The sequence below is a fragment of the Nicotiana sylvestris genome, chromosome 6, assembly GCF_000393655.2.
Source record: "Nicotiana sylvestris chromosome 6, ASM39365v2, whole genome shotgun sequence".
Taxonomy (NCBI): Eukaryota; Viridiplantae; Streptophyta; class Magnoliopsida; order Solanales; family Solanaceae; genus Nicotiana; species Nicotiana sylvestris.
This window is the reverse complement of record NC_091062.1, coordinates 153,332,559-153,404,647: the sequence shown is the minus strand read 5'-3', so window position 1 is coordinate 153,404,647 and position 72,089 is coordinate 153,332,559. Positions and strand designations below refer to the sequence as shown.

General features: G+C 37.5%; 1 protein-coding gene across 1 annotated transcript; it reads right to left on the bottom strand.

The window, feature by feature from the left end:
* Window positions 1-21,269: 21,269 nt before the first annotated feature.
* Window positions 21,270-30,506, bottom strand: LOC104220640 (auxilin-related protein 1). The gene is made up of 8 exons (XM_009771539.2): window positions 29,820-30,506; window positions 28,283-28,640; window positions 28,061-28,178; window positions 27,815-27,915; window positions 25,631-25,696; window positions 25,302-25,391; window positions 24,331-24,507; window positions 21,270-21,788 (listed from the first exon to the last, which is right to left on the bottom strand). The coding sequence occupies exons 1-8, from the start codon at window positions 30,329-30,331 to the stop codon at window positions 21,750-21,752; spliced, it is 1,461 nt and encodes a 486-aa protein (XP_009769841.1). The 5' UTR covers window positions 30,332-30,506; the 3' UTR covers window positions 21,270-21,749.
* Window positions 30,507-72,089: the final 41,583 nt, after the last annotated feature.

Here is a 72,089-nt window from a genome sequence, read left to right as displayed (position 1 = left end):
AAATAATAATTTAAATTATAATAAAAATACATAATTATATATATATATATATATATATATATATATATATATATATATATAATTTGTACAATTAAGTTATTAAAAAATATGAATTTAAATTATAATAAAAACACATAATTATTAATGATAGTTTACAGTTGACGACATGGACGCGACTATACATCCCGTTATTATAAAATATGAATTTAAATTATAATAAAAACACATTATATATATATATATATATATATATATATATATATATATAATTTGTACAATTAAGTTATTAAAAAATATGAATTTAAATTATAATAAAAAACACATAATTATTAATGATAGTTTACAGTTGACGACATGGACGCGACTATATATCCCGGCCCCCGGACGTTGGATCTATTAGCCCTACAGCCCCAGCATAGATCCGAGTATATATGGGACGGACAATTGCTTACGCAGACTTTCCGGGCTAGGAGAGTGGATCTATTGTGGGAGTTTTTGAGTCCTCCCCGCGTTCTACATCCCCGCGTGGTCCATTACTTGGAGGAGATGGGATTTTATAGGATTATTAAGATTGGCCGGATACAGCTCGAATATGCTTTGATCACGGCCTTGATTGAGCGGTGGCGATCGGAGACGCACACTTTCCATTTGCCCATCGGCGAGACCACCATCACACTCCAGGACGCTGAGATTTTATATGGCCTGTCCGCTGATGGCATGTCAGTTTTACTGCCTACGACCATGAGATATTATTCGCGGCAGACATATTGGGATATGCTGCACATGCTCACGGGTTTCATGCCGGAGGACGAGGCGGTAGCATCTGGGTCCAGTCGTATACAGTTGGTCCCCATTAGAGACCACCTGGTGCAGATCCACCATACTATCACCGATGAGTCTGCGGAGGTGGATGTATAGCGATATACGAGGCTGCTTTTGCTCCTTCTATTTGGGGGGTCTTTTTCCCGAACACTTCGGGGAACCTAGTGAGCCTCCGTTTTCTGCATCATATTGCCCGGTTCGAGGATACATCTTTGTACAGCTGGGGTGGTGCTGTCATCTCATATCTGTACAGGCAGATATGTCGGGCTTGCATCGGCACACAGAGAGACGTTGGTGGCTTTCTGCCGCTTCTACAGGTGACAACATATTCAAATAATATGTCCATTAGTTACAATTCTACCAAGTTATAGTTAATCTTATACTTTACGTCAACTTTGTATGTTGGGTTTGGGTATGGGAGCGATTTCTGCAGTTTCAGCCACCTCTACCGGCTAATGTAGAAATTCCGCAACTCCCTCTAGTCTGTAGGTGGGTTATGCGTCGTACTCTTGCACGAGAGTATGATGCCCATCATAATCTCCCCCTCTGCAAGGATGTGTTGGATCTGCTGGAAGACGCACAGGTGAATATCTAACTAAACTTACCCGTTATAGATTAACTTAGTGATGCGCATACTAACGATTTGTGTTCTTATTTGATAGTTCATCTGGACACCGTACACCGATGAGGTGATAGGTACCTTGCCAGCGTATTGCACATTTGGCCGACATATTTGGAGGGCTTCTGTCCCGCTCATATGCCTCGATATTGTCGAGCATCATGCCTCCGAGCGGGTATTTCGTCAGTTTGGCCTTCCGCAGCCTATACCGACTCCGCCTGCATGGCATGCTTTACATTATGAGAGGGATGATCGGTCCAGGGCAGACGACACATTTATGGCATGGTTTATCGAGCAGTTGGGTACCTGGGACAGGCGAGGGGACTTGGCCCCACCTCCGCAGCACTTTCCTATTCCACATTATATGGCATGGTACCGCACTGTTTCCTGACTTTTTATCGGGAACCCAGTTCATCAGGCACACGGTCGGTACGTCCCATACGCCAGGAGACACGAGGCCCTAGTATATTTTCTATTATTATTAGTTATATAGCTATAATTTAGTGCCAAATATGTAGTTTATATTATTTACTTTGTGCAGGCGATTGGATTGCATACCGTCTATCATATGGGGCAGCAGATGCAGAGTTATGTCCACAATCATGTGGCCATGCAGGAGTATAGTCGTCAATTCATGGATGTGGCTGCGCAGACACTGCAGCGAGCCCGATCGGATCAGCGTTTGGCACACGAGGTTGATTATATGGACCCAACCACGTACCAGCGAGGCCGTGGTATCCCACGAGCTGGTGGTGCCCGACGAGCTGGTGGTGCCGAACGACGTGGTCATGGGCGGAGAGGAGGTGGTCCCCAGCAAGGGGGCATTGAGGCCCCTGTTGATGATGTTGTTGCTGATATGGCAGGCGGCATGCATGAGACAGACATACCGTCTTACAGCCTTGGAATTTATTGCACTCCAGTGCCATCGCAGGTGACCCCATCGGGTCAGTTATTGATCACGGGCTTGGATATTCAAGGAGTGGATTGGGGTAGATACTTCCCAGGCCCGTCTACCACTGTTGAGGATCGACCGACCCGAGATTTTATAGTGGGCGCCGACTGAGTTATGGCTCCACATCACATGCACAGGTATGAGTTTATTAGTATTGAATTTGAATTTGTGTTAACTGTAACTTATTTATTTTCTTTAACTTTATTAATTTCCTTTTTAAGGCTTCATGCGATGCAGCGACAGATGACTACATTCAGGATCTAGAGACGATGATGGTAAGACAATATAAATTATTGTGAACTGTTATGTAGTTTTCTATACTAAGTATCATATTATTATGTAGCCTTCTACTGGAGCTGACAGCACCACCGATACATGTCATCCTGCGCCGCATCCGGCTATAAGGAGACAACTTGATGATGATGATCCTGATAGCGTACCCGGGCGGGAGGGGATGCGCCTCAGGCCAGCGGCTGCATTGAGACACACCGGATGCGGGACACATTGACATGGTGTAAATAATATTTTTGTATACATTAACAATATTATTTAATCGAATATGCGCATTACTTTTTTTAGTTCTCCATTCGTTTGATAGTTTCATAAAATAAAATTTAGTACAACACAAGCACTTAAACTTAACTTCTACTTCAATTAAAATAAAATTTAGTACAACACACAAGGAAAACATTACTACAGTACAAACACAATCACAAACACAAATATAGCAGGCCAACATAATAAAAATACATGAAATATGAAAAATACACTAAACACATACATGCCAATGTTTAGCCCCGGTTGCTATTTATTCTCCGCTCCAACCACTTAAATCGTTCTTCTAGTTGTTCTTTTTCTTCTTCTACCTCTTTCAGTTTCGCCTTCACCTCCGCAAGTTCCAGTTTATATTTTTTTTCCGATCCTTTTGTGCTTCACAATTCCATTGTGTTTTCCATTTTTTTCTCCCACCTCCTTCAGGTTCGCCCTCAAGTCTGCAATAATTCTATTGCTTTATTTTTCATATTCCTGTTGTCTTAAACACATATTATGAAGAAACTGGAGTTGTTCTCTGTAACATTCCTGATAACATGGTTCATCAACCCATTCTTGAAAATCACAAATAGGTTCGTCGGGAACCTTGTAAAACTGGTTCATACAGTGCCAGTAGCGGCGTCCAACTTCACCACCTTCCCAACAATTTTGCATCAAGCATGCTTTTCCACAGTTGCACTTTGGTGGACGAAGAGGTTGGGCCATTTGTGTAATATTTGCTTTTAGTAAAAAAACCTTACCTTTAATAAAATATTTGCTTTTAGTAAATTTTGAGCACACAACATAACTACAATGAGCCCGTTATTTATAGGCGAAACAACACCCACATAACGTACTATCTAATGGCGCTATACTTTGCGTGTTAAATATCATGATATTGACAAGACAACTTTATGTCAGCTGGTCAGTTTTTTCAGTTCGACAAGACAACACACACATAACGGACTTTCTAATGGCGCTATACTTTGCGTGTTAAATATCATGATGTTGACAAGACAACTTTATGTCAACTGGTCAGCTTTTTCAGTTCGACAAGACAACACACACATAACGGACTATCTAATGGCGCTATACTTTGCGTGTTAAATATCATGATATTGACAAGACAACTTTATGTCAGCTGGTCAGCTTTTTCAGTTCGACAAGACAACACACACATAATAAATATACAGATAATTTTATTAAATTATTATTTAAATAGGTAAAATGGGAAAGTACAAATAATAGTTAACAAGCATAATTTTATTTCATAAATCTTGCAACATAGATATAACAACTAATTATTACAACATCAACTCATGGGTAGTTAGGTACACTAGAAGAACACCCACCACGAGCTTGATTAGTTTTGCCACCCAAACCAGCTGAAGGACATTTACGACGGCCGTGTCCTGTTTGCGACCATATACCACATTTGTGCGCATAAACGGTGTCACTAACATCCATTTGGTTATGTATACGTGTTCTCTTCTGCACCTGTCTTTTACGCAAATAGGACTTGTTACACACCATTTTAAATGGTTCTGGAGGCCAATAATGCTCAGCACCCACTGGCTGCAACTGACCACTATATGTGTTTAGGTACTTGGAAACACTATATTGTTGATCAACATAGTTGGTCTCCGCATAACCAACACGTTGAAAACACTTGATGGCATGTGAGCAAGGCATGTGGTAGATGGAACATTTCCCACAGGAGCATAACCTTACAGATTCACACTATGTACATTATTACCCCGATTATTATGGATAGCGGTGCGAACTTCAAAAACACCTCTTTCGTTATCATACTGCAAAAATGAATGCTAATGTGCTCGCCGTCTGTATTTCTCAAATCTCTTCATAGGCACTGGCATAAATTCAACACCCTCTCCATCAATTCTGTTGCAGCTGCAGACCGTTGAACAAACCTCTCCGCCATCTGCTTGAATGACATCCGCACCATGGTTGTGACGGGCAATCCTCTTGCCGACTTCAATAACCCGTTGAAGGACTCTGACATGTTTGTAGTAAGAATTCCCCATTGTCTGCCACCATCCCCATGCAACGTCCACTTTTTAGGGTCATGTCGCATTAACCAACGATAGGCTGCCTCGTCTTCTTGCCTGATAGAATCCATATGCCTCCGGAATTTATGCTGTTGGTGGTCTATTGCTACCATCCACATCAAATCATGTAGATCCTTGTTGGGATGTGTCTTCTGGAAATTGGCCTTAAAGTGCCTCACACAGTAACGATGGTATGCATAAGGTTCTTGCCATGTAGGCAAGTTCTCCACAGAACTTAATATACCACTGTGCCGATCAGATATTAGACAAATACCTTAACGATGTTTGACAACGTGCTCTTTCATGTGGTTCAAAAACAGCGTCCACGTCTCTGTGCTTTCATTGGCACAAACAGCAAAAGCTAGAGGAAATATCTGTCTATTAGCATCAACTGCCACAGCTATCAATAGCTTAATATCGTACTTTCCATAGACATGAGTTCCGTCTATGGATATTACTGGTTAGCAATGCGAAAATCAATTGCTGGCTTAAACGCCCAGAACACGTAATTGAATATGTATTCTGGTGTTCCCGGACTCTGCTCAAGCTTCCATTCAACAACTGTCCTGGGGTTAAAGTGTTGCAGTGTGGCCATGTACTTTGGCAGAGATGCAAATGACTTATCCCAATTACCGTAGACAATTTCAAACGCTCGTTTGCGCCCGAGAAATGCCTTTCTTTTCGTAATGGTATGGTCATATTCCTGGTGGACCGATGTAATGCACTTTTTGATTGTATACCTTATGGACACTTCGATATGCAGAATAAGTACAAGAGAAATCAAGTCAATATCCAAGTTGAAGTGATTCCCATTGAATGTTTTCATTTCGCATGTGTGGGTGGGAATGCATTTACCCACTTTCCACATACCTGTCTTCTTCTTGGTCGCACGCAACATCCAATTACATGGCCAAAACTACCTACGGCAAACAACCTTGTATACCATCAGACTTGACTCCAATACCTGCATCTCACGACACTCTTTTACGTTGTGCATTTTACAAGCCCTGCTTAAGCGCGTTTTATCAGGAAAAAGCATCCCCTTTGCAAGCACCGTTGGTCTAGACTCATCCCACATTGCTGTCCGGATTTCATCAAAATCCCTTGTTAGAGCTTCCACATCCGGCACAGTTGGCAAGTTATCAATGTAAGGAATCTCCCTTGAATGAAACGACACTTCGGACTCATACACTCTTCGTCTAGGGGGGTCTCTCTTCAAATCAGGTCCTTCCTCCTCATCCTGCTCATCACCATCTTCACAAAAAAGGGTGTCTCGTCTCCGGATTCATCGGCATTGTTATCGTAATCACTGTTCTGTTCCTCACTCTATGCATCTGCCAGATCCCGATGTAATACGTCATTTTCGGTAAATTGAGTGAGTACGGGTGGTTCAACTTGCTCGTTTTCACTGCACAACCAACAAAAATATAAGCTACTGAATTAATAAATGATTTCCATATGGCTATATCACTTCACTTACAAGTCGTAATGTGATGAAATTTCATGATAGGCGTTTTCAATTAAGTGATGACTATCGGATGGGCCACTTGTAAAATTCATATCCGGCCGGTACCCCCTATTAAATATATGAGCGTTAATACAAATTCAATACGCCAAAAATATACATAATTAACACAAATGAAAATTGAAGTTTACCACTCGTCTTGTGAATTATGGAAAGCAGGGTATAAATTATTTTCTCGCTGCTCATTCGCCGGCGGTGATAAGTTTAAATCAAGGAAAACTCTTTCATCCGAAACCTGTCCGGCAAAAACTGCTCAAGTATATATATGTATAGTGCCACTATACCTGGCGCTATACATTAATGATGTATATATAGCGCCAGGTATTGTGGCGCTATACCTGGCCATGTCAGCTTTTACAGTATAGCGCCACACAATACCTGGCGCTATACATTAACGGTTCCGTTACTGTTAGTATATAGCGCCAGGTATTATGGCTCTATATATAAAAAGGTCATTTTTTTACCACCTATTTGTGTAGTTTGAGTCCAAAAGAACCACATTTTGGTTCCGGACTCTTATTAAATGAGTCCGAAACATAAATAATGGTATTTTGGACTCAAAATACATTTATACAGTTAAAAAAGAAGAAGTTATATTTCTAACTAAAACGCAGTATTATACTGCGTTTTAGTTTAACGAAAAGTTAGCCGTTAAAGGAAAATGTAATATAATACTGCGTTTTAATTAATAAATAATTTTTTAATATAAAACTTTGTATTATACAATGTTTTACTAATTCTAAGCAGCTTTGTCTGCATTTGCAGTTTTGCACCAGGCTTGCTCTTAATTCCAACCTTTTATACATGGGTCCCACAATTTCCCCCAGAATTTGGTGCATAACTTACTTAAACACAAAGGAGTTTTAACAGTAAAATAAATGTTGATTGACCATATATAATTAATATTGAAAATATATTTAAAAAGTAATACCCTAATTTATTTTGGTATTACTATTACTTTGTGGGCGTTTGGACATAAGAATTGTAAAATTCCAAAAAAAAAGTCTAAATTTTTTTAAGTGAAAATAGTATTTGAAAATTAGAGTTGTGTTTGAACATGAGTATAATTTTTTGGGTTATTTTGAAAGTTTTGTGGGTGATTTAAATGAATTTTGAAAAATAATTTTTTGGAGTTTTTCAAATTTTTGAAAAATTCCAAAATTCATCTTCAAGTGAAAATTAAAAATTTTATGGCCAAATACTGATTTCGAAAAAAAAAGTGAAAAACGATTACATTTAAAAAGTGGAGTCCGAAACCTAAATGCGTTTGATAAAAGGTGTGCTAATTACTTAAATAGTCATCCAATAAGGTATAAGAACAAAACAATAAAAATACTGTCGTATTTTTTGTAACAATATAATCAATAATATGATACCCATTATTCTAGAAAATAACTCTAGCGTGAGACTACCTAATTATGCTTTGTTTGATAGTATTGTGCATTCTTAGTCTTATGTCCAAACACCCACTAAAACGCAGTATTATACTATGTTTTTTTTTAATGGCTAATTTTCCGTTAAACTAAAACGCAGTATAATACTGCATTTTAGTTAGAAATATAACTTCTTCTTTTTTTAACTGTATAAAGATATTTTGAGTCCAAAATACCATTATTTAGGTTTCGAACTCCTTATAAAATCTTCAAAAAAGATTTGATACTCGAATGATAATTGCTTTGTTATTATTCCTCCATATGAGGTTGTCCTTTAAAACGTGGAGGAACCAATAGAATTTAAAGACAACTTTGTCTCGACAAAAACTTTGGAGCAACGGTAGAATTGTCTTTGTGTGACCTAAAGGTCAGAAGTTAGTGTCGTGGAAGCAATCACTAATATTTGCATTAGAATATAGGTTGTCTATATCATACCCTTAAGGTACAAGCGGCAATTCCCCAGACCCTGTATGAATACGAGATACTTTATGCACCGAACTGTCTTTTTTTTTGGACACTAGTATTAAAACATATTTTGTGTCTAATAACTTAGGTAATATCCCTAACACTAGGTATACTCTGAAGCGGAGATAGAGTTCTAGCTGCGAATTTGACAGAAGCAAATATTTTTTGGCCAAAATTTAATATTTGTGTTAAGAAATTCAATTATATGTATAAATAATTTATTTAGATCAGTAAACATTCTTTTCTAGAATTTATAACGCTTAAACTCAAAATTTTGGATTCGCCCCTGGTATGCCAAAAGGCTTAGCATTGACGAAACAAGATGCAACACACACTTGGAGCTAAGCTGTTGGTCATATTATAAGTGGAAGTTGATAAGTGGTTATGTAATAGCAACTTCAACTTATAAAGACTAGTACTATTAGGTTTACTTTGTTAATTCCATGTAATGTAATCTAAAAAATTGTAAGGGTCGGCCGCAGCCGCAGCCGCAGCTTTGGTGGAGGCGTGGAGCCAAAGGAAAGCACGTGACCGTCCAATGTGTTGTGTGCACTTAATAATTATTATGTATTTCCTTCTAATTTCTTTTTAAAATGTAATATTACGAGACTATGAGTGGGTTGGTAATGAGATTGTAAACTTCAACTTTGGTTACTTTATTTAGCTTTGATTTGGCCCATAAAGGTCTCCAATTTATTAATTTAGAATTAATTTGTATTGCATATTAAGAAGAATCTCCAAGATTCAAGGGGAAGTAAAATACTCCTTTTTTTATGTAAAAGTTTATAAAGGTGTTCTGATGTAAGGTAATGCTCATAAGTTTTTCGAATAAATAAATGTGGCACTTGAGTGGGACATATTTGAGTCAACCTATAGATTATTATTATGATAATTAATGAGAAAATGAATAACTCAACTTTGTGTAATCATTTGGTCTGCAGTTTTAATGTCAAATACTTCATGTAGTTGTAAATTAAACGTCACTGAATTCTTTAGCCACTTCTGAATTTTTGCATCTTAATTTAGTGTTAGATATACAAAATGTTGCTAGAAAAGGGGAAAATAGGAGAGATTTACAATATAGTATATGATATTTTTATCCTTTACTGATTTACTTTTTTACGTTTAGGCCGAAGTAGATATATTTCAAACCTATTACATTTATTGGTGTTTTATTGATTTATTTATTGATTTTTCTTCTTTTTACTCCAAGATATTGTCGTGTTGTTTTCATTGTGTTGATATATTTGCTTTTAGAGAATATTTGTCTTGATATATCCTTTATCTTGAGTACATGAAATTTTTCTCACTAATTGTTATGATCCAATTACTTAAGTGCATCATAATCAAATAAATGTTAGCGCATACAAATAAAGTAAGAATTTCTTAATATAAATACACTATTTGAACAAAAGTTATTAGGTCAGTCTAACCCGTATCCAGGCTCCTAGCTCTGTTCCTGAATAAGACCCAAAGTTGATGGAATTTTTACATTCCTATACGCTATATGAAACTATATTATCCTCCCTACTCAAGTTTAACTTTAATTACATTTTATATACCTAATTACAAAAATATACATTTTAAGGGATTTAGTGGTATTAATTACTGTCCTAATATAACTGTATCGTATATTCTCACTCCCCCACGTTTCTCTCTCCACATCACACTCCCTCACCCACCCACGTATCTTCACCCACGATTTTCGCTTCAAAATTCTCATAATACTCCATTAACCCCCTTTTCATCTCTTTTTCCCAAAACCAGACGAAATTCCTTCTCTTATTCAAAATCCCTACCTCCATTAACGTATTTCATTACCTTGATTTTCAATGAAGAAGAAGATATCTTCAAAGAACAGCCCTACAAAAGACAAAGCAGAAGATGTTCCTTCATTTGATTTGGGTGTTTTCTCAGCAAATTCACCCCAAAAGGCTTCAAAATCAGCTCATGCAAAAGAAGAGAACAAGCCCAAGCTTTCCCCCCGTGAAGCTAGGGTTGAAGCTCGAACAAAGCAAAAGCACGATATTGATGCTGGTGAATCTTCCATACCTGTCAAATCTGCGAAAAGGAAAGGCAAAGAGATTGATTTCGATGATGATTTCATCGAAGAAAAAGCTGCCATTAAAGTTGCAAAAAAAGTTAGAGTGTCTCCTAATGTAGAAGGTTCAAAAAAGAAGAAAGTTCAAAAATCTATTAGAACTTTTCCCCAACAGTCAGTGATGAAGGTAAGAATTTATTAGTTTCAAAAATAAATTTTGATAAAAGCTAAAAAAAATTGTTCTCATTCTTATGAAACTATATAATGTTTGATTTTGTAGTTTGTAGAAATTTTGTCTACACTATGTAGATTTGTTGTAGATCTATAATTCATGATTGTAGATACATTTTTATATAAATGTTTGCCTTTTTTGACTCTGTTTAAAGATTGTAGAAATTTTGTAATAATATTGTAGTTAAGTTGTTATCTGTTTTTGACTCAGTTATGCAATTGTATAGGAATATTGTATTAAAAATATAGATAGTTTATTTTTTTTTTGGTTTGAGCCTTGTTTTAATAAAGAATTTTTCCTTTTGCTGCAGAGTGGACCTTTTTTTGCACCTCATAATGTTGATTATGGTCGTTAGGTTTCAGACATTATCCGACCCCAATATTCCTGGCCAAATCAAGGATTTATTGTCTGCAAATAGTTTAAAGCTTTTCAAGAAGACATGTTTTGGTTATTTGCTATCATTTCCCAGAATATGCATGCACAATCAGATAATTCATCTTCTGATGAAGTATGAATTGAACGCATTTGGTTCTGACTATTTTTCAACTGAGATAAAGTGTTAGAGGCTGAATTTTGGCTTGCGAGAGTTTGCATTGATAACTGGTCTAAAATATTTTACGGAAGTGACAGACTTTGGTTACACACCTAAATATGACGGTAAAATAATGAGAAGCTATTTTCCAAACAAGGAAAAGTTGAGAAGTCATACTTAAAACAAATTGTAACCATCAAAAAATGGTTAAATGATGATGATGCAGTCAAGTTGTGTATTCTATATCTTATAGAATTCTTCCTTTGTCCTTCAGACAAAGACAATGTAGGGTTGGTAGACCATTTTAGGTTTTATTTGGTTGACTCAGGACAATATGCGAACTACACATGGGGTATTGATTCTTAGAAACAGTTGCTTCAGTCTGTTAGGCACAAGCTCAATCCTTCTGTTCATTCTTATCTCATTCGAGGATGTACACTAGCTATGCAAATATGATTGTATGAGTGTTGCTCTACCGTCAACACTGATATAGCTACAAGGGTTGCCATTCTATCCCTCGCATACTTGCTGGTCAGCTAGTAAGGACAAGATATGGTTATCTACAATTGAAGAGAATGATTAATCCAACATGGATCAAGGTAAATGGTTTTTACTTATGATCAGACCGTTTTATACATTTTTTCTACATCTTTTCTACATATTATGTCTAAGTCAAACTAATTTCCTTTTTTCACTCAGTTCACCAACATAATTGAAGCACCCGAAGAGCTTTCTAGAATGTCTTTGCCTAATAAAGTTGAATACATACTTGAAGAAGTTGAAACCAAGTCTGAGGCTCCGAAAGATGATGCATCTCCACCGGGACACACAAAGTCAATTGGAATAGAGGATAAGATAGATATTCTGATAGAAATTAAAAAATTAAGAAAAGATGTTGACAAGGTAACACATATACAAATCTTGGATATTCTTTAATTTATGTTAAGCCAATATTTTCGTTAACCCTCTATATTTCAATATGTAGGTTGATTTAGATCTTGGATCTTTCAAGATAGATGTTTTTGAAGCACTAGGTAGCTTTCGACTGCTACTCAATGACTCAATCAAGGCAGTTTTGCAGGCGATAAACAGTCAAAAGGATAACATTGATGCCACGGTAATATTTAAAATATATTCATTTAACAGAATAATTTATATCACCTTTAAGTTTATATTATCGTCCATAATATATATATATCCTAACAAATTTAAAGCCTACAATTTGCTGGGAGTTCTACAAAAATTGTTGAGCAAACAAAAGAAAAGATCAATCAACATTTTCCGTGCAGTAGTGATATACCAGCGCATGCCAACAGTAGTAAAAAAAGTATGTACAAAATATCTACAATATGTCTATAATATGTGGAGACATATCTACATTATGCCTACAGTATATCTACACAGATTTACATATCTATGTATATGTCTACAATGTACCTATATATTGCCTAAAATATGTATCAACTAATGTGCATTATAATTCAAATGGGTTTCTTAGATACAGGACATGTGAATGACATAGAAATTAATGAGAGTGATCCTGTACGTATTGCTTTAGATTCTCATTTTGAAGAGGCAATTGATGAAAAGAATACAAGTATGAGTTAGTACATGTTATCATCACATCAACATTATAAAATTAGTTGTTATCATATGCATGACATCATTTCAACACAATTACTACATTTAATATAGATATTGGATTCTGAAATGTTAGTGTTTAGTACAAATTTCCTACAAAATAATTAAGTTAAACATACTTACTATAACAGTGAAGGAAGCTATGCCTACAGACTCTACTATACATGAAGATATAATAATCATTCAAGGAGAACAGAAGAATGAGGAGAAGGGGAAAAAAATTCAATCTCCCATTGAAGAAGAGAATGTTATAAAAGAAGGAGACGATTTCCGTGAAGAAGAAGCACAAAAGAATGAGGAGAAGGGGAAAAAATTCAATCTCCCATTGAAGATGAGAATGTTATAAAAGAAGGAGATGATTGCTGTGAAGAAGGAGGTGAACCAGCCGAGTACGTTAATGTAGGTGATTCGAACGAATCCAGATGTGATAAAAGGGAAGTAATACTTGATGATTTTGAGTTTCCAGATAACTTCTCCTAGATTGTTAAGTTCGGCGAGCTTAACCAAGATGAAACAACCACTGTGCATCAAGGAAGAACAAGGCAGCCTGGAAAGCATGTCCGGTCACCCTTTCTCCCTATTTTCAATTCTGGTGGCAGCACTTCTGTTGGGTCTCCAATTTTTCAAATCAAGCATCCGTTTACTGGGATTATAGGTCAAAAATGTTGATCATGAGTTGTTGGACGAATTCAACAACTGGTTATACCTTGGTACCGATAAATCTTCAAGGAGGTTAGTTTATACAATTTGTTCATATTTCTGAGTGCATTCCTTTTTTTGATATCCACTTCAATCTACATATTAATTGTAATTGCTATGTGTTTAAATAGGAGGAAGGCGCCTTATTCTATAAAAGATAACTAGCTAAAGCCATGATATGATCTTGGAGTGGAGAAAGTTGATAAAAAAGAGTGGTTTTACACTTTAGCACATCCCGGACAAGTCTTCAACAACACTGTAAGCACATACCCTAGCAGAATAAGATGATTGGATGATATTGTAGTTAATTTGTTTTAAGCATTAACAAATAATGAACTCTGTTTTTTTTCCTTTGCAACACATTGATGTTATTTTATACTATTTGCGAAAGAGAGGAAAATATGGTCCTGTGAACCAAACACGTTTTACAACCACTGACTTTATTTTCAAGATTAGAATTGAAAAAATTTATAAAAAATATATTAATTCTCCTGACGATAAGAAGCTAGTTGTTGTCAAATCCCAAGACGTCGTAGCAGAATACATATTGGGGTACATGCTACTTGCAAATATTGCATGGGATCAGGTTGATTTTGTGATTATGCCCATAAATATTGTGAAAAAATTTCATTGGTTGTTGGCTATTTTTGATATTCCCGAAAGGGCTCTATATGTTTATGATTCTATGGTCTCTTTACACAATCACATCATTGTTGAATCTGTTGTCACCAAATTTGCAACAATGATCCCCCTATACTTGTCATCCATTGGATTCTATGGCAAGCGTCCAGACATCAACTACAAGAACACAAAGGCATACATTGAAAAAGCTGTTACTGACCCTCTTGACACTCAGTGGTTGATCGGTGAGATATCCAGCAAAAAGAGGATTCACTGTATGAAAAAACTATTTTTTCCTTCAATTTATTTAACAGATTTTATTCAATCGCTGAATGCTAAATCTCTTTCCCCTAATTTCTATTTTGCAGTGACTATGGTGTATACGTTGCTGCATTTACTGAATATGTCAGCATTGGAGAGATATCGATTTCAAAGGAAGACCTTTCTGATATTGATCAACATTGTAGACGCTGTGGAGCTCTACTTTGGGATTATGCTAGAAAAAAGCGATACATTGGTACAATTAGTGAGAGTGAGATGACTGGCGATTAGCAAGAAGAAAAGGTCCACCAGCTGCAAATGAGAGAACAGAACTCCGGAAGAAGAAGAAGAATTAGTTTTCCTGTTCTGTAGTAAAATTGTAGTTAAAATATATAGGTGTCGTGGATTTGTAGTAAAGTTGTAGACAATATGTTACCTTAAAACAAGTTAGTTAAAGCATATTTGTAGCAGATTTGTGCTACAATTGTTTTACCTTTAGTTTTGTTATTTTTGTCCATGAAATTACTAGTTCAAATCAAAAACACTATGGAGATCCTTTTTTGGTTCAAAATTGTTAGTATTTTATTCTACTGCTTTTGTTTTTTGTTGTTACCCTTTGTTTTCATAATTTATTTTTACCAGTTGTGAACGAGATAACACAAGTATGGAAGAAGATGAATTTGTTGTCATTTTCTGTAGGGAAAATGTATTTAATTTGTTTAGTTGCAGTTAATTTTGTAGAAACGTTGTAGATAAATTGGTACTTATGAGCAAGTTTCATAACTCATTAATGTTAGCATAAAACTCCTTTAGAACTTAAATATTATGTAGTTATTCTGTCAAACACTAGCTTATGTAGTTTTTTTTGTAGATTTTTTGTAGATAACTTGTAAGAATCATTTGTTCACTAATGATTTTGTGATATAGATAATTAAGTAATTGTGTGCTATTGATATAAATCAATCATAATCCAATCAAGTTATGAAAGTATGAACTCAATACACTCAGTAATTAAACAAAATAAATTCAAACCAACTACATTAAGAGTTGAAATTATTTTATTATGGGAAACAATCTTTACTCAATATATCAACACAATTACACCTCAATTATAATTCTCCTGAACACTTCAACAATTTTTATCAAAAAATCTGTTGACTATATCAAATTTTATTTCTTCTTGGGAGCATTCTTTGCAAGATGATCTTTTGTTATGCCCTTCTATTCCACAGTTTCCACATGAAACTTTGTACTTCTTTGCATTTACTTCATCATGTGTTTTGTATCTTTGTTTTTGAAGTCTTCCTGGCTGTCTTTTCCCGGTAGGTGGATTTACAACTTCTTCAGCTATATGTTGTGGCACATGTCATTTGCTTTCATCAGGCAGCGGGTCTACTAGTATTTTATAAGTATGCAAGAGGCTCTCCCTCGTGTAATAAGGAGAACAATATTGCTCATAAGACTCATCCCTGTGTCTTAGAGCAGCCAAAACATGTGGACAAGGAAGCTCATCAAGCTGAAATTGTCCACAGCTACATCTCTTATTTTCAAGACAAACAATATAGCGGCTCACACCATCTGGTACTGTATGGATGTAATCTGTTGAAGCCCTCACCCACAATTACATTATAAACACACAACAAATTATCAGCAACATATACAAAATATCTACAATTATACAACAATTTATCTATAATATCTGTTCATATTTTAATTTGGTGCAATAATTGATCAGATGTTATTGGATAAAGCTTACTTTAAGCTTCTGAGATAATATTTTGTTGTCATCCAACTCTTTGTTGAATTTAAATCCAAGGTATGTGAATGTACCCTTTGATTTCAATAACTTTTCATTAGTCTATCGTTCAAGAAGAGTCCTCATGTACTCTAATAGTTCTACAATCGGTAGCTCTCTTGCATCTTTTGTTACCGCATTCAATGACTCTGCAATGTTTGATGTCATAGTCCAAGTTCTGTTCACCGTAGCATGTACTCAAGACCATCTGTGATAGTCAATATCGTATAAGTATGCTTTAACACACGGGTCAATCTTTTCAATCTTTGACATTTTTTCATTAAATTCATCAAGCGTGTATGATCGTGTTGTGGCAAAGTACGATTCGCTTAACTTTATATGACTTTTCTTGAACTTTGACCTTATATTTGTCCAAATATGTCACATGCAAGAATATTGTGGCATGCCGGTATAAACAGTAGAAGTTGCCTTCAAGATACTCTCATTCCGATCAGAAACAACACACATATTTGGTCTTTCACCATATGCATATTTGAATTGCTCAAAAACCACTTCCATGATGCCTCATTTTCTGAATCAACAACAGCATATGCCAGTGTTAATATGCTACCTATTATATGTGACAAAAAGGAATTCAATTTCCATCACAAAATTGTAGATAAAGGAAAATACATACAAACAACAAAATTTCTACAATATATCTATAATAAATCTACAATACCTGCTGCATCCATTGTGCTAGCTGTTAGCATTATTCCTCTGTATGCTGACTTCAAGAAGGTCCCATCAACTACTACAACCGGGCTATAATATTTTCAACCATTGATTGACGTACTCATCGCGACAAATGTATACAAGAAACAATTATCGTCGGTCTTCTTCAATTTAACTACAGACCCCAGATAAGTCTTCTCCAGAATATACAAATAACTAGGCAATCGACTGTAGAAGTCAGTAGGATGACCTCTCAAAAATTCCAATGCCTTTTTCTTTGCTCTCCAAGCTTGCATGTATGTTAAGTTCACGCCGTGTACAGACAACATATCAGTTTGAATGTCTTTTGGTGTGTAAACTGTCTTAGGATCAGCATATTTTGGTATAACCATGCTACCCACTATCATGGAAGTAGGTTTGTGTTGTATGGAGGTATTGTTCATCAAAGAGCATGTGTGCAAGCTGTTGAATTTTCGAACCTTGAACATTGCTGAATCATTTATGCTGGTGGACTTGAAGTGCCATGTACAATCTTCCCCAACACATACCAGGCAGTAGCTACAGAACAAAAATAATTTAAACAATGAAAATATTATATTTAACAATTTGTATACAAAAACACTACAAATTATCTACAAAAATACAAATAAACTACAAAATACACAAAGACATGATCTTTGACCATTGAACTATTCATACCTTCTAGCACTAGGCCTTTTCACCCTAAATTGGAACTTGTTCATGACAGAATAGTGCTTCATTGCACTAGCAATTATTTTCTTATCTTTGTATACCTGGCCTACTTCAATAACAGTTGGTGTATTTTCTGTTATAATTATACTTTCATATTCCACTATCTTAGGAGATGTTGGCATATCAATCAACTTCAGTGTTTCAGATGAACCTGCAATCAATTAAAGCTAAATACCGTTATGAAATATAATGTAGATATTTTGTAGAAAAATTATAAACCAATAAAATCCAGGACTTACATATTCATAACAATTGATATACACATGTTATGTAGTTTTTATTTAGAAATATTGTAGAAAATTTGTAGAACAAATAAAATTAATACATATTTTGATTTACACTTGCTATGTAATTTTTTTTGTAGAAATATTGTAGAAACATTGTAGCACGCATGAGAGAAAAAATAGATTTCACCGCTGGAATAACATATCAAACCTGCAATTTCGTTCGAAATAGACATACTACATTCCAAATCAAAATCCCGCACTGTTATACATAGCGGATGCGTTCCTAAGCTCATGTTTTCCTTTTTTGTCTCCATGTAGACTAGAACTCCCATATCGTTCCTAATTTTCATTGGCGGACAATTTTCGTTGATAATGTACTTGATTTCGATTATTTTTTCTGATATATCAATCATTCTATGCTCTGCGATTGTAAAAATCAATTGGCTATAAGTTGCATCTTCCGTGATTACAATCCCGTCGACATGAAAATCCCTATATCTCCCAAAGCTATCCCAAGTACCATCTAGCTAAAGCATAATAGCTATTTTCGACATTATTGCGCGTGATTCAATACAATTATAGATAATTAATTCGATTTTGCTTGTGAAACCAGAATATACAGTGAAAAACAGAGTATTAGCAAAAACAAAGTGTCGAAATTGTGAGAGAAACGGAATAATTTCAGGCCTAATTAATGGCGAGTAATGCGTTTCAGAAAATCTCGGTAGAATCCTTTACAATCTCAATTCTCGCTCCTAAAAAAGGAATGTTACAACAGAAAGAATTCCTTTTTAAACGATTTGTATAGATTCTGTAGGTAAAATGTGTCCAGGTCGGGTAATATTTAAAACAGAAATATTTTTTGTAATAATGTTTCATCTAGTGTATAAGAATAAAAAAATCTCAAAGTTGATCGGCTAAGTAGCAATAGTGGGCATAACAGAACTACCTATAGTGACCTACTTTTTCTACTTATGTGATAGCTAAATACATATTTGCATGCAAAATGACCATCCATATCTCTACTATTTAAATGGAAGTGGAGCAGGCCTAGTCTATGCTGGCGGCTGCTTCTAATAGTGGAATTTTTGGCTCCTCAAAATCACTTAATAAATTGATTTCTCTCCGTTCTTGCTCTTCCTTTTTTATTCCCCCGTGTTCTTCAGACATACCCACCGTAATTGTTTAATACATTTATTTATAATTTAAGAAGTGAGGAAAAACCCAAAATTAATGGGCATGTGTGGGTTGATTGTTGGAAATTCTTCTTCCACTTTAATAGTTTGCTTTACCCCACAAAGTGCATCAATTGGCACCGAAAAATAGTCTCTGGATCCTCATGTATATAGAGATTAATTTGTGTAGTGCACATTAAAGAATAACATTCCAGGTAGACGTGTTAGACAAGAGGGGTTGCTCTGATGGTAAGCAACTTCCACTTCCAACCGAGAGGTTGTGAGTTCGAGTCTCCCAAGAGCAAGGTGGGAAGTTCTTGGAGGGAAGGATGCCGGGGGTCTATTTGGAAACAGTCTCTCTACCTTAGGGTACGGGTAAGGTCTGCGTACACACTACCCTCCCCAGACCCCACTTAGTGGGATTATACTGGGTTGTTGTTGTTGTTGTATTCCAGGTAGACGTGAAAGGTAAATTATCGTTTTATTACAAGGACTGAAAGTGTAAAATTACGGGGAACAGCTTTCATAGGAAATCATAAATATATATTAGTGAATATTTTCTTAAAATAAGAATGATTCTTTGAAAAAGTGGTTTAATTTTGAGTCATCATCTTCAATTATGCGGCCAAGAAAAGAAAGAGATAAAGTCAATTTGGAAAAATTCTTCACTGACTTCAGGACTTTTGAACCTGACATTTGGTAAAGCACCAATCATCATTGTAAATAAATGACTAATCTTAAAATCGTAAAAATAGCACGGTATAGCCAGTTTTATGATTGGTCATTCAAAAATAGCCAGCGTTTACGAAGTCAATGAAAAATAGCCACTATTTTTCTGCAACAGAGGCCGATCCAGCATAATATACTGGAGTTCGGTGCACATATGTATGGACTCCAGCATATTATGCTGGACCGGTATACTTTGCTGACTCCAGTATAATATACTGGAGACTGGAGCACCGGTGCTCCAAACTCCAGTATATTATACTGGATAATTATACTTGCTGGAACTCCAGTATATTATGCTGGAGTTCTAGTGTACTTATGCTGGAACTCCATCATATTATGCTGGAGTTCCAGCATATTTATCCTGGAACTCCAGTATAATATGCTGGAGTTCAAACATACTTATGCCGGAACTCCAGTATAATATACTGGCGTATTTTTCGGATTTTGAACAGTATTTTCGCTCAGATTTATCTTTACATGAAAAGTGACTAAATTTCGATTACTTTTGAAACTGGGCTATTTTTGAACGACCAATTATAAATCTGGCTATTTTTGAATTTCTCCCCCCAATGAGGCATAGTCCAAATAGTTGCACTGAAATGTCATAACCATAACAAAAAATAGTGCAGTTCAATTCCGGCAACGTATTATGTATAGGTTTTCTCTGATTATATATTGGTATTTGCCTCATTATTGGTTTATTACTGATTCTGTCCTATCCTAAATATAAGTAATTGTTCTTGACAAACTGAATCTGAACTTAGAATTGTTTATGATACATATCTATCGATATTCTCCCCACTACCCCCCCCCCCCCCCCAAAAAAAAAAAAAATTGACAGAAATGATCAGGAAAAGCAGACAAACTAGAGAAACGAGGTCAGTACACTTGATTAAAAGCGGACAAATATTTCAGGTGCAAAAAATTAGAGACAGCATTTGAGGAGAGTTATGTTGTCTGTTCGAAGAAATGATTTAACTTATACACCACTAATGCACAAATTTTTACACTAGTAGCGTATTAGTTGTCAAAAAGTTACTTTAATTTTCTCTTATCGGCCTTTCAAGTACTTCAATAGATTCAACCCAAAATATCTTCAGCTGCCAAATCATAAGCTAGATGCAAAATTAAGGCAAACAAAGAACAGTTCTCAACTCGCTGTTAGTTTCCTACTCCTATCAATCAAACTGTAACTGTGTTAACGTCCAATCTTGCTCCAAATAAATTAATCTAGCCCTCAAGTTAGAAGGATTAAGTTGTTCACAGACTTGACAACTCGCTGTAATATTCTAGAAGAATCGAAAAGAGCAATGTGCTATGCAAATGTTTTAGTTCGAACAATAAACAGCTATACAGTGACACCAACCATAAGGGGAACAATGAGGTGATTCCCCCAAATCAAACAAGGCCTTTCAATAAATAATTCTATGGAGATTATTGGCAACACCCAACCTCAGTTTTAAACACAATCCTAGAAATCTAACATGGGATCAAAAATCATATTCATGCATAAGAAAAAGACCAAATTATCATGAATTCAAGGATAGATGATCAATGACAATATCATATGCAACATGCCAACCACCATGGTGTTTCGCCTAAATCAACATATTATGCACAAAAACCTACTGCTATGATATTTCAGAGCAAGTGGGAATCGCTGATGAAGATTTCCATCTGTATGTGACAACTGCTAAACAAAAAAAATGACACAACAAAAAATTGCGGGGTTCTTAACACACTGACGGAGATCGTAAACATGCAGATTCGTGAATGTCACTAATTCCCTGTGAAGCAACTCAGTATATCAGTATCATGTCGGTCCACCAAAGAATAAAGTCGAGCCAACTTGCACAGCTATTTGAGCACTCGTACATCGTCGCTTCACTTCCAAGCAAAGGCAGGTCATCATCTGCTTTCTCAACAAAAGGGAACCTTATAATAGCTCAAACTCATCTTAGCTCCTCTGTATTGAATTTATTCCACGCTTCCTGCAGTCAAATTCAGGATCTAAATTCAGAAAAGTGTAGCTGATGGTTCCTATGCGTATTATAGGATATGACGGATAGCAGTACTCACTCCCGCTAGAGAAACACAATCCCCAACTGAGTCACAGACTAACGATTGGCACATTTGAAATGTAGTACTAGATATTGTCACGTACTCTGTGGTGACTGGGTGTATACATTACATAGAGTGAATTTCACTGAGTGACAAAAAGGAAAGGATGTAGTATTTCCTTCCCAGCAGAGATGGAAATATACTATAAAGATGTAGTAGTTATTTCCCAAGAGAGACAAAAGCACGTCAGAAGTAACCAGTAATATTTTTCTTTATATTTCTCCCCCTAATCTACTGCCTTCATATTTCATTATTTGCATCATCCTTATGGAATGTGTATGGATCCATACAATTAATACAGCCAGAAGCTCTTGCAGTGGAATGGTTTCAACTTTGGTGTCCAAATTGAGCAGCTAACTGTTATTTCTCTACTCTCCCCCTCCCTGACCAGACACTCTGCCTACATTTCCCAGAAGACAGCAAAACCTTTTAGCCTTGTTTGATGTTTCCCATTAAATTCTATTGCTTTTGCTTTGTCGCATTTAGAAGTTTCCGAAAATATGAGTTGAATTTTTGTACAAATCAAGCTTCTACTGCTGTTATTCAGTACGAAGATTATTCAAATTCATATTGTTTGACAAATAGCAAACTTTAAATTCTACATTTTCAAATCCTTTACATTACAGTTCTTCAGAAACAAAATATTCTCTTAAATGCAAGCAAGAAAATGATCCTGAGTTGCAATATCTAAACTCAAACATTAACTCTGAAATTGAAATTTGCTCTTTATATTCTAATTTCTTAACTATTTCAGGCCCCTTCAACCAACAATGCTTCAATGCAGTCATTATTTGCAAGTAAGCAAAAATCATAATTACACACCGGAAAAAGACTATATTGCGTTAGCAGCAGCATTTATGATATGGATCAGTAGTGGTCCATTAATTATCAGGTTTGTTTGAGTTAAACTTATAACGCATCGTTAATGCACCTAGTATATTAAGTGAATTTTCTTCCCCAGTATCATATTTGAATCATATCAAACCCTAACTAATCGATAGAATAAGAACTTTTAACAAAACCACAGCTATAGCAACATAATCAAATTTTCATACAAAAAGGTGAAGTCTTGAACATTGAGTTGGTTGAAGTTATGCATTTTCTCAGAGAAAATGACAAACGGTTCACTCTAAGGACAGTAAAACTTTTTAGGGGTCATTTGGTTCACGGGATAAAGGATATAATCCTGTGGATGAAATGTGGGATTCTTTAATCCCGTGTTTGGTTGAATTTTTATTTCTCATATAAGCAATCCCGATCTCAGCTAGACCACGATTTTGTTATTATCTTTAGACCATATTCATGTGGGATAACAATCCGGGGAAAAAAAACGACAAAAGTGCCCTTCTCCAAAATCCTTTAAAAACGCCAAGGTTTAAACAAAGTTTATCCAAGTTTATCTATTATAAAACCAAACACATGTATTATATAATACCCATATATCCCATTTTTAAGTCACTGAACCAAACATCTACCATAAACAATGTATCCACTAAATAATTTCGTTATTGTTTAATGATGTAGATTCGTTTCCATGGTTTGATCCCCGCATAATAATCGCAGTATAACTTGTTTGCAAACCAAACGAACCCTTACAAACCTTATTACTATTTGCCCTAAAGGGGCTGGCCATACCATGTACCTAATATACCCACATATTTTACTCCAGTTAAAGGGCCATTTGGTTGGCCGCATTAATAAGAAAATCCCTGCATAGCATAAGTAATAGTATAATATTTGGTTGGCCACATAAGAAGAGATAATCTCTCAAAAATTAATGCATTGTTTCGTCGACCGTGTACGGATAAATCCGTGCATATGCAATGTTTGGTTGGTGGTATTCAGTGGTGAAGCTAGGAATTTTCCCTAGGGTGTTCAAACTTGAAATAAGTAAAAAAGAATTTCGACAAAGGGTGTTCAATATATGTTATATACCTCTAAAATCTAATATTTTACCCATATACGCAGTGTAATTTTCCGACGAACCCTTACCATAGAGTAGCTTCGCCCATAGTGGTATTGAACTTAATACCAACATACCTAACGAGGGAATCTATGTATTATTTTATGCACGAAAGAGTTTGGAATAAACTATATGTATCCACAAAATGTGGATAACACTATCTAAAGACATAAATGCCTTCAAAGTAGAAATTTTTGCACCACATTTTATGTTTTTACCATTCCCACATAATAATCCCTACATTACAATCCATAAATAACTAGTACGCAAACCAAACAGCCCTTACTTCTGCAGCTCCTTGTAGCTTCCCATATGCATATATGATGTATGCATCGCAGCCTTGCGGTTGCTTAAAATATAATGATGAAGCGTACTTGTTGAACATATAAACGACAGGAATGAAGATTAAAGAATGTGAGCTTAACAACTTATTAAACATATGCAGTTACCTTCAGAAGATCAAAAACCTTCTCAGCAATATACTTTTGCGGAACTGTGGCCCCTTTTTGTTGAACTTTGTCTGGGTGGACACATAAGGTTGCCCTGTGATAAACTTTTTTGACAGATGTGGAAGTGATCAAATCGGTCAAAGAAACTGGCTGCCAACCGCATTCAGGCCACAATACCTGCACGGCATTTAAGTTGCGAAGAACTACTTCATGACACTGGATGCCACATTTCAAAATTGTAAATACTATGGTCATAACTAAGTGAACTTTGTAAAAGCCCATACTTACTGGCTATATTATAAGATATAGTTGTGCATTCAATAGTTGCAATTAACTACTTCCTTCATGACACTAGATGCCATATTCTATTGCAAATACAATGGTCATAGCTAAGTGAAATGTGCAAAAGCCCATAACTACTAGAAATATAATAAGAAGCTACCAACAGAAGAAACATGTATGAAATATCATCCCCTTCTAACGTTTGCATTGCTGCTTTGTGTATGAGGATCCATAAAACACTGGATTTGATGGAAGGGCATCAATTTCTCACAGCAATAGATTAGAAATAACAGATTCAACCAGACCACATGGCATCGAAGATAAACGACAGGTAATCTAATGAATACTGATATGATGCAAAGCTAGAGAAACCATTAAACTGGCAAACAAGGTAGAAAGATGATGCACAAAATATTACATTAGTGTTGGGGAGCTACCCCTATCTACAATTGTAAGAAGCAAATCTAGCGCAGTTTTGCCTCCTTAGATATAGCGAAATTTAAGGACTTCTAAGGATCAAGCTTGATTCCCTTTTTACCCAACAGAAATTAAGCGTTGATTTATGGATTGGATCAAACTAATTTCAGAAAATATCTAAACTGGCTTGAGAGATAGTAGATTAAATCTAATTATGTCTTGAAAGATTCTTAATAGATCTAAGCGGACTTCAAGATTTGCTGATTACATACATGTTGCAGTGATGACAGCAACGCGCGGAGGTTGCCTTCTTTCCCAGTAGCCCAACGTTTTATATCATAGTCCAGCATCTCAGCAAGCCTCTGCAACAAGCAGTTTGTTCCAAAATCAAAGGAAATAAGCTATACAGAATGTTTGAGCAGGCTGAATGCATAATGTGAATTTCAATTAAAAGATAAAGCAAACAGGAGAGAGATTTTTCTTTCTTTTGGGGTTTTTTTTTTGGGGGGGGGGGGGGGCAGCAAAAGGCAAATGGGGGAGGATATTTTCCTTCCCATGAAAATCAGTTATTGACAGCTCTAAGCAATCATCAGAAACTTACATGCTTCTCTTCCTGCTCATTCTGAGACTGAAGATCGCGCTGAGTCTTCTCAGCCAAAGCCTTAGCCTGATCACATAAAGCAGAAGAATCAGATACCGTAAAACTCGCCCAATGAGACACACATTTAGTTCGCAGGGGAATTTTTTTAAATGCAACTTCACAACAAAATAACACCTTGGAGTAGCATTCCTGTTATTTCATATATGCACCCATGCACAAGCATTCGACCGTGCAAAATAACAACCAGACTAGAAGGCAGGCTTGTCATAAACTAAACTTTAGGATTTGGGATACGAGTAAAATTAGGTTACAGACTTACGGGTGCTAAGATACGGCTGTGTTCAATTCCTAAAAAATAGAGCTGTTCAAAATGTAGCATCAGATATTGAGAAGACTTTGTACCGACATACTCCACTTGATTTTTCTAATTGATTTTTTTTTTTTGCTTGTCTATTTCTGGTGATTTTCTATTATCCTTAATTCAAAATGCAGATACTGGATTTTTTTCCAGAATACAGATAATGGATTTCGTTGATCTTGGTAGCTTCTAAAGTCTAAACCAAATAAGATACATCAAAACCTGCAAGATTATATCAGGGGCAATGGGATTACTTTGGCGGAAGAAACATTTTTAACTAAAACCACATCCAACACCAACTCCAAAAGCCGGGACAACTACCCCAATTCTTGATGTTCTGATCTGTAGCCTCCACAGAAAACATTTCTTTTCTTATACTTCCATTCATCTCCATCACTCCTCTTTCTCCAGCAAGGTTTAGCGATTCTGCGGTTTCAGAATCAAAATAGTTTTTACAGAATTCCTTTCTTCTTTCTCATTAATCTTCAACCCTCATGCTGACTAAAGCATCTTCTTTATTTTTTTGTGTGCTTCTTATGTCACTTGGAAAGAAATCAACAACCATGATAGAGGAAGATCTAGAGGTTTTGACTTAGCTATCTTCAAGGTCAAGCAAGCCACGAGGGAAGTGATTGAGGGGATGAATGACCAAACAGATGGCGGCTATGGACCGTGTTTGTACTTCTTGTTCCCTCTTTTTGATAAATGATAATTTAGATTAAGGATCAGCACTAAGCAAGTGCAAAACGTAAAATTACAAATTGTGCAGTTCCCAATCATGTCTAACATAGCATCAAAATCCTGTACAACGGACAGCTTGCACTACTTCTTGTTCCATCTTGTCTTCATCTTATTCTCTGTCCGCTCATTCTTCCTATTTCAACTTATGTGCCAGTCAAAGATCCTCCAGATATTGACTGGATCTTGTACGAATCCTGCTCCAGCACGGGTGTAATCTTGGATGGACACCGGTTCAGTGAGAGAAAACTAAGGATCCATGTAGCATAGCAAACAACTCAAGCGTAAGCAAGAAAAACTAGACATCACATTGGCGAAAGCGCTAAATGGGAATCCAATTGCTAGTTACCACTTCTATAGTGCACTCAGTGGTAATGCTAATCTAAAAGCTGTACAAAAACACAGGAAAGCAATCTCCGGAATTTATCTCATTCTACCAGAGAGTTGTTTGCATTTTTTTAAGAATGATTACTTGTAAACTACACATTATACTTTGAAATGCTTTAAAACTTCTCTTAATTTGCCAACCAACTTTAAAAAATGCTTTAAAAATTTCTTTTGTACTCTAAATTTCCAAAGGAGGACACAATCACTAGGGCATCAAGTAGTCAATGTGTAGTACTTGATAAAAGCTGCTATATCTCTATAACTCATGTGTAGATCCATGAGTTAGTGAGACATATAAACCTCAGCATCTAGTGGGAAAAGTTAAGGAAACACCACATCACAGGCCAAACTTATCCCCCAGAACAACCTTCAAACAGCCTTTTCTAGTTCACTTGAAGAAAAGACCTCATATTAACGAGAAGCACAAGCAAACCTTTGACCAACTCGTATACAGATCTTCCTCTTCCCAATATAGCTGAATTTCTCAAGCAGCCACACATCAACCAACTTAAAAACCATTCTCTCTCCACAGAATCAGGGATGATTTAATGGATCCAACAATAAGAGTATTATTTCATGTTTTGAGGATATGTTAGCACAATACTCATCCAACAATAAGAAAATATTGTGGGTAATGAGGATAAGATAGCACAATACTCAACTGAAGGGACAGTCAAAAGATTCTTAAGTAGAAATTTTACCATGCGCTCTTGGGTCTTCATATGATGCTTCAATCTAGCTCTTCGTCTTTCTTTACTTTCTCCTTCAACTTCCTGAAACACCTCAGAGGAAGGAGCAGAGTCTGCATGTGCACAAAGACTAATAAATAAGAACGGGAATAATATAATTTATTAGAATTAAAATGAATAAAATATTCTGGTATTAATAAATTCTAACGCATTAATTCCTCAACAAAATTTAGTATCTTCTTTTGCAGAAATGAACACCTCCAAAAAACATTAAATCATCAACAAAGTTTTTCACAGGCGACACATTCTTCCTTATGGATGATGATTTCTTTTCTTCAGGCTTTCCTTTCTCATGGAAATCTGCAGACACATGGCCCTGAAAGAAGGGGGAAGGAGAGAAACATGACACAAGAAGAAATCAAAAGGGTTAGCCAATCAGTACCCATAAGATCTTGGAATCCAACAGTCTTAATCCAATACCTTAGCTGCAGATTTTGGTGTTGTTGTCTTGCTCGGTTTGTTGATCGTCACTCTCACACTTTTGGACTTCTCTTGTGCTCTTTCCACAGGCTTCTTTACATAGGCGTCCTTTTTAGTATCATGTGATTGTTCAGTTACATTACTCCTAACCTTAAAATTCGCAAAATCTTCAAGTTCGTCAATTGAAGAAGTTACAGTGCTAATTCCAGGATGATGTTCTGATGATTCTGAAAATGGCCAAGAAGAAGCATTTGCCTCCCTGGTGGATGATTTAAAAACTAAAAATGGATCATCTGGCGAAGAGGAGCTTGATTTAGAAGAATTCGACTGCTGAGAACCTTTCGTCTCTAGCTTTTTGCTGTACACACAGAAACATATAGACTTTTAAACAATGCTTTTGGGGATGAACAGCGTGATACAATAATGGGAAAAAACAATGAGGTGCAATTCAATAGGAATTGCATTTGGCACTTTCCAAAAAAATGCATGGGTATCAAATAGCAGGCACACTAGGCATGACAAACCTAGTGCCAAAAAGACCAAAATGATGTGGCAGAAGTTAGTTGACTCCCATAATTTTGCACGACATCCTCTTATTGTAGGTTTGAGTTACACATCCATACAGCTTTGCGCATAAATCGAGTTTTTCATGGCAATGTTAGTTATATCGTAAGATGATCATTGCCTTGCAAAGATGGTCACATTCTAACATGGAACACTTGGGTATTAATAATGTTAAACTTTGCCCCAAAACAGATGTTATGGCCTGAAGCAGCTCCAAGATCAAGATACTACTGAGATAAAGTATTATTATTTTATGGACACACGGCAGTCCATCGAACACTTGAAAGGTATTCGCTGACAAAAAGATAGTAAAAAGGGGATCTATGTAAATTAGTTCATAGACACTGTGAGTATCTCTCTCTCTATATGACCTCTGATTTTCTCATATCTCAACATTCAATTTGCTATACCAAATACATTTTCAATGTTATATTGAACTCTCAGCTCATAATAAAAATCCATATAGTGACTTCTAGCATAGGATTCAGTTAACAACTGCTTTAGCCTTTAAGTTATGAAGCAGAAAAAACCTTTTTCCTTTCCATTTCAGCTCAAAAAGAAAAGGGCAACCCAATGCACAAGGCATCCCGCGTTCATGCGGGGTAGGGCCGCACCACAAGGATGTGATGGAGACAATCTACCCTAATGCAAGAATTAGTGGTATGCTTCCATTCAGCTCACAGTTCACAAAATTAACAAGGACTTGAGTTATATGCACTGACAAAGGAATTCATTAAACATCAGTACAATTTAGCTTCGATTAATGCTATTCATCAGAGTTACCTGCATTTACTTTTAAAAGGACCAGATTATATAAAGAAATTTACACAATCAGTGCACAGAACTTGAACTCAATTAACAATACACCTACATAACAAATTCCTAGTCAACTGGAAACTTCTAAGTCGAAAACATAAATAGAAGGGAAAAGAGTTGAAAAATTAAATCGTTCACAATTGAACTAAATACATACCCATAACTAGGTGAGCTAAAATCACCAAATCCAGGAATCAAATCATCGCTTTCTGACCTCTTTCCAGCGTGATCTTTCTTCGGACCATCCGATTTCAATCCCAAGTTCCCAAATAAATCATCAATTGAGTCACTTTTCTTTGGTGCCGTACCAAACAAATCAAAATCATCATACGAATTATTACCGCCATAGTTATTGTTATTATTACTATTAGAACCACCTAAAACTGATTCAATATCAACATTATTCTGCTGCTTTGAATTTGCAAAAACGCCACCGAAAATATCATTATTGTCGTAATTCTGTGAACTCTTGGACCGGAAAATTCCATCGAGATCATTGGCAAATGGATCGGAGCTGTAACCCGAGTTTTGACCGGAATTAAACCCAAGGTTTGAGGGAAAGCCATTGGTGGAATTGGTCTTATTAGCCTTCAAATTGGCCATCGGTGTTGACTTGCCGCCTTGAACTTTAACGCCATATCTCTCAACCAAAACGCCAAATTCATCCATATTTTTTTGTCAAAACTGAAACTGAAAGAAAATTACAAAGAATTGGCAGTAATTCTTACAACTGACTACTATCAATTAATTAATACATCTAACAAAGATAAAGGAAACGCAATATGGGTTAAGTATGTATATACAAAAAAGGAAGGTGCAGAGTAATGAGCTGAAAATTGATGATGAAGAAAATAAAAAGTGCCTTCTTCAATAATAGAGCGTCGGTTCGGTTGGTGGGGTACGACCGTACGTACGCGTATTTGTGCAAGTATGAGATGTCAAATCGTTGGCATCCGGCTACGTTGGGTAAAAGGATTTGAGATGGTCCTTCGCTAAATGATTTACACGTTGTTTAAATTAAACTAATATACTTTCATTATCAATTTAAATAGGGTAAAAACTATTTTCATCCCCAAATTTATTTTAAAAATCAAACTCATCCTCCAACTTTAAACAATTACTATTCTGCTCCTCATATCAAAGATAACTTCTTACGATACCTATTTTACCCTCTATAATTTTTATCTCTTAATTTTATTCTTCAATATAATGATATCTTTTTATTTTAATTTATGTTATCAGCTTATCTATCGACAACTTTAAAAAATTATTTTGAAACAAAAAAAAGTGCTATAATGACGTTATAGTGAAATAAATAAATAATTATAATAAATAATTTACTCGTATCAGTAATTTTATTAATGGCAATCAAAACTCAGTCTATTTACAAAATTGAGAATAAAGACGATAAATTTTTATAAATAATATAGTGCAAGTAATAAAAATAATAATGGCCGAAAAATAGTAAATTTTATAATAAATTTACAAAAATTATCTATTTACACTTTACATGAAATTTAATCATAATTTAGAAAAAACTTTACTAATAACAATCAAAACTCAAAATTTTATATACACGTAAAGAATAATAAAAATAATGAAACTTAAATCACACCTCACATACATACACCGACGTACATTATATACATTTTAATACACATAATATTTGAATAATAACAATAATAATAAAGTAGCAATACATTTTGCAATAAATTCATAATATGATTATTTTATTTATAATGTTAGTGAACTTAGATTAAATTATATAACAAGATGTAGTATTCTTAAATTATGAATAAATACATGTATTAAAAAATTATAATAATATAAAAAAAGGCATTACATATATGGGAGTTGAAAATGTCAAGAGTAAAATAGATATTATGATACAACAACAACAACAACAACAACCCAGTATAATCCCACTTTGTGGGGTCTGGGGAGGGTAGTGTGTACGCAGACCTTACCCCTACCCTGAGGTAGAGAAGTTGTTTCCAAATAGACCCCGGACATCCTTCCCTCCAAGAACTTCCCACCTTGCTCTTGGGAGACTCGAACTCACAACCTCTTGGTTGGAAGTGGAGGTTGCTTACCATCAGAGCAACCCCTCTTGTCTAAAATAGATATTATGATAAAAGAATGAAAATGACAGTTGGTCAAAGTTGGAGGATGAGTTTGACTTCTAAAGTAAACTTGGGGGATGTAACTGATTTTCACACACTTAAATATAATGACAATTTATTGACTATGGAACTTCAATTATAACTATTAAAATATATTGGGGGATACTCAAAACTTTTCATAATGTTGTCGTATTTGCATAAATTAAAAAATATACAAGTAATATTAAATATCATTTTTTTCACTAGCTAAAAATTCTAAGCTCAATGATTTAGTTGAATATTAATGAAAATGGAGGTGTAGGTTCAGTTCTTCTTAGCCTCAAATTTTTTTAACAAAAATACTCTTACGATTTTCACAAGAGGAAATATGAGCATGACAAGTGGATCGAGAAATACTTTTTTAAAAGAAGCAGTGTAACTATTATATATTTTTTATTTCTACAAAATATTAGTATAGACATTTAATAAATTTTTCGAACGAACCAATGTCGGATGACAATGCTTCCTCCCATGTACGTCTGTCCCTCAGTATATAATCTTAATGGGGGTCATTTGGTTACCAAATGAAATAGACAAGAATATCTCATAGATTGGGATATCCTATGGATTACCTAACCCAATCCCATTATTTTCATATAAAATTTATTTCATTATTAATTAATGCTCATAACCGAACATGAAATAAATACACTCTTATGCTCCAACTCGAGATTAGTATGGAATGATGAAAAGTATTTTATTCCTTCGTGGCTAGAAGTCAGGTTATGTGGTTTGCCTTTGCCGTCCAAAGCACAAGTACTACAATACGATTCTATTAATACAGAATTCTTGCACCGAAAAAGTTATAGTAAGAAGAATAGAAGAAATAAATAGTTAATTAAAGGATCATAAGATTGTTTACCTGAAAAATGATAATTACAATTATATTTAATTATGTGATTCTAAAAATACGTAATTTATTTCAATACTAGTTGTTAGGTAATATATATTAAGTGTAAATAAAGAAAATAAGATACGCAAATCAATAGGGTCACAAAGCTAGCCTCGAGCTGGCTGGAGCAGGGCCTCGTGGTCTAGATGGGGTCAATAGCAATGAACAATTAATGAAGAATCAATGATAACGAGGGCCTCAGAAATGGACTCCGAAACTTAAATAATGGTATTTTGGACTCAAAATACCATTATTCAGTTAAAAAAAGTTACATTATAACTAAAATGCAGTATTATACTGCGTTTTAGTTTAACGAAAAGTTAGCCGTTAAAGTAAAACGCAGTATAATACTACGTTTTATTTAATAATTTATTTTTTTATAGGAAAATGCAGTATAGTACTACGTTTTAGGAAAATGTAGTATTATACTGCGTTTTCCTATAAAAAAATATAACCCATCTTCTTCCTCACGACAGAACCACTGGTTCATTTTTAACCCCCCCCCCAATTTCTGCTGGTCTCCCCCTCCGATTAAAAAAATTCCTTGGGCCCCACCCGTCACACAAAAAGTGAAGGCATAGGTTCCGCATACAACTCAAGCCTTCGATTGTTGTGGGTTCCTTCTTTCGCGCTCAAAATTTCAAATTTCCGACATTTCAAAAAACATAAATCGAGGTATTTCGATTTAGTTTATGTCGAAACTCGTAGAGCATATGCATATATGTTTTCTTGAATGTGTTTCCACGTTGATTTGTGTTATGTTTGCGATTAAATTTGTATGTTATTTTTACCCGGATTAAATTATTAGTATTTAAAAAAATAGTTAAAAGTTGAGAAATAATTTTTATTGTTAATAAAATTGTTCACAAATATCTTTTATTGTTTTATATGTAATTTCGTGAATGTTATGTTCATATGTTTGTTGTTTTTATTTAGTTTAAATTATTTATTTGCTTAAAGAATAGTGGCCTTTTAGCGTAGTAAAATATAAAGTCTTTTAGCGCAGTAAAATATAGAGCCTTATAGCGTAGTAAACTATAGAGCCTTTTAGTGTAGTAAAATATAGAGTCTTTTAGCGTAGAGTCTTTGTAGTTTAAGTATCTACTAACTACAAACTCTATCCAATTAAACTTTACAAAATTAATTATTTAATTTATAAAACAAACTTACAGAACTAAAAAATTAATATATGTTGTCAAATTAAATATCGAGCGTGGAACTCATAGTTATATACCCTGTCCAATTAAAAAATAATTATTTAATTTATAAAACTAACAAAATTTAAAATTTTTGAAATTGACACACATAATAATTAAGGATAGTTTGGTGCTACTAGGCCTCAAATATCGAGCCCGGAACCCATAGTTATATACCCTGTCCAATTAAAAATTAATTATTTAATTTATTAAACAAACAAAATTCTAAATATATTGAATTTGACACACATAAAAATTCAGGATAGCTTGGTTCTACTGGGCCTCAAATATTGAGCATGTAACCCATAGATATTTACTATGTCCAATTAAATAATTAATTATTTAATTTATTAAACTAACAAAATTCTAAAAAATTTGCAATTGACATACATAATAATTAAGGATAGCTTGGTGCTACTAGGCCTCAAATATCGAGCCTGGAACCCATAGTTATATACTCTGTCCAATTTAAAATTAATTATTTAATTTATTAAACTAACAAAACTTTAAAAATATTGAAATTGACACACATAAGAATTAAGGATGGCTTGGTGCTACTAGGCCTCAAATATCGAGCCTGGAACCCATAGATATTTACTTTGTCCAATTAAATAATTAATTATTTAATTATTATAACACAAACAAAATTCTAAAAATATTAAAATTGACACACATAAGAATTTAGGATAGCTTGGTGCTACTGGGCCCCAAATATCGAGTCTGGAACCCATAGTTATATACTCTATCCTATTAAATAATTAAATATTAATTATTATAACACAAACACACAATTAATATTGTTTACATTACAATAGACGACATAGACTTGCCGCTTGTGCATCCTGGACTAGCCTCATATCAGATATTAGTATTACAGGGCGACCATAGGTCCGCCTACGTATGGGAGGGACATCTATTGGATCAGAGTCTCTGCGTCAGGAGACCGGACGACTTGTGGGACTTTTTGAAGTAGAGAGATTTCCATCCCCGCGTAGTCCATCGCCTGCGTGCTACGGGCTTCCTTGGGATTTTTTAGATTGGGCGGCTGCAGCTCAACTGGTCTCTCATCACGGCATTGATAGAGCGGTGGCGACCGGAGATGCACACTTTTCACCTTCCCACTAGAGAGGCCACTATCACGCTTCAGAATGTTCAGATTTTATATGGGCTGCGTGTTGATGGACTGGCTGTTGCACTACCCCAGTATATGAGAACTATGACGTATACGAGTTCTCTTTTGCACTTGCAGCTTGCGCAAATACTCCTTATTACACACCATTTTAAAAGATTCTGGCGGCCAATAATGCTCAGTACCCAATGGCTGCAATCGCCCACTATACGTGTGTACGTATGCAGCAACACTGTATTGCCTATCAATATAGTTGGTTGCCCCTAAACCCAACTTGTTGAAAGCACTTCAAGGCATGTGCGCACGGTATGTGGCAGATGGTCCATTTCTCACATGAACACAACCTGCTGGCTTCATTCACCGTTTGTAGATTATTCCCCCGGTGTCCGCAGATAGCGGTCTTAACTTCAAAAACACCGCGGTCGTGATCATACTGTAAAATTGAATGTCAATATGCTCGCTTCCTATACTTCTCAAATCTTCTCATCGGTATTGGCATAAATTGAATGCCCCTGTCCATCAATGCCGATGCAGCTCTATACCTTTCAACAAACCTCTCCGCAATCTGTTTGAATGTTATCCGAACCATGGCAGTGACAGGTAATCCACGGGCAGACTTCAACAAGCCGTTGAATGACACCGACACATTTGTAGTCAGGGCTCCCCATCGTATGCCGCCATCAGCATGCAATGTCCACATGTGAAGCTCATGTCCCATCAGCCAAGTATATGCTCATAGATCTAGCTGCCGGATCGCTTCCATGCGCCTCGTAAATTTGCACTGCTGGTGCTCGGTTGCAGCCATCCACATTAAATCATACAAGGCCTTGTCATGATATTTTTTCTGGAAATTGGCCTTCAGGTGCCTCACATAGTAACGGTGGTATGCATAAGGTTCCTGCCATTCAAGCAAATGCCACACAAAACTTAAAATACCACCAAGTCGATCAGATATTAGACAAATACCTGAACGCTGTTTGACAACGTGCTGCTTCAAATGGTTCAAAAAAAGCGTCCATGTCTCTTCGCTTTCGTTGGAACAAATGGCAAAAGCTAGTAGAAATATTTGTCCGTTGGCATCTACTGCAACTGCAACCAAAAGCTTAATATCATACTTTCCATAGACATGAGTACCGTCTATGGAAATTACAGGACGACAATGCACAAAACCATCAATTGCTAGTTTAAATGACCAGAACACATAGTGGAAAATATATTCCGGTCTGTCTGGATTCCGCTCACGCCTCCATTCAACAACAGTCCTGGGGTTAAAGTGTTGCAGTGCGGCCATGTACCTGGGCAGAGATGTAAAAGACTTATCCCAGTCACCATAAATAAGTTCAAAGGCACGTTTGCGCCCGAGATATGCCTTTCTTTTGGTTATAGTACAACCATACTCCTGGTGGATGGCTGTAATACACTCTTTAATCTTGAACCTAATGGACACTTCCAAATACGGAATCAAGACAAGAGAAATCAAGTCTACATCCAGGTTGAAGTGATTCTTATTGAATGTGTCCATTTCACATCTGTGGGTGCTAATATATTTACCCACTTTCCACAACCCTGATTTCTTCTTGCTGGCACGCAACATCCAGTGACAACCCATAAAGTCTCTACGGCATACAGCCTTGTACACCTCCGTAGTTGACTCCCTTACTATCATCTCACGACACTCTCTTAGGCTGTAGATTTTTACAGCCCTGATTAAGCGAGCTTTATCGGGGAAATACATGCCCTTTTCCGGCACCGCTGGTCTAGACTCATCCCACATTGCTGACCGAATTTTGTCATCATCCCGTGTGAGGGCATCCATGTCCAACATACTTGGCAAATTATCAAGGTAGGGAATATTCCGCTCATGAAACGACACGTGGGACTCGTACACTCTTGGTCTAACGGGAGGTGGAAGAGCCTGCTCCCTCGTCAGCTCAGGTTCGGCATCCACTTCCTCCTCGTCATCATCCTCATCAGGGAAGGGTGTGTCATCTCCAGACTCATCGACATTGTTGTCATAATCACTATCATCTTTCTGACTTTGCGCATCTGCCAAATTACGAGTCAATCGTTGTCTATGGGCAACTGTGTGAGGTCAGGAACATCAAGTTGCTCGTTTTCATTGCACAAAAAGAACAAAATGATAAGCTACTCAACTAGATAAATAATTTACATATAGCTATATCACTTTACTTACAAGTCGTACTGTGTTGACGTTCCATGATGGACATTTTCTTTTTGGTAATGACTCTCAGATGAACCACTGTGGTCCAACACGCCAGAACTACGTATATTCCAACTAGGAGTGGGGTCATAACTTGTAAAATGCATATCCGGACGGTACCCTCTATAAAAATATGAGTGTTAATACAAATCCAATTCAAAAGACTTAAAATAAACATCGGTAAAGCGTAGAAAAATTGAAGTTTACTAGTCGTCTTGTGGATTATATAAAGTCGAAAATTATTTTGTGGCTGCTCATTCGCCGGTGGTGACAAGTTTAAATCAAGGCAAGCTCTTTCATCAGGAATCTGTCCGGAAAAAACTGCTCCAGAATAACCACTCGATGACTGGGGGTTATCCCTACTTCACACCCTCATTATTGGGAACGTCTTCAACCTTGACATACATTTCCAACAATTTTATTACAATAAATTTCCTGTATTCATCCGAAATCCGCAAAAAATCTCTAAGAGTTTCATCATCTTCGATGTTAAACTCAGAATAATAAGCAAACCCCCGCGGAGTCACAAAATACGGAAATCTACCGGTTACTTTAAGGTTCACCGAACGTTTCCTCACACTCATTTTTTTACGTAACAATGATATCAATTTATTGTACTCAATTGTAAGCGGCAATTTAAAATGACACTGTGGAGTTGAACTATATCTCATAAAGTTATTCTCCATTACAACCTCACCCCCCCCCCCAATATAATGGAACTCTTATTTTTGGCTCTTCAGACATTATAAAAAAATGCTTGATAACAAGAAGAGAAGTATGAATGGAAGTTTGAAGGAAAGTTTTGAATGGATTTTCATAAAATCCTAACGCCTTTAAATAAGGCAAGTCCTAGCTTGGGATGCAGAATTTTTTTATGTAAAACATAGTATAATACCATGTTTTATGTATTTGAATTATTGTTATGTCAGTTATCCGCAGAACACTTATTGGTGGCCCAAAAATTTAATGTAAAACATAGTATAATACTACGTTTTAGTAAAACGTAGTATTATACTGCGTTTTACATTAAAAAAACGAATATTGTCAGTTATCCTAAGAATAGGGAATATTGGTGGGCCCAAATTGAAGTAAAACGCAGTATAATACTGCGTTTTAGTTATAAATGTAACTTCTTTTAACTGTATAATGGTATTTTGAGTCCAAAATACCATTATTTAAGTTTCAGACTCCTCAAAGATGGCCTTTTGCGGTTAATAATAAACAATTAATGAAGAACAATAAATGAACAATGAAAGAATAAGCAATAAATGTGTAAAATAATTGTTTAAGCAAAGAGAGTAGAGAATGTTGTATTGTATTCAATGTGAGTGTAATCAATAATAATTCGAATCCCCTCACAAGATAATAAGGGCCCCCTTTATATAGGAGGGGTGAATCCCAACACAATACATGTCTAATAAATGACGAAGAAATGCTACTAATACAGTTGTATAACGGCTCAGTACGGATTTGTACTATTCTTGTAGACTCTGTCAGTCCTCATCGCGTGCCCTCGGGGGTTTCCCGCCCTTCCATGACGGTCGTCGATTTTCATACTGCCTCGAAATACACCATGGTGAACCTTTGACGTACCCTACCGAGGCGAACGCTTCGGGGATGGGCCTTGGACTGTGTTTTGATCCCATCAAGTACGGTCTTGGATTGCCACGGGAGCCTTAAAACGGTCTTCCCTGATTTTGACCGTATACAGATAGTCCCCGTATTTCTTAGAGTGATGACCTCGATTTTCTTGAACCTCTTGTGATGACATCATGCTCATGACGTAAGCGTTCGAAGTGACTGAAACATCTCATCGGTTCATATCCCTAGAAGCATTGAATATACCACCGGCTCATTTTCCCAAAAACGTTGATTGCGCCACCGATCCGTTTCCCCAAAGGTATTGATTGCACCGTCAGATACGTTACTGTCTCTCTATAAATGGGGGATTGTTTGAACCAAGACTTTACTTAGTCCTTCTTCAACAGCCTTTAGCCCTTTCTCTTCTCTACACCCTCCTCCAAACTCCTATTTCTATGGTTCAAACCCATGACCGTAAGGTCATACAGTAACAGCTTTGTCAGTTATGCCATGACTCTTTTCCAGAGCTTTTCCCCACTGAGTGGTATTATACTGAGTTGTTATTGTTGTTTTTGTTGCTGTTATTGTTGTTGTTGGCCCGAAATAATGAGAGAGAGGCCTCAGATTCTTCCCGCATCAGAAGATATGTGGACTGTAAACCGCTGCTCATCTCTCTTAACTTCAACCTAGTGTGGCGTTTCACTCATTTTGCTTTCTATGAAGTGAGGTGGCGCTATCTACTAACGTTTTCATCCCACACTGGTGCAATATCTCAAGAAGTGACTTCACAATATTAGTGCTGATGAGACTCATATTCGCCAAGTTTTCCACCAAGCCACAATTTTCCTTGTTTGTTAAAAGCTTTTGCTCTTTGATAGGCTATAGCCTTTTCCTCATCTAGTGCTGCTTCGGAGGATGTTCTCGAAGACAACGCTCTAAAGATCGAAATGGGGTCCCCGAGGAAACGGTTCTCGAAGATGTCGCTCCCGAGGATATATCCTCGAAAATAGATTAGGCTTTTTAGCTGTTGTTTTTTGCTTCTTTGTTTCTGTGTAAGGACCCCTCGTGGGCCTTTGTAATCATCATTTATTAGTATAAGAGTTTCTTTATTTTTCTTTCAACTTGTGTTAAACTCCATTTTGCCTTCATTTGTGAGAAATCCAAGTGTATGACTTTATCGATCGGTTCGAATACTGGATCCAGTCATAATAAATCCTTATGTTTTTAATTGGTTAATATGACATTCCTTGGAGCTCTCTGCTATCCCTTAGACTAGGCCTGGATTGATTTGATGCGAACTTAGGTCGACAGGACTTCTGGGTCTGAATTGAGTGAGAGTAGGGTCTCGATTTTTCAAATAAAGCCTAACCTTTTTAGGCCTCGCTGATAGTCCTCGAGTGGTAAGTTTCTCGAACTAAAGTAGCTTTTAGATTTCACAACTGGGTGGGCGTTTGCTCGATCATCTGAAAATAAAGATAACCCTTAGGCTTTTACAAATAATCCCCGAGCGAGAGTTTGCTCGAACTTGGGCAGCACCTAATTGAGCGAAAATTTGTTTAAACTTCAAATAAAGATAGCCCTGAGGCCTTATAAATAGTCCCTGAGTGAGAACCTGTTCGAACTTGGGTAGCCCGTGGGCTAAATAATCGAGTGAGCGTTCGCTCTAACTCTAGAGAAAAGATAGACCTGAGGCTTTATAAATAGTCCCTGAGTGAGAACCTGCTCGAACTTGGGTAGCCCGTGGGCTAAATAATCGAGAGAGCATTCGCGCGAAATCGAGAGAAAAGATAGCCCTGAGGTTTTATAAATAGTCCCCGAGCGAGAACTGGCTCGAAATCGGGTAGCCTTTGGGCTTAATATTTGAGTGAGCTTTTGCTTGAACTCAAAGTAAAGATAGCCCTGAGGCTTTATGAATAGTCCCTGAGTGAGAATTAGCTTGAACTCGGGTGGCCTTTGGGTTTTAACAGCCGAGCAAATGACTACTAGAGCCCAACTCGTAGATTGTTCTTAATAATTTTTGACAATCCAATTCCCGATGCTTTGGTTCTGACTCCAGCATTATGACGTAAGCGGTTGAAGGACGGAAGGGTTGCTTTGGTACGATTCCCAAAATCATTAATTGTAGGTGGCCAACGGTCGGCCTTTTGGCTTCCTCAGCACGTCCAAACGATCTTTATAAATAGACAAAATCCCATAACTTTGCCGATATTACTCCCTTAGTGCTTCCAAGATTTCATTTAGCCCCTTTCAATTTCCTTGAACTCTTCCTTTTCTTTTCTAACGACATTTTCCATTTTCTCGGATCCTTCGCTTTAGAAATGCAAAAACCTCTAAAACTGTTACTCAAAAGGAAAAAGCTTCATCGTCTTCTCGAATGACTAAAGGTAAACCAGTAGTTCCTCCCAGTATCGAGGAGTGTACTCCCGGGCCTTGTGATACATCTTCTGATTTCCAGGTTGTACCCTCCTCTATTCCGGGACGATGCGAACCCATGTCTCGATATATCAGTTTAATAACTGAATTCGAGAAGGTGAAGGTTGTTGTTGGGGGAAGGTGATGCAAGTAGAGATTCCTTCACGAGGAGAAGACATAACCAAGCATAAGGTCGGTTTCCTCAGTGTATACATATATCCTTTCACCTTAGGCCCGGTAGAAGCCTCTTTACCATCGATAGATCCAGTGATCCTCAATTTCTGCAGCCAATATCAGGTGACACTTGGACAAATCTATCCATCATTCTGGCGCATCGTTTATATGATTAGGTATTTCTCGAAAAAGATTAAGGGGATGCCTTTCACCCTCGACCATCTAATTAGACTATATAAGCCCCGACTTTATCGAGATGACCTAATTAAGCTGAAACGTCGATCCCTGAAGGTCTTTTTCGCTAGCATCAATGAGGACAAGGACCGAGGGTAGATGAGCCGCTTTGTCCAAGTCAGGACCTCAAACCTGATCTATGCTGAGAGAATGCCATTCCCCGAGAAATGGAATATAAATCGTAAGTAAACATGTTCCGCTGATCGAATACCTTTTCTTGACTTTGAGTTAACTTTCTTCGATGATATAGCTATTGAGTGGTACCCCGGTGCTATCAACGATCTCCTATGCTATGTCCGACGACTTGATTCGATCTTCCCATATGCTAAGCGCGTGTGGCGCGATCTGGCTAAGACCCATTGGGAGGCCAAAAATCACGGTGAGTTTTTATCTTTGTTCATACTTGAGCTCTTTAGAGAAGATATCTCTCGCTAGTACTCCCATCCTTTGTGTCTATGCATGCCTTGGAGAGGCCGTTTTGATGAGGGAACCTCCACCTGGGGAACCAGATACCCCGAAGCCCGCTAAGGAGAAAAAGAGAAAGAAGAAATCACTGGCCAGGTCCTCGAAGCCAAAAAAAGCTAAAGTTTAAAAGCCCAAGGATGATTTAGTGGCCTTAACTCGGGAGGCGGCCGGGAGTCCTTGCGTCGAGGGTGAAGAGAGTGATGACTTCCCGCTGGCACTTAAGGGGAGAAAAGTGTTGCTGCCTCGAGATCTACTAAGTTGTAGGTGATTGAGCCGGAGGCTGCTAGAACTGAGGCCGCCGAGGTGGTTCCAACCCGAACTGAGGGAATTGTTAAAGAGGGCTTAGACGAAGTCCCCGGGCCAACCAACGACCAAAACATATCGGGTGCCGAGGTACACCTGGTTGATGAACTTGAAGAAACCAATGACGAAGCCCCTCGTAGGAGGGAGAGGGCCCCCATCGACCCAGTCGAGGTGATCAATGTAGATGAGCCTCTACCGGGCCCATCATTCTCTCCTAGGAAAATACGGGATGTCTAAGATATGAAAACTCCCATCATGGGTGCATCCCCCGGAGAGAATAGTATGTTTGAAGGATATTTTGCTGGGGTTGAGGAAGGCCCCGATATCAATGCCTCATTGATCTTTGAAGAAGCCGAGAAGTTTTGACAACAGGTAATCTTGATTTGACCGCTGTATTTTGAGTTTCGATTCTTGCTTTTCTGACTCCCTTCTTCTGTGTTGTCAGGCCTCAAAGCTCTCCAACCAAGCCTTTTCCAAGTCACAAGCAGAGTTGGCTCATTGTGAGGACGAATTTAGGAAGCTCGTTTCTAAATTGGACGAGCTTAAGGCCATTCATGCCCAAAAAGAGGGGGAGTTAGGAGACCTTCGAGCTCATTTGGAGAGGATATCTCGAGATTGGGCCGATCTCGATGAGCAGGTAATATGACCTTCCTGGGCTTATTTTTGTGCTTAAGTCAATTGAGCATTTGATACCTTAATTTGACTTTTTTAGCTCAAGCAAAGAGAAGATCTAATGCGAGAGGAGCTTAGAGTCAGAGATACCGAAATCCTTAGGCTGAAGCAGTGCATGGATGAGGTGTCTACCGATAAAGAAATTCTTCGAGAGAAGCTGACCTCGATTGAGTGCCAACTTCAAGGGGCGAGGGGAGAAAGCCGCACGTACAAAGCTCTCCATGCTGAACTAGTTGTTGAGCTATCTACAGCTAAGTCTGAAGCCTGCGTTCATGTCTTCATACTGAAAAGATGTTGCTGCTGCAAATGCTCGAGCCAGGAAGGTGTCCGAAGAGGCCGAACTTAAACTGTCCCGAGCCTTGGAACATACTCGATTAAGATCTCGGAGATAGGCCCTCGAGGATGTATATGCAGGGGGCATCGATTTGTCTCATGAGATTGAGAGGACGAAGGCCTAAAGTAAGAATCGGCAACTCTACTTTCCTCCGATGATGGTTCAGCTAGGGGTGTGCATTCGATTTATCGATTCGATTTTGACCCTTATCGATACTTACTTATCGATTGTCGATTTGTACATATGCTTATCATTATCGTTTCAATAAGGTTTCGATTTTTTTTTATTTTGATTTATCGATTTTTGGGGCTTATCGATTCGGTTATCGATTACACCAATAAGAAAATTTGTGGGATTCTACAGAAAGTATATCGCTATGAACACGCCTAACTAATATGGACAAAAAGAAGCTAAAATAAGACGAACACCGTTAATAACATAAAAATTATGTCAACAAGCACATGCAATGAAACTAAAGTAAGGGATCAAATGTATGCTACCAACACTCCAACGGTATAAAAAACAAAACAAAATACATCATCACGGCTAATTCTGTTTTCCATTAATTTGAACTTCATTCCCTTGAGCTTTAAATATGATCATTCCTTAAATGGGGTATCCCTTGCTGAATGTCCTAACCTTTAAACCTGGAAGAAATTAAGAAAAATATTAAGAACTTTGTAATACATCACATTCTTTTACAAATATATTATTTAAAATGGAGAACTTACATAGCAGCTAACAAACTCTAGCAAACATTGTTGGTGGAAGCTTCTTTGCCAAGATTAGTAAAATCTAATAAGAATATATATTAACAAGTCAAGCAATTAATATATTATTTAACTATCTTAAACAATACAATAAAATTAATTAAAATATACATACCTTCCTCGAGTGTCTCGAGAAAATCTAAATCTTTCTCAACATTTATAGGAAGCGATTCACTCCGAAGCTAATCTTGAAGGCACACTAGAGTTTCAACCAATTTAGGAGTTAATAAACTCCTAAATTGGTCAAGAATACGCCCCCAGTACTAAATGCACTCTCATATTCCACACTTGAAATAGGGATAGCAAGCACATCTCAAGCCATATTAGCAAGAATAGGAAATCTAGGTGAGTTCACCTTCCGCCAAGCCAAGATATCAAAGTCCGGTCTTTCATTTTCAGGATCTTCTGCAAGATACTTTTCCAATTCTGTTTTAGTATCTACACCTCCACTTGCAGCTTTATGTTTCCTTATTTTATCTAAAAGGTCACCTAAACCAGGAGTTGAAGTTTCCATTGTGCTGAATGAAGAGCTTGACAAAGAGGTAGAAACCTACCACCAGTATCTTTTGAAACCGACTTAAGACATACTCATTAAACAATGAACTCATATAAGTATGAACCGCTTTTTCAATAATTGTCCCTTCATCTCCAAACATCTTCTTCAGTACAAAACTAACAGTAATAAACTTGTAGCGAGGATCCAAAACACAAGCAATGAAAATTATTTTGTTCATTTTTTTGGTTCACCCCAATACTTCTCAAATTTTTCCACATACTTGATGTCATCTCACTCAAAAGTTCATCTTCAGTAATTATTAATCGATTTAAGTAAACAACAACTTGACCAATTTCAAGAAAATGGGCATTTGATGTTACATAAAGTGATCTGGACACCTTCAAAGTGATATTATAAAATATTTCAAGAAATTATGCAATTCTCTTTATATCATCCCAATCAGTTCTTGTAAGCATACCTACAGGCTTTCCATCTGAAATAGTATCAAACATAAGATAACGTAACAAGCCGGTATCACGATCATAATATTCTTTAATTGCACGCTCATATTCAATAGCTCTGCTCAACATCAAGTAGGTGGAATTCCACCTTGTAGGAACATCTAAGCATAAAGACTTCTTGACAATATTTTCACTTTCACAACATTCCTGAAGCTTCCTCAACCTAGCAGGAGACTGTCTAATGTATTTGACTGCACATCTAACACGAGCAATAGAAATACCTGACTCTTTTAAGCCATCTTTCACAATAAGCTTTACAATATGAGCCATGCATCTCACGTGAAGGTGTTGACCATTCATGGAATTGGTTCCCCAATCATCTAATTTGTCAAACAACTTCTCCACGGTCGCATCATTTGAACTAGCATTGTCAACTGTGACAGTGAAAATCTTTGCAAACCCCACTCACGCAAATAATCAATAATACGCATTGCCATATATTCACCTTTATGACTAGTAATTGGAGAAAAATTAATAATTCTTTTATGCATAATCCATTCACTATCAATCCAATGGGCTGTGATGCACATATAGTTAATTTTTTGAATAAAAGTCCATGTATCAGTGGTAAGACTTACTCTTTGACTTGTTCCTTTAAGAAACTTCATTAATTTTTTTTTTCCATATTAAAAAGAGCAAAACAATCCCATGTAACAGTAGTACGGGAAGGAATATGAAAACAAGGTTGTGCCACTTTCATAAAGTTTCTAAAACCTTCCTTCTCAACAAAACTAAATGGAAGTTCATCAACAATCACCATATGACACAAAGTCACCCTACACTCTTCTTGATCAAATTTCCATGGAATAAGATCACCTTTATTACCCCCCCCGGTAATGTTTGATATTGTAATAGTTTTTGACCTTTTTCAACTTTATAAGAATTCCTTGGACATTTACTGATATGATTATTAATTTGTGTCGTACTTTTGCCTTTTGTCTCAAAATCTTGTCCATAATATCTACATACATATTTATTATTTCCTTTAGCATCAACATTTTCTTCAAAAAAATCCCATTCCCGAGATCATTTTTTCCTTTGTTTTGTAACTATCGAGTGAGTAGTTGCAACATCAGACTCAGAACCTCTACTTTCATCAACCACTTGATCAATTTTAGTCATTTTCAGCCATGTGAAGTGAATGAAGAATGTAACTACCAGTCTTAAACGAGTTGAATGAAGCAAAGCAAGACGAAGACAGCACTCCTCACTCTTGACCTAAAAATTATGGTTGGAAAGAAATCAATTTAAATAAGGTCCTTATCCAAGACAAAATCAGCTTAGGTCCAACATACCAACTGAAAAGACCAAGAAATTTCAAGTACCCAACATGCAAGTAGTCCCAGATTCTTCTCAAGAGAATGAATTAAAAAAAAAAGAGGTAGGTAATTCCAACCAAGGCAGCAGACACTTGAAAAGACAAACTCATGAATTAAAATGGAATTTCGCCTCTTAAATACAAAAACAAGGGGGGATTCAAAGGATAATGAGTACTCTACACTTCATAATATATACACAGAATGCATTCCTTCAAATAGAATAGAAAAGAAAAAGTTGAAGAAATAAGCTAGGAGTACTGAAAACGGCGATAATCAACGGTGACTAACTTTCCGACAGAACTGAGCTCGGGTTGACAGTGGCGACAAAATAGAGCTCAGTTTGTAAGAGGAAAGTGAAGAAAAACTATGAGATCCAAAGGGGCAGGCAGAATGGGTAAAAGGCTAAAAGTGGGTCTGAAGAATAAGGGTAGAGGAAATAATAGGGTTAAGGATTTAGGGTAAAGGAAAGAGTATTATAAAATAAGGGTATATTTGTCTTTTTAGTATATCTTATCGATTTATCAATAAATTGATAACCAAAGAGGAAAAAATTGAAATCGAAATTGATAAGTAAAATTTCAAAATCGAAATCGATAAACCGATAACAAATAATCGATTCGAATGCACACCCCTAGGTTCAGCCAGTGAATCGACCAGCAGCTCGGAGGATGATGAGGATGATGGTAAAGTCCCCAAGGGGGAGGGGGCCGTCGATGTTTCGGGGGTCGAGGACCAGGCCGTTAAAGGCAAACCTTCTGTGGGAGCTCCGTCTGGTCAAGTAACCTCGGTGGTAGATTAGGTTTTCATTTGTTCCTTTGTTGTGTAAGGGCTCTAGGCGTGAGCCTTGTAAATACGTCTTCGTGAAATTTTATCATATATATATGATAATTGGGGATATAGAAAAGAAAATATTTCACAGAAAAAATCAGATAAATTCGATCAAATTTTTGAAGAAATACAAGATAGATATGAAGAAACAGAAACAGAATCTCTAATAAGTCTAAAAGAATTAATGGAATCAACTAGTTCTAGACCAAGACCATTTCAGAGAACAATTCATCAAAGTACAATAGATACTAGTACAGGAAATGTACCTAGAAGAAGAGTATATAGAGTAGATCAAGAGACGAAAATAGAAAATGTAAAACTATCAGGAAAAAGAATGCCTATAGAAGATATATATATGTATATGGATTTTTGCTTTCCGTCATTTCTTGTTTTCCCTTTGCCTTTTTGGAATAAATTTTAATGCATGTCGATAACCAGTTCGATGTATCGGACTTATGATATAAACCCCTCAAGTTTTCATGCTTGATGAGTGATTGATAATAGTTGACCGTTTGGTGTTCGATTCTCGAGTAAAATTTTGACTCGAGCTCATTGACCCTTAGGTTTTCGACATATTGGCCCTTAGGCTCTTACGCGTTAGCCCTTAGGCTCTTACGCGTTGGACCTTAGGCTCTTTAGACTGAACTTTAGGCTCTTACGCGTTGGCCTTTAGGCTCTTTTTAGATTGGGTCGATGCGACCTATAATATGGCTATAGTTTTTCCCTCATTTTAGCTAAAGACTTTTGAAGTTTTAATTATACCTTGGCATGTTTTATGTTCGTCCGACTCTTCGACAGCTCAAACGAGAACCTCAATTATGAGTCGATATTTGACTATAGCTGAATACCTCGGGAGGCTTGCTCGAAGGTTGAGTTTTTGAAAAAATTTCATCGAAAGCTGATTGTTTTTGAAACCTTTTTATTGTTCGGAGCTGATATTATCGAAGCTCCTTTGCTTATGCCGAGGGTAGCCTGATTAACCGGTTCTTTTCGAAGTACTTTCGAAGTATTTGGAGGCCTTTAGTTTTGTGGCGGCGATCGGACGTCTTCAAGCCGCGTTATTTCGGCCGAAGCCTTTTGATATGACCGTAGTCTTTTTGTTCGGTCGTAACCTTTAATCCCCGGGTGCGTTTACCTTGGCATCCATATCAAGGGTATGCCTTTTTAGGGGTCTTACAAGTTCAAATATATAGCCTTGCCTTCATATTGGGGTTATGCCTTTTTAAGGTCTTATAAATTTGAGTACGCCTTGTTGAGGTCATATAAGCTCGGTATTGCCCCATTGAGGTCTTATATAAGTCTGGTCATGCCTTGTTGAGGTCTTACAGATTCGATGCGGCCTCACTGAGGTCTTACGAGCTCGAAATTGCCTTATTGAGGTCTTACAAATTCGAGTTTTCGATGGCTTCGACAAGCTGACTATCGATGACAGTCCCCGAGTGTTCGAGGATTTTTGGCCCTTGAGCCGTTTTGCGTGAAAGTATTGAATTTCTTCGAGTGTTTTGATAAGCAAAGAGGCTTCCTCAACTATTTGATGTATGCGTACATGTTTTTTGCCTTCGTAGGCCCAATTATTCTACATGGACACGGTTCGTTCGACCGTTTGGCCCAATACATCATTCTCCTATCGAGATCCTCCGAGGAATAGTTTGAGTTCTTTGAGGAGGTGACCTCCCGGGGTGATGCCCCCCAGTATTTGAGGTAGATCAAAGAGAAGCCTTGAATACTTGATGAGTTCTCCTTAGGTAGCATATGGATGTTGCCTCATTAAAAACCTCGCTGGTAAAACCCATTCGGGATAAATCTGGTATAAGGGAAAAAAGAGTGCAACGCATACTTTAAAACCTAAGGTCTTCGAGCTGGAGGGCGCTTCGATTCCTCTCAATCAGTATAAAACATAAATAAAAAGGGAGAGGGTTGTACCTTAATGATGGTGTCCGAGCTTTGATAAATTCCAATTGCTTGTTCCGGGGATGTGGCACAGTCCTTCACTCACTCGTTTGGATGTAGCCGAGAATGTAAGTTATGGTTGCTAGCTGATTTTTTACTTGATTTTTGGCCTCTTTGATGTAGAGGGCGTCGATGTCGGTGCTATGTCGTGCACCACAAACATTTCTCTTGTTGCATGCTTCTCCTCGTATACTGCTTTTACTCCATTCTTGGTTGGAAATTTCATCGTTTGATAGAGGGTCGAGGGTACTGCCTTCATACTATGTATCCACGGTCTTCCAAGTAAGGCATTGTATCTCATGTCGCCTTCGATGACATGAAATTTAGTATCTTGGATTGTACCGACTACGTTGACCAGGAGAATGATTTCCCCTTTTGTTGTCTCGCTCGCCATGTTGAATCCATTGAGGACTCGAGAGGCGGGTACGATCTGGTCGAGCAGTCCGAGCTACTCCACCACCCTCAACCTAATTATGTTGGCCGAGTTACCTGGATCCATGAGCACACGTTTAATCTGAATTTTATTCAAAAGAAAAGAAATTACCAGTGCGTCATTATGAGGCCGAGACAAGGTCCCGATGTCCTCTTCGCTAACCATGAATGGCATCCTCTGGTATGTAACTCTGAGTTCACCTTTCCCTAGTGATGGATATTTTTGTCCGTTTGAAAACGGGTTCGTGTGGGGTGTCGACCCCTCAGACAATCATGTGGATGACGTGCGGTGGTTCTTCTGGTTCATTTTTTCTGCTCGCCTCTCTTTCCTGAAATTGGTTTTTAGCTCGGTCGTTGAGGAATTCTCAAAGGTGCCCTTCGCTGATTAGTCGGGTTACCTCTTCTCGAAGCTGCCTGCAGTCCTTGGTCCTATCACCGTGAGTGATGTGATATTTACACATCAAGTTAGGTTTCATTTATTAAGGGTCTGATAGTACGGGTTTTGGCCACCTGACATCTTTGATTTTCCCTATGGACAATACGATGCCCGAGACATCGATGTTGAAGTTATACTCAGATAGTCGGGGTGCCTCTACTGGCCCCGTGTGCCTATCGAACCTGGCTTTACTCATGAGTCCCCAGGAATTTTGACCTCGATCTATCCTTCGATCGCCTCGAGGCATGTTATGCATTGGTGTGTTTCTTCAATCTTCTACAAACGACTGGTATCTTTCTTTGTTTGATCTTGGCTCCCTTTCTGTAAACCTTTTCTCCTTTATAAAGAGCCCGCTGGGATATACTGAGCCCGAGGGGGCTCCTAGTTGGTCGTCTTCGACCCTGATCTTTGATTGGTACCTGTTGTGTACATCCGCCTAGGTCACGGTGGGATATTCGATCAAATTTTGTTTTAACTGCCTTGAAGCTACCGAGCTTCGTTCGTTCAAGCCTTGAGTGAAGTCCTGCACTGCTCAGTCATCGGAGACTAGTGGTAATTCAAAATGAGATCTCGTTCCCTTAGCATCTAAAAACGAGATACAAATTCCTTTAGCATCTCGTTCTCTCTCTCTATTTGATTTTGAAGACATTGGACTTCCTGGTGGCGACCTTGATGGCACCAGCGTGTGCCCTCACAAAAGAATCCGCCAACATGGCAAATGAGTCTATTGAATTTGGGGGCATGTTATGGTACCACATCATAGCCCCTTTCGACAGCGTTTCTCCAAATTTCTTCAACAGGACAGACTCTATCTCGTCATCCTTTAAGGCATTTCCTTTTACAGCACAAGTATAAGCAGTGATGTGCTCATTGGGGTCCATGGTCCCATTATATTTCGGGACATCGGGCATTTTGAGTTTTCCCGGGATGGGCTTCGGAGCCGCACTCGGTGGGAATGGCCTCTGCACGAACTTCTTTGAATCTACTCCCTTCAGAATGAGGGGAGCCTCAAGGATATGATCGACCCTTGAGTTATAAGTCTCCACCCTTTTATCGTTATCTCCGATCTTCTTTTCTCCTGATTCAATTCTTTTGGTGAGGTCCTCGAGCATATTCATAATAGCGGGGTCTGTTGTGTACCCATTGTTGCTTGATCTCTCCGGTACCTGCTCGACTCGAGGAGCCATTTCTGGTGCTACTGTGTTTGGGGTTTTTGGGTGACTTTGTAGCTGAGCAATAGCCACTTGTTGTGCTTGTAATATTTCAAAAATGACTTGAAAACTAACATCTCTTTCCTCATCGCGCACACTCCGTTGGTAGGAGAGCTTATATCGACATGCACAATGTTTCGTGAGCTCACGTCGATGGGGATTTCTGCTGGCGCCTCCCCTGGGTTTTGCGGCGGTATACCGGCATCTACTGGTGCTACCCCTGGGTTTTGTGGTGGTAAACCGACGTCTGCACTGTTTTCGTCCTGAAGCCCAATACCATTGTTTTCACATGCATTTGCTGAGTTAGACATTTTTTACCTGAAATCAGAAATTCTTGGACAAAAAAAGCGTGAAGAATAACTTGTGTTTTCAGAAAACTAGCACCAAAACAATCACTATTATTCTTAGCCCCACGGTGGGCACCAAACTTTTTACCTGAAAAATGGTAATTACAATTATATTGATTATGTGGTTCTAAAAATACATGATTTATTTCAATACTAGTTGTTAGGCAATAGATGCTAAGTGTAAATAAAGGAAATAAGATACGCAAACCAATAGGGTCACAAGGCTGAGCCTCGAGCTGGCTGGAGCAGGGTCTTGTGGTCTAGATGGGTCAATAGCAATGAACAATTGATGAAGAATTAATGTTAATGAGGACCTCAAAGATGGACTTTTGCGGTTAATAATGAGCAATAAATAAAGAATAATGAATGAACAATGAAAGAATAAGCAATAAATGTGTAAAATAATTATTTAAGCAAAAAGAGCAGAGAATATTGTATTGTATTCAATGTGAGTGTAATCAATAATAATCTGAATCCCCGTACAAGATGATAAGGGCCCTCTTTATATAGGAGGGGTGAATCGCAACACAGTACATGTCTAATAAATGACGAAGAAATGCTACTAATATAGCTATATAACGGCTCAGTACGGATTTGTACGATACTTGTAGACTCTGTCAGTCCTCATCGCGTGCCCTCGGGGGTTTCCCTCCCTTCCATGATGGTCATCGATTTTCATACCGCCTCGAGATATACTATGGTGAACCTTCGACGTACTCTACCGAGGCGAACGTTGCGGGGATAGGCCTTGGACTGTGCTTTGATCCCATCTAGTACGGGCTTGAACTGCCACGGGAGCCTTAAAACGGTCTTCCCTGATTTTGACCGTATACAATATAAACATATACAACAATAATAATATACCAGTGTATTACCATATTGTGGAATTTAAGGAGGGAAAAGTGTACGTAAACCTTACCTCTATTTTATGGAGGATAAGATAATTAATAAACATATAATTTTGCTATATTCAGATAGTACAAAAAAAAACTATAACCTGAAATTTACTGTTCTGAACAATTGGAATTTCTTTTTTAAAAGTTAATCGTAAGTTTTGATATGGCTATTTACAAAACAATTAAAAACAATTTTGGACAAGTGTTCACATGGATGATAGGAGTACTATTTTTGAAGGTAAATAGTAAATACTATCAAATCATCGCATTCTAAAGAGTAATCTTAATATTTTTTCTATCCTCATTTGTTCAATTTCATCCTTTATTTTGTAGATTTGAAAGCTTGAGTTCCTCGCAAATATTTGGTTACTGGAATAGTTGGAGCTTTCCCGACGTGTCTATTAAAGTTAATGGTTATCACAAAAGAAATATTGTTTTCCCTAAAAATTGGATAACAATTAAACGTATAATATGGCTTTAAAGACATGTAATTTCACCTAATATCAATTGATGAATATGAAGACCAATAATAAAAATTAACAATGAGATAAAGCAAACCAGTGTTGAAACGTAATTCAGCCCTCGAGCTTGAGTGCCCTCGAACTGGTCGGTGCTTAAATAGTTAAGAAATAAGCAAACTAATGAACAAGAATATAAGTTAGCCAGAAAGTATTATATTGCTTTGATATGCGTAAATGTAAGGTGATTACAGAATGATTTGAACCCTCTTTATATAGTAAAGGAATCCTATCTATCGTACAATTCTAATTACGGAAGTAAATCCTATGATTAGCCTAAACAACTGCCCTTGATTTGATCTGTTCCGAGATTACCGCCATGATCTTCGACCAATCACGGAGATCTCGCCTTTCTATTATTATGCAGTCACCGATCTTGCCCGATGTCTGTTCCATTTGGCCTCGATCACTGCTAGCCTCAATCTCAACAGACATCTCGAATCCCGAACTCAGTACCCAGTCTTCGTGCCTCGGTGCCCAGTCTTCAAACCTTCACCCCGGTCCCGGTAAATCAGTAAAATCGGGTGGGCCATATTCAGATAGTCCCCTCGTTTTTTAGAGTGTAATGTCAAGAAACGAATTGAGGCTCCGAACTTGCCCTCGATTTACCATGATGTAAGCATCGTGACTTAAGCAGCAGAGGTGACCGAAACATCCCATCGGTCCGTATATCAAGGCATTAAATGCCTGTCAATTGCTATCGGCAATTATCGATTCTGAACTGTTACCTTCATCCTATAAATGCGTTTTCGTTCTCTTTGCACAAACTTCACTCTTAATCTTTGCTCTAATCTTAAAAGCTTTTTACATCTTTTATGTTTTTCCATTATGCATAATCTCCAGGTTTTGCTATCATCCTTCTCTTAAAATACCAAGTCTTATTCTCTTCTTCTTTCTTTAAACTCAAACCCAAATGGCGAAAACATCCAAAACTGTGTCGCAGAAGGAAAAAGCTTCCTCGTCTAAGCCGGCCGGTGAACAACCAGCGGCGGTGCCACTCCCTGAAGAATTCTTTCCTCTGTTGTGTGTCCTTAACTCTGATTTCAAAGTTGAAAAGACCTCTTCGGTTCCAGGCCGATGTGAGCCAATGTCGAGTTACATATGCACAATCACTAGTGGCCTTTTAAAGCAAGTTAAAAAGGACTGTAACTGGGTAGACAAGCACATGGTGGTGCCCTCTCCCGAAGAGTCAATAACTAGGCATGTGGAGGGGTATTTGAGTGTTTACACCTACCCTTTCACATTCGGTCCTCTAGATCCAATCATTGTAGACTTCTACAAGAGTTACAAGGTCACCCTTGGCCAGATTCATCCTTCCTTTTGGAGGATAGTGACATTGCTCTGATTTTTTATGAGCAAAGTCGAGGGGCTTCCCTTCACTCTCAACCATATCATTCGTCTGTATAGCCCCAACTTTATCGAGGTAGGCTAATAATGCTTCAACATCAGTCTTTGAATGCGGTATTCTTGAGCACGGATGAGGACATGGATCGGGGTTGGGTGGTCCGATTTGTCTGAGTGAAAACCTTGGACCTGATCCCAGCTGAGAGCCTGCCATTTCTAGAGAAATGGAATATGAAATGTGAGTATAATTCCTACTTTTAACTTCTTTTTATTATCTCCTCTTTTTTTCATCCTTTCTTACCGGTGTTTTACTTGGTGCAGCTGTTGCCTGGATGTCGGGTGCGATTCCCCATCTAGAGAACTGGGTCAAGAAATTGGTATTGATGTCTACCAATGCTGAGCGCGTATAGCGCGAATTGTCAAAGGGTTGATGGGAGGCCCAAAGCCATTGTAAGTTCTCGCATATATTGATAACCTTAATCGTTGTTTGAATTTCTCCTCATACTTGTTTTTCTTTTGCAGGTCTCGTGAAAGATGTGCTGATGAGGCCTCCATTTGGTGAGGAGGAGACTTCGCCCCTGGTTCCTAAACCGGTGAAGGATAAGAAGAGGAAATGATCTCAACTTCCGAGGATTCAAAGCCCAAGAAAAATCTGGCTCGTAAGGGCTTACTGAGGAGAAAAATGCTCTTAGGCTTCTCGGAGAGCAAAAAGAAAAAGAAATGCAAGGCCTCCGAGCTAAGCTAGCTGTGGCTCAGAAAGAACAAAGTGAACTGACCGAGCAGGTAAATAAAGTCTTAGATGCTTATGGCCTCGATTTAGGAGTGATGGCTAATGATTCGATCTTACAGGTTCAGCGGATGTACGAAACGATTGTGCAACTCTGAGGAGAGGTAGATGAGGTGGAGGTGGAGACTGCAGTGTGGAAGCAAAAAATGGACTGCCTTGCCTCAGAGAAAGAGGCTGCTCGAGCTCAATTATTCTCAACTGAAAGCCGACTCCAAGGCATGAAAGAGAAGAACTTGGAACAAGCCAAGAAAATTGAGGAGCTATAAGCTCGGTTGGACACGGAGCTTGCAGCGGCGAAATCTGAGGTTGACACGGCTAAGGCCGATGCTGAGGCAATCGTGGCTGTCTACTGATATGACGCCAAGGCCGCTCATGCCCGAGCAAAAAAAGTTGCCGATGTTTCTTAGACTCCAAATCTTTAGCGCATGGACAATGGCTGCTAGCTCTAAATCATGAACTGGATAATTCTTCTCGTGAATCTTCAACTGTCGCGAAGCATATGCAATAACCTTGCCATTCTGCATCAACACCGCACCAAGCCCAATACAAGATGCGTCACAATACACTGTGTATGGCCCTAAGCCTATGGGTAACACCAATACTGACGCCGTATTCAAAGCTGTCTTGAGCTTCTGAAAGCTTGCCTCACACTCGTCCGACCACCTGAACGGGGCACCCTTCTGGGTCAATCTGGTCATCGGTGCTACTATGGATGAAAACCCCTCCATAAACCGACGGTAGTAGCCTGCCAAACCCAAGAAACTCCGGATCTTTGTAGCTAATGTGGGTCTAGGCCAATCCTTGACTACCTCAATCTTCTTAAGATCCACTTGAATACCCTCTGCTAATACAATGTGACCCAAGAATAAAACTGAACTCAACCAAAATTCACACTTCGAAAACTTAGCATATTGTGAGCACGTGATATTTTCCCGACCAAAATACTCCTACAAAATCACAAAATAGATTTTTTCTAATTTATTTTAATTTTTATGGAACTTTTTATGTAACGGGCAAAATAGATTTTTTCTAATTTATTTTAATTTTTATGGAACATTTAGGGTTTAGAGTTAAATTGATGAAGATGTCACACATCGCATCAGAGCGGGGTGGATGAAGTGGAGGCTCTCTTCCGGCATTCTATGTGATAAGAATGTGTTGTTAAGACTTAAGGGTAAGTTTTATTGAGTGGTGGTTCGACCCGCTATGCTGTATGGGGCTGAGTGTTGGCTAGTCAAGAACTCCCACGTGCAAAATATGAGAGTAGCAGAGATGAGGATGTTGAGATGAATGTGTGGGTGGACCAGGCGAGATAGAATTAGGAATTAAGCTATCTGGGACAGAGTGGGAGTAGCCTCCATGGAGGACAAGATGCGGGAGTCGCGAGTGAGATGGTTCGAATATGTTAGGAGAAGAAGCATTGATGCCCCTGTCAGGAGGTGTGAGAGGTTGGTCGTGGAGAGTTTGAGGAAGGGTCGAGGTAGGCCTAAGAAGTACTGGGGAGAAGTGATTAGGCAGGACATGGCGCTGCTTCAGCTCACTGAGGATATGACACTTGATAGGAGGGTGTGGAGGTCGAGGATTAAGGTAGAAGGTTAGTAGGTAGTTTATAGTGTTCACCGATAGGCTTAGTAGCATGCATTTTCCTTCATATTCTTTGATTTTTATTACGGTATGTGGTTTTGTTCGCCTCAGGTATTGCATTCCGTGTTACTATTATTGGATATTGTTTTCCTTCCTTGCTTCCCTCTTCTACTTCTTACCCTTCTTGAGCCGAGGGTCTATTGGAAACAGCCTCTCTACCTGCATTAGGTAGGGATAAGGTCTGCGTACAGACTACCCTCCCCAGATCCCACATGTTGGGATCAAATTGGGTTTGTTGTTGTTGGAACTTTTAGGAATATCTGCTTAATTATTTGTATTTTAGTTGCATTTTAACATTTTAAAAGCATAGAAAATACCCCAAAAATGTTCAAGTTTCATGCATTGCATTTTTAAGTTGATATTTGCATTTTTAGGTTTGAAATTGTTAATTAATTGCATTAATAGACAAAAATAAAAAAAATATTGGCTATTTTTGCATTTTTTAGCATTTTAATCTTAAAATAGCAATTCCCTTGCATTAACTTTAAGTTATTTATTTATGTTTAGGTTAAATATAAATTTTCAAAATAAGATTCTAGTCTAGGATTTTTAATTAAAATTAGTAGGTCAAAAATCAAGAAAAGACAAAGAAAAAGATATTAAATAAATATAGAAATGGAAGCCTTGTTTTAATTTCGAATTTGGGCCAAAATTTGGTCTCAGAAGCCCAAATTTCCCTTCCCACCTGCCAGGCCCAATTCCCCTCTACCCAGCCTAGCTCAGTCACTAACCCAAATGACGTCGTTTGGCGTATTTTGATCTGAGTCGTTCAAATTCTCTAATTCGACGGCTTCGAACTCCCCATCATTTCCCTTATAACTGTCCTAACTCTACCCCCAAACCCTAGAGACCCCCCCGTTATTTCCTCTTCGTCTCCCTCTATGAATCTAATCCTAGCTGCCCTAAATTCCATCCCCTCACCACCAGCCGCCGCCCACCGGAAATTTCCCCACGGCGGCGGCCCATCACCAAACAACCCCAAACTCACCCTCTACACTCCCCACACTTCTTAAACATTAATCCATCACTAGTTTCCTCAAAGACCCTACCCTCTTTTGCTAATTTCAGATCTAAAAGTTCAACCAAAAACTCCATGTCGTCCAAATAACCCCAAAATTACACCCCACACTCCTTTAAATACTAGTCCATCGTTTATTTTCCCAAAATTCCTACCCTTTTTCGTTAATTCCAGATCTAAGTCAAAACCCTAAATCCGTTTCTGTCTCTGATTTGTCATTCAAATCCAGTCCATTTGAACCCAAGACCTACATCAATCGATTGATCTTGATGAGAGCAATCGATTGATGTTAGTGTTAGTTCATTTTACCCCACCAGGATTAATCCGAGTTTGCAACTGTTTAGGATAGATTGTTGTGGTAATTTCTTTTCTATTTTTTTGTTGTTCTTCCCTTTTCTTCTTCATAATCGTTGTCTCTGCTTAGTTTGCATGCTCTAGGTTATTTACAGTGTTTTATTTTGTAGTTATTTGTTTGTTCGTTTTGTCTCTGTTTAATTTGAATCATCAACATGTCTGGTTTCTGAGCTTGACAGTTTTCTTTTAGTAATAATTTCTTGACAATTTCATCATGGCTTGGTTCCTTTTAAGTTTAGTTGGGTCTAGGATTAGCCTAGGTTTTTAGATGCTCTAGGTCCAATTGCACTGTTTCGTTTTCTATTTGTTGTTTTGATTTGATTTCTGATATTTGCTGGCCTTGTTGCTGTTTGCCATAATTTGTAAGTCATTAAAAACATGTAAGGGTTAATTGAACTAAAAAAACTTGGGGGGGGGGGTCATTTGAAAAGTAGAAAAATAAGGGTTTTAGAGAGGGCATTTGGAAGCTTCTAGAGTGTGGACAACTGACCCTATTTGCTCAATAAATATTGCTGAAATTAAATAAAAATGGCCATGGTTGGAAAAAATTAATTAACAAGCTGGTTTATGGAAGGTGGAAAAAACCAAAAAACATATGGCATGGGGAGTGCTCATGTTTTAATGGTTCACTAACATAGACTTGCTTGTATTGAGAAATGTTGCCTGCCTAAACTCTTGATACTAGTATTTACTTTAAATAATTTGTATTAGCAGCACTTGATGAATCTTATAGCTTATGAAACTGTTTGAGAAATCTGAGTGATTCTATATGAACTCTTTATAATTTTTGTGAAATCTAATTTCTTTATTTGGGTTATAGTAGGGGGAAATTATGCCTTAAAGCTTTACTGCGACACCTGCACCTCTGGTGCATACAAAATCTGGCGAAAAATTCATACTGATTCCTTACGAATCAACTCTATGGCACGATCTGGAAACAAAAGAAGGGTAACATTTTCTAAATGCCCTATAGCCTCTCAATTATAAATGTGGCGTGCAACACACTCATAATTGAGACTCTACTACGCACAACTTTATAGACACCCTAGGACACGACCCACTCTGATACCACTTTGTCACGCCCCAAACCTGGGGAGGCGTGGTTGGCACGCAGTATCGCACTGGCCCGAGCGAACCACTATGTAACTCCTTTTTTTCTACTTTTTTTTCTTTGTAACTATCATGGACCACATGGCCACAACTCGTAATGTACAACTATAAGTGGGCAACACTGTATCCATAAATTATCGTTCTTAAAATATGAATACATATGGGCCGTCAAGGCCTCTGACATATTGTACAAAATGAACCTCTGTCTACAAAGCCTCTAAGATTATTTGACATGTAATGGGACAGAGTACCGGCCTACCGACAAGTCTGTAGCAAAACTCTGACATGATGACTCATAGACTCGGCTGCACTCCGAGTGAGATGGTGTCTTACCGATCCTTCGCTAAATGAGTTTGTAAGGCGGAACTGCAACATAATAGTAAGTCAACATTAATTAAGGACCTAGAATAAATATGGAGTAATGGACTCAACCTGTAAGTCTGGATAGCTCTGTAAATCATGAAATATTAATAGTATCATGCATATGTGTATCAATGTCATGTAATGCATAGGTCTGTACGTACATAACATCATAAAGCATCTGAGGGCAGCCCATCATATTATCTCAGCCACTGTGGGTGATATCATCATTGTATACCAGCTGATCAGGTGGTGGTGCGTATATAACGCCATAACCTTTCTCATATACATATATATATATATATATATATATATATATATAGGCATATATAACGCCATAACATCATCACGCCTGTAAGGAAATCCCATCATATCATCTCGACCACTGTGGGCAAATCATCAACGTATACCAGCTGATCAGGAGGTGGTACGTATATAACACCATAACCTTTTTCCTTATCCCATATACATATATTTACATATATACTTGTATATAACGTCATCTGGTCATAGGTCAATGTGCATGTATAAATGCATGAAATGCATATGAAGTACATTAATAAATTCTCTCGGTACGTCATAAGACCATTATTCCTCTGATTAATACCATGAAATAAACATTACCAACTTGTGTATTTTCTAAGACCCATGAACATAAGATGTAATAATAAGACACATGGGAATTCAAGAACATATACATCTCTAATACTTCTATGAATAGAGTAATTTATGGAATTTATGCATTTGCTCGTTTCGTTCGTGTTGCATAGATCACGCCAAAAGCAAAGAAGGGTTAGCATTAACATTCCAGAACTGATTCTTTTGACAATCATCTAACACACGTTAATTGCGATAAAACACGGAACAAATCGTATGAAGAGCTCGAAGCAATCATGTTGCTTTCATAGGCAGAATTCCTTTTTCAATGAGAAGAGGTAAGTGTTTAATGCACATAAACGCCAAGCATTTGTAGTTCTGAAGCTAACACTAGGAACACCAATTTTTTGAGCAGCCAAAACAGCAAATGTCATAATTCCATCAAATATTATGCATGTCACATCAGGAACATTATTAGATGAGTTAATCTTGTTTAAAAGATCTTTAAGTGGAGCTAAACAAGTTTCCTTTATAGATAAACAAAGACAAGGAATATGTTGACTAGTATCGGAATCAATGGGAGGAAGTCCATCTGGGATTGTTTCAAACACAAAATCTTGAAAATCTTTAAAAGAAGAAGGACCTCTTGATTTGAGCAACCTCTTGTGATTATATTCAGAGTTGACAAAATGTTATGTGAAAGCCGTTCGAGTGAAGAAGTATGGAAACAAGACTTGTATAAGTCTTTCTAATTAAAATCTATTAGTCCTTAGCTAACCACCTAACCATGAAATCAGTAAGAGTCATTTTCTAGGTTTTTTACCTCTTGCCATGTTTTTGGGGGTGAAAAAAATTAATCTTATCCATTAATTTATTAATTAACTAAGTAATATTTCGTTACCCAGTATTTAACCAATTACCCTTATAATTAAGAATTATCTCAAATTACCTAAAATTACTACTCATTTTTTAATATACTTTATACATTATACTACCGTGGTTATATGGTATCTTGCATGGTACTAGTCCATAAATACCGGGTGTTATGACCTGGACCGTATTTTATCCTAAATCAACAACCTTCAACAAAACTTATTTTCTTCAACTCGTTTACCTCTCATCTTCACGACTTTACTTATAACTTGTTATAGATATCATAAATAATTATAACCTCAAAAAAATAGTCTTGTCATCATCTTAAAGTACTACTATTACAATATTAAAATAATAAATTGTGGTACCATATAAAATCAATACATATATTATTATTTCGTTAAAACATCCATGTAAAAAAAATATATCTTTTCTCAACTTTTAATTTTGCTAATCTCGTATAAAGAGTACAAATTCTCGTACGATTAATTCTTAAAATGGTAAAAAGATAACTTTCTTTTCTTGTGCAAAATAATTTCTATTTTTACAATAAAAAAAATATCATAAACTTTCTCGTATTTTGTGTATAATTAAAAGTAGTAATATTAATAACTATATAAAATCATATATATATTTTTCAAACTAAACTATTCCACTCAAAATACCATATCAAATGCATATAACGGAGTCAATATTGTTAAACTTACGGGATGTAATATTTTGGACTTGGGAGAGCGTCCGGAATATGATTTGGAGGTCCGTGGTAGAATTAGGCTTGAATTGGCGGAATTGGAAATTTAGCATTTCTCGGTCGGCGGTGGAAATTTTGATATCGAGGTCGGAATAGAATTCTGGAAATTCGAGTAGGTCCATAGCGTCATTTGTGATGTGTGTGCAAAATTTCAGGTCAATCGGATGAGATTTGTTGGGTTTCGGCATTTGCGGAATTCGGAAGTTTAGAGGTTCTTAGGCTTGAATCCGAGGGTAATTTGGTATTTTCATGTCTTTTTTGTGTTCCGAAGGTTTGAATAAGTTTGAATGGTGATATGTGACTTGTTCGTATGTTTGATTGAGGTCCCGAGGGCCTCGAGATGGATTCGAATAGTTGACTGATTGGTTTTTGAGGTTTGAGAGTTGATAGAATTTCTGGTGTCCACAGGTGCGGCAATGCAGAAGCGGATGATCAGCCGCAGAAGCGGCCATAGCGGAGAGGGCAAGAGGCGCAGGTGCGAGCATCGCACCGCACCTGCGAGACCGCAGGAGCGAGAAGTTGACCGCAGAAGCGGGTCCTGGAATTTAAGTGAGGACCGCACCTGCGATGGGTTTTCTGCAGGTGCGGCATCGCAGATGCGACTTGAAGACCGCAGATGTGGAAGTGTAGGTCACAAAGTATATAAGTCCCCCTTCGCAAATTTTTACCATTTCTTCACCATTTTTGAACTAGTTGGAGCTTGGGAGCTGTGATTTCAAGAGGGAATCAAGTGTTTTCAATGAGGTAAGCTACTTGGGCCTTGTATCTTGTGTTTATGACGATTATCCCATTGTTTAATCATGATCTTAGTGGAAAAATTTGAGAAGAAATTGGGAGATTAGGTCTTGAAATTGGAGAGTTTCAATTGGGGATTTGAGGGGCCATTTGAGGTCCGATTTTGATGATTTTGGTATGAATAGACTCGGGAGTGAAAGGAGTTTCTAGTCTTGCAATTTTTGTTGGATTCTGAGACGTTCTGGGGGCCGAGTTTGAGCAAATTCAGGATTTGGGTCTAATTCTATAATTTTCGTGTGGGTTTTATTCCTTTGGCATGTATTGATGATATGATTCTGATTTTGGACATATTCGGGGCGATTTGAGGCCAAGTCGAGAGGCAAAAGCATTGGGAGTAGATCTTCATCCGGTTCGAGGTAACAAATGATTATAAATCTAGTCCCGACGGTATGAAACCCCGAAATTTCGTAATATTTTGATAAATGAGGTGACACACATCCTAGGTGACGAGCGTGTGGCGTGTACCAGTAGGGATTGTGACTCGGTCCATCCCGTGGCAACTGTAAAGTTTCATATTTTGATAAACTCTATATGAGATCTATGCGTTTTAGAAATGATTCTGTTTACTTGGGTTGAATGCCATGTTTAGGGCCTTGTGTCGTACTGTTGGACCCTCTGGGGTATTTTACTACTATCCTCACTCTGTTTTTATTCGAAAGCACATCCTCAGTCATGATGTCTACCCTGAGTTCCCTGATTTTTCACTGAAATGCCCGAGTGGCTGGTGAGGTTGATGACTGAGAGAGGCCTAGGGCCTGTTGGTGAGGATTATATAATTATGGATCAGGCTATACGCTGCAACGATATATATATATATATATATTTATATGTATATGGATCGGGTTACACGGCGCAGCGATATATGGATCGGGCTGCACGACGCAGCGATATGTTGGATCGGGCTGCACGCCGCAGCGATATAGCATTTGGGTCGTAGGAGCCCCTCCGAAGTCTGCATACCCCTAGTGAGAGCAGTCGATTATATATTTATGAATCGAGCTGCACCCCGCATCGGTTATTATAAGGTACATATTGAGCGTGAGTGCTGAGTGTAAGCGCTGACTGATGATAGTTGAGTCACGAGTGACTGAGAGGCTTGCCCGAGGGATAAATATATATATGAGTGATACTTTGCCCGAGGGGCTTGTTTTTATGAAATTATTGTTTTCACTCTTCATTTACACTGAGCCTTTAATGAAAATGTTGAACAAATGTTTTAAACAACTTTTATTGAAACTGAAATTTTTGCAAGATGTTCGTAATTTATTTGTTGATTTGAACCTTGTTATTTCCACTTGCTTTATGTTATGAGATATATATGATTTTTAAATGCTCGTCACTGCACTCAGTCTTTATTTACCTTTATTACTTAGTGAGTTGGCGTACTCACATTAATCCCTTTACCTTGTGTGTAGATTCAGGTATTTCTGAACGCGGGTGTTGATTACTCAGTGGCAGGTTCATCGAAGTTAGCAAGGTAGCTGTCTGGCGATCGCAACCCTGCTTTCCTCCCTTCTTATTCTCCTTTAGTTGTATTCAGTGATTTTTTCCCGGCCATGTTGGTCTTGATGTTGTCAAACCATTGTAGTAGATGCTCATGACTAGTGACACCCCGAAGTCGGGCTTTCTTTCCGCACTGTTGTTTTGTTTTAAACGCTTTATAAAGGTTTATTGTTAAATAGCTTTGATTTTATCCTAAGAATGAAAATGTTGATTTCCGGAAAGAAATACTCAACTTCCATAAACTGAAATAGGCTAAGTAAAACCTCACAAAGATATAGAAATTAGCCGGAGAAATAGATTCGAATTCTAATAGAGATTAATTAGGGAAAAAACCACAGAATCATGGATTTGACAAAGAAAAAATGTGTAAGTCAAAATACAGAGTAAATTAATACGATTGGTAACACATAAAGACTCAAACTCAAAGTAAAGGTTAGAAAATCAGAGTATCACGCAAAATCAACTAAGGTTTAAGTATTTTTCGCACACATCAGTCACGAAGACAAAAGAATAATTAATCAAACACTTAGAAGTCATAAAAGCCTTTGAAAAACAACTTGGGATGAACCCTAGTTTAGGAAGAGTGGTTAAAAATCGGAATAATCAATTAAAATAAAGATTTTTTGAGGGAAATCACTTAATAACATTCGAATCATCTCAGATCAGTAAAGATCTGAAAAGAATCGACAGTATCAAGCTAGGGTTTTCAGAAAAGTAGTAGAGATGAGAGAATAGGTCAAGAACCCATAGATCCGTAATAAAACAAGTAGAAGTTCTTACTCACAGACAAAAAATGGCCTAAGATAGGCTGATAAACAAAGTTTTAAACCGGAACTAGTTGGGGTTCCCTTGAGGTTTTCTAAAGGACCCAAGAAATCGAAGAGCCATGGCGTGTAGAAGACCAGGTCTTATTGGAGAAGCCATAGAAGCACCATAGGAGGGGTTCACGCTGGTGATGGCATTTTAGGTTTAGGGTTAGGTTGAGAGGGAGTTTGAGATGAGGGAGATGATGACGGTGGGTGAGGGAAAGAATAAGAAGGGTTTGGGTAGTTTAGGGGGGTTAATTAAGGTAAGGATAATCGTGGACCGTTGATCAAAATGATCAACGGCCGCGATTGAACGGTCTAGTGTATCGGGGTTGGCAAATTAGGCCAAAAGGGGTTTGGGCTAAATTTAAAAAGGGTTTTGGGCTGGTTTTAAAAAGGGCAGGTCTTTAAATAAAAGGGGCTATTTGTTAAATGCTCAAACAATTTATAAAAAATATTTTATAAAATAATTAACTGATTATGAAAATAATTTTCATGAGTAGAAATGTTTTAAAATAATTATTCAATATTTTTAAAATATAATGAACCATTTTCTAGTAAAATTATGCAATAATGTACACATGGGTTATAATTGCAAAGTTATTGCAATTATAACCACAAAGTATAATTCTGGCCATTTGTGAAATAATTTGAACTTAATATGACTATAAATAGCAAAATTGGATCATGAAATGTTGTAAGATCGTTTATGATGCAATTTTCTAATTATTTATATAAATAAAATACTGAAATAAATTAATTTAAAAATATAAAAATTATGAAAAATATCATTTGATGCTAACGCATAGTTTTGAAGATATATATGCATTTTGAAAAATAATATAGGAAAAAATTGGATATCAACAGTCATCACGACCGGGTTGGTCTTGGGGTCGTTACAAGTTGGTATTAGAGCCTAGGTTACATAGGTCTCACGAGTTATGAGAAGGTTTAGTAGAGTCTCGCGGATCGGTACAGAGACGTCTGTACTTATCTTCGAGAGGCTGCAGATCCTTTAGGAGAACTTCACATTCTTGAATTCTTATCGTGCAACATTGATTCAGCTTGAAATACAACTCTTTGAATTCCTTCTGCGCGTTCGTATGCGCGCATGAGTGCTCGGTATCAGTTGTGCATCGATGGCTTGTGATTCCATGAATGAGGGGCAAGACGTGATTTTTGAATGTTGATGTTGGGCCAGTCTGAAGGACTTGAGGTCGGACATTTCCTGTAGCTTGAGCACTGAGGTATTGATTGTGTGAGCACGTGTTTTTGGATTTATATGTTTGATAGTGTCCCCATTAGAGGAAGTGATTACTAGGTCGCTATGTGATGAGTATGATGTGACTGCGAGATGTGTTCATATGATTTGAATGTGACGAGAAGGGTCTGCTTGAGGGTAGAAAGAATTATCTAGTTCTTGATTTCGATCGTGATTTCATCTATAGCCTCGAGTTGTGGGTGTGCTGAAAGATCTTTCATGTTGTCTAGTTGGGGAGTGAAGTAGATTTCATGTTGGGATATGAGTTCAGAATCAGGAAGATTAAGTGATTGCGTGATGTTTATGACGGTGGAATGGTATAAAGAGATGTTAGTTTGAGGCGAAGCAGGTGGGTTATCTCCTGCGGAGTGTTCTGGAGTTTGTGTGATCCTTATGTTATTTGTTGGAAGACCTCTTTTAATAGTGAAATATATGTGTTCCAATTTGAATTTGGATCACTTAAGAGAGTGGGCTTGACTGTTACGAGGGTAAATGCGAGAGTTGCAGAAGATTTGAAGTACTATATGGTTATTGTTTCATGAAGCTTATGAAGGATTTAGTTAAACCCCACTATGGTATTATGGCAGTAATAGACTATGGACATTGTGAGTTTTGTGTGTTTTAACCTATGGCCTTGAGCCAAGTGGGGAGTCTACTATTGGTAAGTTGATTGCGTGGCTAAGTGTCGTATTAGTTTCCATTTTTGGTATACTAGCGAATCAGTTGAGTCTTGTAGAGGTTGAGATCGAGGATGACTCGAGTAAAGAAAAAAATAAAATAAGGGTTGTGTTATGCTTTATGGGTATATGAGAAGCGTTGGATGGATTAGTTGATGTTGTAAGGGATATAACGGGTATGGAGTAGGATATCACTCGATTTTTTAGAAGGATGCGTTACTTCTTTAGGTGTTGCTGATGGGGGCGCATGTCGTTCGGTTTGTTTGATCAGTTTAATGGAAACCTAAGTAGAGTAGATGACTCCCGAGAATGGTTGTAATGGATTCAAGACTTATAGGTAATAATTGGAGATCTTTAGGATGTGTATTTGACTAGAAACTGAGGCTTACATTGGAGGGTGTCGAGACTTGTGGCATTTTTATATCATTATGGATTCTACACATCAGTATCAGGAAGGTGAAGGTAATGACTTTATATTCGCAGGAGGTCTCTTCAGGGTAAGTATTTTAAATGTGGTACTTTTGGGAATATTTAAGAGAGTATTCAGCGGCTTACGAGCCTTAGAAAGTGTGGTTTCATGCTTGAGTCTCGTGTGGTGACTCTAGGTTGAGGATTGCGGTATTATGGCAAGGAAAAGTATCGATTTGAAGGTAATTTAGAAGGAACTTGGATAAATAAGACAGCTTGGTAGTAGGTCAGATCGGCATGATAAGGGATATGATTAGTTCTTCGGGTGCTTATGAGGTAATGAGTTTCTATAGGTGTTTCATGGCAATGCTCTTGGGTTTTGGTGACCTGCGTAGCTTGGTTGAGTTAGAAGGATTCAGTCCTGACGGTTTGGTTTTGTGCAAATGGAATTCGGAGAGTTCTTGATGGTTTCTACCACGGTTAGAGATGTATATTTCCTACTGACATGAGGAGCATGTGATGTATAGTGATTTTCTTTTAGATGGGATCCAATGGAAAGTTCTTAGCTAGTTGAGTATGTAGTTGCTTGTGGCTCAGAAGGGATTGTTAAGTTCTCATATTTATCATAGGATGGCATGGTATATGCAGTATGTTGTGTAGGGTTGAGATTTGCATGTGTAAGGTCAAGGTTCAGTTCTGAAAGGAACGTCATAAATTCTTAGGCAGCATAGGCAGTTTCAGATGATTAGGTAAATGATATTACTAATTGATGTGGCTTGATGAGGGTATACATTTCAGAAAGGGCAATGTGATTGAGTTAAGGATACTTCATTAGTATTGAAGCACTCTCTTGTTTGATCGACTACTGATATTCAAGTTCGCTTGGGGGCACAGAAGAATTTTGGAGTATCCCCCGTGGATATCGAGTATTAGAGGTGTGTTAGATGTATGGGCGGTGGAGTTGGGATCGTATATGGTGATTCGTGTGCGATATGGATTTGGAGACTAGGAGTTATCATAAATAGGTTATGTCGTGGTTGTGGACCTCGTGTATCGGCCTTGTATGGTGACTATCGGGGGTTTGGAGACCCGAGTGGATCTTTTGTTGCTTAGTATGGTAGAATTTTTGATGTGATGTTGTGTATGGACTGGTTGTCTATGTGATGCACTATTTAGGACTTTTATGTTAAGGCGGTGACGTTGGCTATGCTGGGGATGCCACGGATTGAGTGGCGAAGTTCGACAGATTTTTTCCCTAGTAGAGTGATTTCATTTTTTTTGAAGACCCAGCGGATGATTGAGAAGGGTTGTCTTTCTTGTTTGGGCTTCGTGAGGGATGTCAGTGCAGAGACTCTTACCATTGATTCAATTTCGATGGTGAGGGATTTTTTGGATGTGTTTTCTGCTGCCCTGAGGATATGAAACCCCGAAATTTCGTAGTATTTTGATAAATGAGGTGACGCACATGCTAGGTGACGGGCATGTGGGCGTGTAATAGTAGGAATTGTGACTTGGTCCATCCCGTGGAAGTTGTAAAGTTTCATATTTTGATAAACTCTATATGATATCTATGTGTTTTAGAAATGATTCTGTTAACTTGGGCGGAATACCATGTTTGGGGCCTTCTGTCGTATTGTTGGACCCTCGGGGGTATTTTACTACTATCCTCACACTGTTTTGATTCGAAAGCACATCCTCAGTCATGATTTTTACCTGTTTATTGTTTGATTCAGTTTCATTACTCTATTTTTAAATATATGAAAGTTGTTTCGGCTGAGTTCCCTGATTTTTCACTAAAATGCCCGAGTGGCTGGTGAGGTTGATGACTAAGAGAGGTCGATGGCCTATTGGTAGGGATTATATAATTATGAATCGTGTTGTACGCCGCAGCGATATATATATATATATATATATATATATATATATATATATATATATATATATATATATGTATGTATGTATGTATATGGATCGGGCTGCATGCCTTAGCGATATATGGATTGGGCTGCACACCGCAACGAAATGTTGGATTGGGCTGCACGCCACAGCGATATAACGCTTGGGCTGTTGGATCCCCTCTGGAGTCTGCACACCCCCAGTGAGCGCAGTCGACTATATATTTATGGATCGGACTGCGCCCCGCAGCTATTATTATAAGGTACCAATTGAGTGTGAGTGTTGAGTATGAGCGAGGATTGATGAGAGTTGAGTCATGAGTGACTGAGAGGCTTGCCCGAGGAGCTAAATATATATATATATATATATATATATATATATATATATATATATATATATATATGAGTGATACTTCGCCCGAGGGGCTTGTTTTTATGAAATTATTGTTTTCACTCTTCATTTACACTGAGCCTTTAATGAAAATATTGGACAAATGTTTTAAATAACTTTCATTGAAACTGGAATTTTTACGAGATGTTCGGAGTTTAACTTTTGATTTGAACCTAGTTATTTCCATTGAGGCTTTATGTTATGAGATTTATATGATTTTAAAATGCTCGTCACTGCACTCAGTCTTTATTTACCTTTATTACTTACTGAGTTGGCATACTCACATTACTCCCGGCATCTTGTGTGCAGATTCAGGTATTTTTGAACCCGATGGCGAGTGTTGATTACTCAATGGAAGGTTCATCGGAGTTAGCAAGGTAGCTGCCTGGCAATCGCAACCCTGCTTTCCTCCCTCCTTATTCTCCCTTAGTTGTATTCAGTGATATTTTCCCGGCCATGTTGGTCTTGGAGTTGTCAAACCATTGTAGTAGATGCTCATGAGTAGTGACACCCCGATGTCGGGCTTTCTTTTCGCACTGTTGTTTTGTTTTAAACGCTTTACAAAGGTTTATTGTTAAATAGCTTTGATTTTATCCTAAGAATGAAAATATTGATTGGTTTAAGGATTGTGTCGGCTGGCCTAGTTGTGACGACCCGGACGGTCGTTTTAAGAATTTACCCTCCGATCTCCTATTAACTGCTTTCCGTTTTGAGTTTCGGAGAGTTTTGGGACACTTAGTCCCTAATTGAGAGCTTAAATATTGAAAAGTTGACCGTCCTGATGCATCTTACGTGCTACTTGCGCATTTGTTTGATTCGCCTTGCATGCTGATCGACTTCTAGAATAGAAAAAAAACCAAGAGTGAGGTAGGTATTTGAAAATTCTAAAACCCTTCCGAAATTCTGAAGAGAAAAAAAAGAGAAAAGACAAAAAAAGGTCATTTCAAAATGAGCCAAAATTTTCAAGTGCCATGTTTCCCTTGTTCCGTCAAAAATGACCGAATTATGCGAGTCTAATTCTCACCGGATGTGAGATACGTAGGCAAACCTCATCGATTCCGACCTTAATTTTCAAAAATCCAAAAATATTTTTCTTTAGAAATCTTTCCTTAGAAAATTCAAAACAAAAAAAGGAAAGTTTTTTTTTAAAAAAAACTCAAAAAAGTAGTTTTCTTCTTTCTGGAGTATTTCATACGAGTTCTCTTTATTTTATTTTTCCAATTTTTTTTTAAAAAAATCAAAAAAGAATCCAAAAAAAAAGAGAAAATATTTTTTTCCTTCTTTAAAAGTATTTCTTTCGTAAATGTCAAAAAAAATTGAAAATTGAAGTCCAAAAATATTTTTCTTTTCTTTAGAAGTACTTTTGAAAATAAATAAAAGCTCAAAAATCCAAAACATTTTCTTAAAAGTCCCACTTTCAAAAATTAAGAGGCAACATCAAAAATCAAAAAATATTTTCTTTCTTCTTTAGAAAAAGAGAAAACAAATGAAAATTCAAACAAAAATATTTTCTTTTTTGTCACGACCCCAACCCCTGTCGTGATGGCGCCCAACACACTGCTAGGCAAGCCTGACCAACTAACAACCCCAATCCTTTTTCTTATAAATATCATTATCATCTAACACAGTTAAATCGCTAAATTACTCTAATAAGAGTTTAAGACAACGAGTTAAATATGCGGAAATTCAGATGATAATACCACTCCATAGCCCATACAGATCTAGTATCACAAGTCTCGAGCCTCTAGTACGAGTTTAACAGCCTAATACATAATCAGTCTAGGAAATGCGGATAAAACGAAAGGATAGAAGGGAGAGATCCAGGCTGCGGACGCGGTGCAGCTACCTCGATACTCCCGGATATGAATTGATCGACTGAAAATCCTCACTCAGCTTCTAGAGCACCCGGATCTGCATGCAAGGTGCAGGGAGTAATGTGAGTACTCCGACCCAGTGAGTAATAAGCATAAATAATGACTGAGAATAAGAAATCACGGAAAACACAGAGTAGTCTATAATGCTGCAGTTTAAACAAGTAATATGAAAGCAATAAACCAATGGAAACGAAATATGGAAATGCTACAAGGGATAGACATATAAAGAAAATCAACACATAGAACGGTACCTTATAGTACCCGCTACGGCGTGCAGCCCTATCCATAAATTTCGTCGACGACGATCACTAGGGGTGTGCAGACTCCAGGAGGGGCCCCTTACGGCCCAAGCGCAATATCAAGCCATCTTGTGGCATCAAATCTAGGCCCTCGGCCTCATATCAATATCAGTATAACACTGCTGCGGCGTGCAGCCCGATCCCATAGTATCCTCGCATCTGGACCTTGGCCGTACTCAGT

Excerpts from the sequence above, each read along its gene's own strand:
- LOC104220640 (XM_009771539.2), bottom strand. The coding sequence starts at position 30,331 with ATGGATGAATTTGGCGTTTTGGTTGAGAGATATGGCGTTAAAGTTCAA. Across the intron at positions 25,697-27,814 it reads TGAAGACCCAAGAGCGCATG|GCTAAGGCTTTGGCTGAGAA; the intron begins GTAAAATTTCTA and ends TTATGTGATCAG. Across the intron at positions 24,508-25,301 it reads TGCTGTCATCACTGCAACAT|GTATTGTGGCCTGAATGCGG; the intron begins GTATGTAATCAG and ends AATGCCGTGCAG.